This window comes from Dreissena polymorpha, chromosome 1 (assembly GCF_020536995.1).
Source record: "Dreissena polymorpha isolate Duluth1 chromosome 1, UMN_Dpol_1.0, whole genome shotgun sequence".
In the NCBI taxonomy this organism is placed as follows: domain Eukaryota; kingdom Metazoa; phylum Mollusca; class Bivalvia; order Myida; family Dreissenidae; genus Dreissena; species Dreissena polymorpha.
Window position 1 is genome coordinate 158,931,909 of NC_068355.1, and position 72,089 is coordinate 159,003,997.

The following is a 72,089-nucleotide window of genomic DNA, read 5'->3' on the forward strand; positions in this document are numbered from 1 at the left end:
GAAATGTAAACAGTTTATAACAACACGTTTTATAGCGTATTATAACGACGGGACCATGTTTATTTTTTTAATATGCCTTTGAAATTATGTTAAATATTGTTTAAAAATTGAAAATACATAGAAGCTTTTTTAGCTTAAAGATATACTTGTATGATGTTAAAGTGACCTATTGTATATTTGAAAATAGCCATAAATAAAAGAAAGATAAATAATATTAAATTACATATATACAATACTTAACTAACAATCTGGATTTAGAAATCAACTTGAATTAAGTGTATTGAAATATATATACCTGTAGATTACATTCTTGCATTATGTAACTACTGCTCAGCACTTTGGAAAAAAAGTGTTTTATTTTAATTGTATTTCTGTATGACGGTCTTATTTTGTAATTAATTTATAATACAGTTTTGGTTGATTGTTGTATAATTAAAGATTACATTATCTATTTAAAGGATCATTCAGCAAAGCAGTCCGTGTAGCCCTCGTTAATTTGATCAACAAGGTATATGTGTCTGCACTCATTCTATTCCCTACCAACTACTGCGGAGAGTTTTCCTGCAAAATTCACCTGGTCAATTAAGTTGATATGACACCAAGGTAGGGTCATATTTGACATTCATCTCAATGTGTATTCAAAATGGTATGACAGGCTATCAATTGTACTATACATTGTTGTTTGAACGCGTATGTTAAACAGTGTTAATGTATGCTATTTATTATCAGCTTTGTGAGTTAATGTTATATTTCCAACTAGACTCATCATTTTATAGGATCAAAACGTTGTGAGAATAAGGTACAGATGAATTTCATATTACTTCCCCACGTAGTATCACCTTTTTACGGTAATCATTTTCTTAAACATAACTTGAGGGACTCATCTCATCTGTGACGTAAAGACCTCTACACCAACTCATGACTCTCTGATGTCCCCATGGTGCTAATTTGCGCCATGGCCACAAACCTGCATTCTGACTTCATCAACGGTCTCACAATTTAGGAACGGTATGCGACCTTTCCAGTATACAGACGCCTACAAACAACCCACGTGATTCTTCCGGGAGCATACAAAAGTAATAGTACTATATTATTAAGAAGTTAGTGATAATGATAATATTAACACTTTAAGAGACACAATATTACGTTTTATGCACACAACGTATCTCCAGAAAACCGCGCGCATGCTCACAGTCTGGTCATGAGCTACAATCGCCGCTGCAAAGTTACGGAAGGTTTCGTGGTCTCATTAGCGAACAGCGTACCTCCAGTTTAGACTGTGCGTATATGGCCTCAACTCGGATAAGATCTATTTTCGCATGGCGCTTGACATTCGTTAATGGCAACAAAAATCTGTATTCGTTGTAGATTGAAGCATTATCATGTGGTTCGGTTTATTAGGTCAACACGTATAATTGGCATCTCGCCAACTGTCAATCAGATTATTTTCTAAATATCGATCGACCAATCAGCGATCGATAAATCGGGCGCTCCGGTATCTAACGGCCCCTCCGCCATGTTCCAGACAAGCCGAACGCCTAGTTCTCATTTATTCGGCGAGTTTCGTTTATTTTATTCGCAAAAATAAATATAAAAAAACTATGTGGTTAAACGGTGTTAATAAGGTTTACGTAACTCGTACAGTCGGTATCCAGATAGATAATTTAAAGAAATTTGATTTTATACCATGTTCAACGCGAAAATGTGGTCTTGACAAGTGCGATAGGAAGCTTCAATGTGTAGAATTACAAACAATTTCCTTATAGAAAATTACTTTATTTCAGAAACTGAAAATGTACTATAAGCAATATTAAGTATGAATTATATCACGTGTATATATTAAATAATAGGGAATATTGGTATTTGCGTAACGTCAATGTTATAAATCGCTTTTTTATGTAAGAAATGAGTAAAAACTATTTTAGGTAACCATTTAAATACAAGCGATAAATGCCACCATTTTGTTGTTCTGCACTTTCAAGTAAAATGATTGATAAAAGTCCCATAAGCAATGTTTAATATTATTAATATCACTTATACGTAATAACATGTGGGATTTCGGTACCTGCTCGGCATCAAAAAGCATACACAAAATAATCAATCGAAATCCCAGTTATAAAGCGATATTTCATGTCAAATACGTGTGGAATTTTTTTTTTGTTAGTATTTTCGTAAATAACATGGGTAAATACCAGCGTAGAGGTGTTAATTTATTACTAATACCACAATTACACTTAGTGACAGGTTAGATTTCGGTTAGCGCGCACGGGTTTGAGAGCGTGTTTTAAGTACCAAAATACCCGTAATAGATAGTTAATAATCTTTATAAACAAATATTTTTTTGCATTTGCGTAATAAATATATGACATAAACCCCTTTTACCAGTGTTAAAGGTAACAAGTCCATAAAGCATTCTGAATATCGCGTGCCACTTTGGTGTAAGCTCTATGTTTTCCAACCGCTAAGCCAAGTGACTAAGTGGGCGGAGCGATCATCGTTCTGGCGAATATGTCAATGTAGATGCGCCCTGGGAATAACGGGCACATTGCATGTGCGTAGCGTAATGTCGTCCCAGATTAGCATTTGCAGTCTGCACAGGATAACCAAAAACCACACCTTTCGCCAAAACGTGATTTTCTTCGAAAAGAGACTTCTTTAAAACAAACAGCTTATTCGATACAAAACTTGTATAAATATGAATAAATACATGTATAGTCCTGTTTTATCCAGAGTGAGGCTCGGATGTTTACTGAATATTTAGTTATCATTATGGACAAATATTCCAAACAAGTACGTTTTCTTACAATCAAAGCATATACTGATAATTTGCTATTAAGTTCCGGCAAATTGCAAACAAATTTTAAAATAAACATAGTAGTTTTGTATAATCCGGAGAGTACGTTTAGTTAGTTAAGAGTTTCAAAGTATTTTTTTCTATTTTTACATAAACATGGTTGTTATCCAAATGTGTGTTTGTGATTTTTTCTTTTTCAAACGCTGCAGTCTTACTCGTAGGTATCTGACCGGCATTTTTCGATAATTCTTAAGGTTGTGTTGACATTATTAGCTTAAGCACTCATTGTTCGCATTACAATAACGTGCACAAACATTTAATGGTAAAAAAATTCGTGCAACACACTATTTGTTTTCATAATAATTTGAGTCGATGAAATAAGTCACTTAAGCTTGTTATTTTAAAACCAGGCTTAAGAATTGTTTAGAAATTGGGAATAGCTAATCTTCAGAGAGTGGTGTGTCTCGCATACCGTGAGCAATTTTCACGACCGTTATTGAATAAGCTCAATTTAAGTAACGAAAAATCATTACAATTTCAAATATGTGGAGATTTGAAATGTCGCGTTGAATCTTATTGACATGGAAAATGACCTTACCGTTGAGTGAAAGAGGGCATCAAAATCCCGTTTTTTGAACAAATTCGGATAAAACAAATTATAACTATAGCCTTTAGTTGAGTTGTGTATATTTTTGATGAAAAGAATTGAAACGGTTACATTATATATTCTAATGATGTCTTAAGTCAAAAAGATCGACGTCAATATATATATATATATATATATATATTTATATATATATATATATATATATATATATATATATATATATATATATATATATATATATATATATATATATATATATATATATATATATATATATATTGGCAAGATATACAAACTGTAGTTGTAACTGTCAAACATTTTGAACGCTATCTTCCAAAGCACCAGTAGTTGTGCAGTAACCATTGCAGGTCCTGGTTGCACAGATTGATGCAGTGTTGGGTAATCAGTAAGAGTGCATGACATCTTCTATCCAGTCGTGGAAATGGTTAACGCGCGTGTAGATCCCAGGATACTGTGGGTGGGCGCATCCATAGCCGGTTGAGACCACGCCCACCTGGGTCCAATGGCCATTATTGAAGCACGCCAGCGGACCACCCGAGTCGCCCTAGAAAAGAACTTAAGCTGTCATATACTGACATAGAGTACTTCATTTGATGTAGCTATTTAATATGTAGAATTATAGGCAAACACATTTTATTTTGTAGAATTTGACACGAATTGATACTTCATAATATATCATATAAAACTAGCTTAGGTATTTCATTTTTAGCGATGACAGCGAATTTCTTGGACTATAGTGAACTATTTGTGAACAAAACTGAGTTTTGTTGAATATTTATACATTTTCATTAATGGCGAGAAATCTTTTGTTTATGTCGACGCGCTGGTCATACGACCAACAATTAAGACATGAAATTCCTAAAACAAAATCGATTTATGTCACCTTAGATGGGCAATATCAAAACAATTCGTTTTAGACACGAAAAACAATTACACAAATTACGATATGATACTAAGCTAATTAGCTGATGAATACGTCACTTCATATTCCGGGTATTCAATCCTACCTGACAGGCATCCTTGCCCTCAGCGGCGGCGCAAATAAGAGAGTCCCCGATGGTGAAATTTTCATAGCTGTATCCATACGGAAGTTGACTGTAGCTGTCGGCGCAGACGGAATTCGGCACGATCTGAACACTTGCATGGTGCGGCATTTCCACGCCCATACCCGCCCCTGAAAAACATCGACGCTCCGGGTGTAATATTGGTAGAGACAAAATAACAGTAGAAATTTTTTCAGGAGATTTACGTTATTCCGACGCTATTGTCTTTCTAATGGGTACGAAGAATATCTTGGCAAATAAAGATGGACAGTTTACTAATGTTTGGTTTGCAACATGGAATCATTACTGAATGAAAATATAAGGACTATTTTTTCTGTCGGGAAATAATAAAATATATCTAAACTTAAAATGGGTTGTTCTATTTTCAATAACTTTTTTTAAGTCATTAGAAATAAGAGTCTACCATGCTCCAAGTCTCCCCAACCCGCTGTGACACAGTGGCTGTGATCGGGCGCGGTGTAGTCGGGCTCGATACAGATGGTGTTCACGTACTCGGACAAGTCAGCTGGCCTGCTCAACTTTAGTAGAGCGATATCATAGAGCATGCGATCGTCCGACGACACTATAATAGAAAGACGCCGTATTTTTAAGACACAAAGAATGCCATTGATATATCCACATATAAGCGTGTGAAACAACGGCGTTTGCATTGACAACCTTGTGAAACTAATGGAATTGATACTGACTTACGTTTGTTAGATAGGCGTGGACACTACGAAGCGAGTGGTGATACATTTGGTCGACACAAACAGGAGTGTAAAGCATTGGTGTGGACACTGACAAGTTTATGATACATTGGAGTTGTGTGATACACTGATCTGGATACTTTTGGCCATTTGATAAATTGGAATTGAAACTGACAAGAGTGTAAGACATTTGTGAAATTCTAAATTAATGTTAATCTCAATTAACACGAATGTGTAAAATAAAATGTATTGCACGCTAGAACGCTGTCTTCACTTGAGTATCGCACACGTGTCTATGTCAACTGTGATAAATTGGCCTGGACACTGATAACTGATATAATGCCGATGACGCTGACGGGCGTGTGAAACATCGTTGTGGACACTGGAATTCGTATGAGTAATTGGAGTGGGCGTTGAATGAAATGGGATTGAAACACATTCAATCATGCGACAACTTATCGAGTATGATACAGTTTAACTGACATTTGCAGGTGCACTTAAGAGATACAATTGAGTTTAGGTGTGATGCGTTTGATAAATTGGAATTATTAACATGCGTATGCAAGCGATCACTTAAAAGATCTTAGATCAAATAATAGTAACGAAAGAGTATAATAAAGGAGCAGCAACTCACGCAAGTAATTGGGGTGTGGGACAACCTTGTCCAAGGTGTGCTTCTGCTCAGTGCCTTCCTCTCGATACTGAACGTGCTCCCCGAGCACAATGCGCCAGATGCTTGTGTCCGACAAGTCAATCCAACTAAAACTGCGGATATGATCGTTATTTCAATCACATATAAACATTTAAAATGGTGGCATTATTGTTGTGCTAAATTCGAGTGCAGTTACTATGCGAAAAGTAATACTGTTCAAGTATTCAGGTTAATATTCGAAAAAATATGTCAACCTCACCTGCAACAAAAGGTATTAAAACAAAATGTTTTTTTTTTCTGATCCTGGTAGGTTTGGAGATCCTGTACAATAGTAACCAAAATCGGACCTCCAGGAAGCTTTTTTTGAGACGTCACAATTCGCCGCCAAAACCTATTAATGGTATTACCTTGGTGAATATTCACTCAGATTTGATGATTCTGGTGTCTATACCAAGGTTGTGGGGGTCAAATTACACATTAAGATAATTAAAAAGTACAAAGAAATTCTACATGGCGTCCTAATGGCCGCTAATTGAAATACCACAAGTGCATAACAAATGATTCAAACGTGATGCTGATTAAGTAAGTCAGTCATTGTAAGGTAAGACAAATATCTAATTCAACACAGAACTGCTATGCGACAAACGGTTGATTGTGATTTGACTTAACATGGTTCTTAGATTCTTACTACATTGCTCTATTTGTGTCCTAGCATACGTTTCTTGTAAGAGATTTAGCATGTGCTTTATAAAGTTACCTCCCTTGATGATAACTACAACATTTGTATACATTGAAAAAACAACCCAGACACAATTGGTTAGCATGGCAAGTATGTTGATCGAGACGGATCGTACTTGATGTTGGCTATTGAAGTTGCGTGCAGTGCCCGATTGTCTATCCGTCTTTGCCATGTAGTAAAGGAGAAAAGTGGAGGAAATGCACCCATATGTTTATCAAACGTTTGTTGATGGTTTGCAAATTGTTTGTTGAAGCAATCCGTGCTTGGGTGGGCTAAGCAGTGATCTTGGAATTAAGCAAACATTGATGAGGTCTCTAAAAAGCACAGATAGTTGGACTCGTGGCAGGGGGATGACCAAGAAAATGCAAAACATTGGAACCTTATATCACCTGTAACGTCCGAGTACAAAAGTGCAATATAAGATTTCACAGACCTGGACTTAACTACAAGACCACACAATGACGCTGATGCGCGTATTAATAGAGATGCTTCTGATCTCGAAAAAATGCTGACAAAGATTGTAACCTGCTCACCCTACACAGTTGTTCACAATCTGAGAAACATTGTAAATGGGACAATGTTTGGCCAGATGTTAATGTTCAGATGTAAGACGGTTGGTAACACGATCATAAGATATATCGAAAGAAAATCGGCCTTTGCTAATAAATTCAACAGAAATTATAAAGCTAAATCTCTTGGAAATAGATCCACTGGTACGACTGTTTCTGACCATGCTATTGTTCCTGCCCTTTTGTTCCAACGTTTCCTGGTAGTGTCAAAGTATGAAGATCTTTCCCTTGAAAATATACCGTCGTATGAACTCATCCCCCACCCTCCTGCCATTTTTGAAGCAAAGAACATAGTAAATAAAGCGGACAAGCATTAGTTTGATCAGGTTATTAGAGACCATGCTTAAGACGCATCAAATGAGGCTCTGATGAACAGTAACATAGTGTTACGTGCTTGATTGTGGCTCTTTGCGCATAGTTTATCATAAAAAAACGGGCGCATATTTCACTTTTAGGCAACACGGTCAAATGACAGTATTGTACGCAAACGGACCTACTATCAATGCAAGCACACACCACATATAAGGAAAAAACGTGAACAATATTGTGAGTTTCACCAAAGAAATATAATGCCCTTTTTGTCTCGTGACAAATGCACGGCAGACATGATTGCTCTGATCAGCAAAGCTAAACTACAAATAAATGTTATGTCGTTCTGGCACCAGGGAAAGCAGACATTGTTATCGTTTAAGCAACCGTGGAACGATCCCGTCATGGTACCACCACGTTTGTGGGCGAGGGTACATATTTGTTCATATTTCCCCTGCATTACTCCGAAAGTGACAATAGACCCATCTTCCTCTGCTCTGACGTCAAAAAAGTTAATGACACGCAAAGTAAATAATATTAACCTTTTGAAAGAAGTGTAGGAAAACGAAGTGTGCAAGCTTTTGTTCTTGCCTACTCTGACTGTGATCGAATATCATTGATTTTTCGGATATTAATAAAAATCTGTCCCTATCACATAATCATGTGCTTGTTCAGACATCCTTCCAAACAAGTCTTACAAGGAAATATCAAAGCTTGGCAACTGGTTTGCTGGCAAGCCAAATTATTCCTTGGAATGGCTGAGCCATAACATTTTCACAAAGAAAGTTGCTGAAACATTCGTCATTCCTGAGCGATTTCCTCAATCATCGCATGCAATGGTATTTTATAGCCAACGCGTATACTATCTACGAATAAGGATGGAGTGGCCGATAATATGAAACCGACAAAATGGGTATTTAAACAGGACACCGACCAGTTAGTTGAAAATCATCCAGTGTTGCAACTGTTCTGTAGGATGTAAATCATCTCGATGAAGCTGCAGACGCTATGGACACAATTGTGCTGCTGTATGTGGCACTAGCCATACTGAAAACTGTTATTATACAAACAAGTCACAAGAGGTCAGGACTGAGGAGGTGGACGACGGCACCGATAATTCAACACTCATAGAAAAATGCTATGGACAAATGTGAGTGTATATCAGCTGATAGAGGACAGCTGAATGTCATAAATGTGATGTCATTATTTGTGATATCATCAATTCAATAAAAGTGTTTTTGTCGCCCAAACTGTGGCGTATGTCATATCAATCATTACGTTTCAGTCAAATGTTATGGACTTGTTGTTCTTGGTATTCAGTCGGTGGTCATTTTAGGTGACCAGCGATTTTCCTCCTTCTTTATAAAGTACCGGTAAACGGCACTTTCCCAATTACGAAAAAAATACAAATTTCCCAATTGCTGTCCTTAAATTCCCAATTAAAGGTAAAGGCTTTTTAAAAGCAACATTTAGTTAGTTTCCCTTTGCAGCTCTATAGCTTAAACCTAGGTTAATATAATATTGACAGCTTGAAAACACTTGGTTATCAATTTTAAAGTATTTGGGAGCAAAAAATCAAATACACCAATTTTCCAATTTGAGGTTTTCACGACTCGATTTTTCCCAATTTTGAGGTTTTCACGACTCGATTTTTCCTAGCTAAAGAAACTTCAGCGTACAGTTTATATAGTATTGACATACCTGTATAAAGTCGCGCCAGTCAAAAATCATACAAAGCGACATTTAAAGTTATGGTAGCCAGAACAAGATTTTTCCCCATTGGACCGGTACGGGTACTTTTCCCAATTGGACAAAGAAAATCGCTGGTGACATGTTGAATGTCTGTGTAATTTGATAAATTTACACTACGTCTGATGATCTTAATGTGTTCTTTGCCCCCTGAAACTTAGATATAGACACCAACATCCTTACATTTCAGTGAGTAGTTACATACTTTCGATCATTTATAGGTTTTGCGGCCATCTTGGATGCCGTTTTGAAAAAAAAAACACTTTCCGGAGGTCCGATTAATCGGTTAACTTTTAATATATTATACAGTACTTTCTCCCTATCCATGATCAGTTAAAATACCTTTTGTAGCAAAGATTTGGAGGTCAAAGTGTATGTTGACCCGACTAAAGTATAAACATTTAATTATTATTAACCCATTTATGCCTAGCGTCTAGAAAAAAGGAATTGGCAAACAGCGTAGACCCAGATGAGACGCCGCATGATGCGGCGCCTTATCTGGGTCTGCGCTGTTTGCTTAAAGGAATTTATGTAAGAAATATTCTAAATATATAAATAAATATACTAGACATACCTAATTTTGGAAATAAATTGATCCAATTTAGAAGGATGGGAGAGTCCACTAGGCATAAATGGGTTAAACTTGAGTAATAATTCAGAGACATATGTTGTTACATCGCGCGTACAATATGTAGTATTGTTTTATTTTCTTGTTTCACTTAAACCTATGGCGAATTTAGCACAAGAAAAAACAAAATCATTAAACCACACGGCATAATTAACAACCCTACACTATCCTTGTTTTGGAGACTGGCATATGGTATTTCGATAAAACTAAATGCAATAATTCATGAGTTAATTGAGATGTATACATTGATATTTGCCATGGAATGTGCACGTGAACTTTGGGCTAGACGTACACGTTTTGTGTACAACACGCGATCTTAAAATGGTGGTGAAATGTGGCAAATTATTTCTAAACTTCTACGTGATGAAGTTAAAGTCTGAACAAGATATATTATTATTCAAACGATGATCATCACGACATTTTACAATGGCCCGATAAGTGGACAGAAGGGGTAATAATCCCTTTGCATAAAAAGGGTGCTATTAGTGATGTTAATAATTATAGAGGGATTACTTTAGTTAGTTGCTTTTCAAAATTATTTACCACGATTTTAAACAAGCGCATTGAAACGTTCTGCAATGAAAACACTATTATTTCGGATGCGCAGTTCGGATTTAGGAAAGGTTATTCAACTGTTGATGCCATTTATATATTGATGTCGATTGTACAAAATTATTTAAATGAAAATAAACGCCTGTATGTTGTATATGTCGATATGTTTAAATGTTTTGATAGTATATACCGCAATGCATTATATTTGAAAATGTTTAAGTCTGGTATACAAGGAAAATTGCTTAGAATAGTTAAGGATATGTATGCAAATGTTAAGTCACGTTTTAAATCATGTTCTTCTTATTCAGATTATTTTAGTTATGCGGTTGGACTGAGGCAAGGGGAGGTAATGTCGCCAATTTTGTTTTCTTTATTTGTTGAGGATCTTGAACTTAGCCTACAAGACAACATTAACTCTGGTTTGAATATAGATGATATTGTTTTGATGTTACTATTATTTGCTGATGACATGGCTATTTTAGGCAAGTCGCCGGCTGAAGTCCAATCACATTTAGACAACTTATATGTATATTGCAATTCTTGGGGGCTAAATGTTAACACTGAAAAAACGAAGATTATGGTATTTCGGAAGAGGGGAGGGTTAAAAGATAACGAAAAATGGACATACAATGGTAATGAAATTGAAGTGGTAGATAACTTTAACTACTTAGGAACGGTTTTGAATTACACAGGAAATTTTAAATTAAACCAGGAACATTTGGTTGGTAAGGCCCTTAAGGCAATGAATGCATTATTGTTTAAATGCAATGATTATGACATAAAACCGAAAATATTTTGTCAGTTGTTTGACTCTTTTGTTGGCTCCATATTAAGTTATGCTTCAGAAGTATGGGGATTCACAAAGTCAGATGACATTGAACGCATACATTTAAAATTTTGTAAACGATTGTTACAGGTTAAAATAAATACATGTAATGTAGCTGTTTATGGAGACTTAGGGAGATATCCATTGTATGTAAACAGGTTCGTTAAAATTATCAAATACTGGTTTAAAATTATTTACAATGAAAATATCATAATGCAAACTGTTTACAAACAAGCTATAAATGATTGTAATAAAGGTTATACAAATTGGGTCTCAAATGTCAAGAACATGTTAAATAATTTTGGATTTGGTTATGTATTTGAAAATCCAAACGTTGTTAACGTTAATAGTTTTATTAGCGAGTTCAAATGTAGACTTGTTGATAATTTTAAACAGGAGTGGTATGGTAAAATGAATAACAGTTCTGTATTAGATATGTATAAAGTCTTTAAAACCTCATTTGAATATGAAGAATATTTGGCCTTACTTCCTAGACGTTTGCGCCTATTTTTTGTTAGATTAAGAGTGTCTGCACACCCGTTGCGAATTCAAACCGGCAGATACGCTCAGAATAACATACCACGAAATGAACGTTATTGTTTATGTTGTAATGAATCTGATTTAGAAGATGAATACCATTTTATATGTATATGCCGCTGCTTCGCTGATTTAAGAAAAAGATATATAAGCCGTATATTTTATATCAACCCATCTGTGTATAAATTCCACAGTTTATTAGTTTCATGTGACAAAACAGTTATTTCTAATGTATGTAAATATATCAAAGAAGCTTTTGTTTTAAGAAATACCTTGCTTAATAATGTTGTTTAATAAATTTCAGTACCGCCTTGACAGAACCTTAGTGTTCTTTCGATTGATTGTGTTTATTTGTATTTGTATTCTTACATGACTATTTCTATGTTATGTAATGTTATGTTGTTACACCTATTTACGTGACAGAAAGTATGTGTATATATATGTATGAAGACGATGTACTTTTGTATAAGTCTGAATAAACTGTCTGTCTGTCTGTCTGTCTGTCTGTCTGTCTGTCTGTCTGTCTGTCTGTCTGTCATATAAATGATGAAATTAGACTCCTGACAATCTAAATAAAGGCCATATTCTTTCTTTGACTTATATGTGTGGTATTCGCCTTTGAGATTGGAATTTGTTGCGCACATGTTAATAATTTATGGACATATATTCAATACTAGTGTAAATAAAATGTAAAATAACTAGTGTCCGGAAATCCGTATAAAACCTAGATTTTAAAGCCAGATAAAAATGGGCTGCGCTCACACGTGTCTCCACGTGGTAAACCATGTAATAAATTTACTCGAACAGATGAAAAATGACATTTAACTCAATTGAACTCACACGAAGCAGTGCGCGGCGGTGAGTAGCCACTGTGGGTGAATAAGTGTAGCTCCACACGTATGACCCGTGATGTTCTCCCCATACGCATAGTGTATCGATGCCAACCACGGCCACTCACCCTGAAGTAACGCCGAGCCGCCTACAACGCGCTTCTTAGCGTCGTTTTCCTCTACGTAGGTATTGCCACACGAACCGACGGGTTCTTACAAAAATTTACATGTACATTGAAAATACATCAATGGATTGCTCTCCATATATGCATCATTTTATTTCAACAAAGTAACTTCTGATAAAAATCCCGGTGAAAATTTTATTTTGTTACGAATAGCAAAATATCCAAATTAGTCAGGCGAGAATTGGTCTTATTCCATACGCGACCAATGCAGTTGCAGACCAGCCTGTGCATTTATACAGGCTGGTCAGAAATTACCCCGTCCGATAGAAAATTACACAAGGTTCGCGGTCCAATAAGCAGATAGGATTTTCCCCAGCAAAAATATGTAGGCTGGTCTTAAGCTACGCTGGCAAAAGACCTATTTTCGTATGACGCGACACAAGAATGCAACACGGCTTTAAACGGTTTTAATTGTTAACAAAAACGAAAACATGTTATCTTTTTAACGTAATCAATATGCATTTAGAAAACAATATCAAATTAATCAAATATTTCGTAGTTTAAAAATACAGTTACTTACCCTGCGCCGCCAAAGCATCTGAAATCAAACATATAACGGATCAAAGCATCAGTCAATTTAATATGTGTTAAACAGATACGTACGTCCTTATTTGCTAGCATATTGCAATTATTTGTTAACATATTGCAATCAATTTACTTATAAAGCAATGATGATGCCAGACATACCTAAACCACAATTACTAGATGCATAAATCGTATTTGTTGATTTGTTTATTTCGATTTAATTGCTAATTTCAAGAGTGTTCAAAGAATACGACGGAACGAAACCATCTACAACGTTTTATTAAGTATGAATAAACGATATTTTATAAATTATATTGATTATGTTTGTTATTTAAATGGGGCCTCTACATGTAATCACGACCTCAATAGAACATTAAGCGTATTAACGTCATTTCACAACATTTCTTTTACTCTTTTAACCCTTACCACATTGATACGTATTTTGACGCATTTGTAGGCGCTTAGAAAGTTTTTTTTAAGAACATTCTTACTAGATTCAAGTTTTAAAGGCTTCGTTTTCAACCCTGAGATACTGACTCCCAGGCTTATCTGGTTTTATGCTGTTTGAACATAGCCATTTACACTTTGCATCTGAGTGGTAAAGGGTTAAAACCAAAACCACAGCGGAGTTTTCAAGTATTTTAAAACACTGTATCGACTTATTTATTGAAACAGAAAGTAATTAAAAGCATGAGATTACTTAAATAATAATTTCCTCATTTATCGCCTTTTATCAACTTACACGCCATGCATATATTTAAATCACACTTTCAAAACATGCTATAAATAATAAGTAACACGTACTACAGCCTTCGAATGTCACTTGATACCCTTCTGTTTCCATGGCTACCAATGGATTCCCCGCTTTCGGATTGCCGCCCTCATCGTCGTGCCCGGTCTCCCAGCGACTGAGCACGGCAATACACTGGGAGCGGATAGGGAAACCTGGTCCCTCTAACACTAGCGAGCTTTCACCGTACGGAATCTCAAAGTCCTGACATAAAACATAATATCGTATTTAGTATAATACCACCTGCATATGTTCTACTAAGTCAACGTTTTAGTGTCCTTCTTTATTACGCATCACTATCTACGACGCCGTTTTTCCAGATCTTAGGGTGATCATTTAATAGTTAAGCGTGACCCAGGAAAGCTCTTTTCCCCCAACCACACCCCATGAAATTTATCCAAGCTTATTATTCATACCCTGGTCTCTAAGCGCCAGTATATACCTGAAACTAATATGTTCATGTCAATAATTACTTTCTGATATTTATAAACAATGTGCGCCATTAAATGGTCCGTTCAGTGCACTTCAGTACACCATGTGGCATATCGTCTACCTTCGGCAGGTCGTGCTCCTTCACGAACTGACCCATTTCGTTGTTGCAAGCCCTAGCATAGGCCACCTTAAACGCGGGCGTCTGTTCGGTAGCTGGAGCGGTCAGGGTGATTCGCATCGACGTGATGACCTTCTCCTTGTCAAACACGAACTTCCGGATCTCGGAGCTGGGACACTCTGTAGAACTTGGCGTGATGGAGCCCTTGCAATGGTCAGGAGCTGCCACCACCATGATATATTATAAAAAGTGAATGCTCTTGCACGTGGAAATGATATGAAAAGATAACGCTTTGCTATCGACATACTGGCTGATATCATATAGCATTGGTTCCATTTAAGGCGTGTATCACAAACAAAACCCTGGAATATTTTTAATGACTGAGATAAGATGGCTAATAAGTCATCGTTGAAAATAGTTGTTCCGGTAGGAAAGTATTCACTTACCAAGTGGTCAAATTGTTGTGTTGTTTTTAATTTTCTACTTCATACATGCGAATACATTATAGCAGAGATTTGTGTCAGAGTTTTACACAACTGCAGCACATGTGTTGCACCTAATTTAACAAGTGCATGCTATATTCCTGATTTATCATTCATCTCATATATTACTGTTACCCGTAATTACTGTAAAAATATGAATGTCACGAGAGTAATAAAATGATAATTATAGATTATTACAGAACACCAAATTACTGTTGTATATTTTTATTGTGAGTTCACTCTTGCCAAAAAGCCGCCAAATTACGTTAATTGCAAAATATTCTTGTTTAAAGAACAGCACATCATGTTTGTGGCGCCAATGTACTTACAGCAGCCGAGCAGTTCAAATGTCATGGCAGTGTTTTCTCCGATACGTTTTGTCGGCACGATGCGCACGCATCTAGCGTTGAACACGCGATCGAACATCACTGTCGTTGAAGTATTAGAGTCCTTATTTCCGTAATATTCCTGTGGATACATGGATGAACGTAAGATTTATGACTATGTATTAATTTATTTTATTTCAGATAGACGTGTGTAGAAGATATAAAATCCCGCCCCTCAACGCCATATTATGATGTCAGCCTTCTTTGAGCATAATTATGTAGATGACATATTTTTGTCGTGTTTTCAATACACTTATGTCGGAACTATGTAATTAGATTTATGACTCATACAACAGCAATAAATTAGTATAGAAGAAAACGAAAACATAATACAGTATGACAATGCAAGATCAGCGAAAATGTTGCAATTACGTTTGTTATGCAATACACGTTCGATTCTCTATTCAGTTCTGTTCGCGAGCAAGTAGGTTTTCGGATACCAGAAAAAGCATACAACATTTTGACAATGTTAAAATTCAAGTTATACAGTGCATACAAAATGCTTCAAAATTATCATATGAAATTAAAACAAATGCGTTTCGAACAAAAAGTCTCCGTAATGGATGTGATTATATGGTGGCTAATTAGACAAAAAAGTCATTAAAAAATGTTTCCCCGGCATTTTTATTTTTTAATCTTTTACAGTAAAGCAGTTATTCAGTGCATTCATTTTTAATAACCAGTTTAAGAACACTGCACACATGTGTATGAGAATGGCGTTTATTCAAGTGCTTAAAACTTTATAAGTCCTTACATTCTGAATTTTGTGTTATCTTTTATAGTTATATATCGAACAAACAAAAACTTTAAGGGCACTAGTCATATTACCAATATGTTTAATTAAAGTATAGTAATATTATGAGTATAGACAATTATAGTTTTATAGTTAAATCCGTCCCGCTGTCATACAAAAATGTTCTTTTAAATCATTGACTGTTTTTTTTCATGTTTAATTAGTAGGTTACACATAGACGTTAAACATTTGATCAACTGTGTATGGCCTGACATAACAAAGCATTCAATTTTACCTTACAGTTAAATGCGCACTTTACAAAGTTACGTTAATTAACCTGTCTTTTTTTAAGAATTATTTTCAATTTAAAAATAAATGTCACCTGATCTTCGCCGTGTCTGTCAGTGACATTGGCGAATGTGATGCAGTCGGTGCTGTACGCCACCCGGAAGAGCGTAACCCGGAACTCAAAATGCGAACTGTCGTGGGTAACAATGCCGGATATCAACGCAGTCTCTTTCAATTCTACCTAAAATATAGAGGATCAGAACACCAATGTCTATCTAAAGAATTAGATTAACTACCCTTTTTGTAGACATCTGGTATCAGAAAGAAATCGTCAGGTGCGATCGACCAGAGTGACATTAGTTTGCACGATTCATAGTATTGCTTATGTGCTATGTAATACCATCGGTTCGCTACTATAGAAAGCTTATAATAGTTTAAACATATAATTAGATGCAGCAACCCACTTGAAAGTAAGACTGTGCCCCAAAGGAGATTCTTTGTGGCTCCGTTTTGTCACTTTTTTCGTCGGTGATGATGAAGCCCATCTGAATATTAATGGAGTCCCTTTTGCTTTCCAGGTGCTCGCTGCACGTCACTTCCGAATTTGAGGCATCTTCCCGTCTTTGTCGTTTCACCCCATCAACGACCTGCGACGAATAACATGTAGTAGAATGAATTGAGCATACATAATTGCACTGAACGACAAGCGTTTTGTTTTTGTAAGTGTATACATGTCTAGTATTCTCAAATGTCTATGAGAATAATGTTTATCATTCCGACGTGATCCGTACTTAAATGTTTTTCAAACCTGACCATTACACATAGACCAAGAACAAATAGCAGTGTTCATTGATAGATAAGAAACACACATATATTGGTCGTGTGTTTGATGCGGAAAAAGCATAAGTCCATCAAGATTTAGTTACAGGTTGCTAGACCTCTTCTTAATACAAAATTGACGTGTTTAAAAAGTTAAAATAAACAACGTTGATATATATAATATGCGCATGAAAATAACGAACATGTCATAATGTCTATATATACAATAACAATATAAATAAACGTGGAGCAATTAACAACCATTAGTTGCTTGCTTATCAACGGCGGTCCCCTCAAATCCGGAAGTAGACCATATTAACATCCTTCCAAATACCCTTTAACAAACGATCAACTCGGTAATTAATTGCACCGCAGATGCGAATGTAGATAAGCATAATGAATATATATTAATCTAATATTTCAGTGGTCTGGCAACAATGGCAAATTATTTGGAAGGTATCCCGCGAAGGTCACACGTAATAATTTATTTGCATATAAAAGTTGCGATTAGTAAAAATTAACAAATCATAATCTACTATGGGTCGCTCATTTTCCTCGTATTATACGTTATTATTTGACGCCGCACTCGAGTGCGGGGGTCTATATGGAATGATAATTGTGTTCGTCATCTTTATGATTGGTTATAATTGTGTTCATGTATTTTTTCGGTCTTGTTTTTTCCGTCCATTGTGTTTTATTTTCCTCGAGAATAAGTGTGCGTGGGTCTAGGGCATCCCACTCCACACCGTACAGCGTTTACAAGCAATATATGCATATTGAACACATTGTATACATTGTACAATCAATAGCAAAATCTCAATATATCAACACTATTTGTGTTGCTAAAGATTTGGTTGAAGTCCCTTAGAAGAACCACGTGTACAGAGGTAACAAAAGTTCCCATTCTTTACTTTTACGCAAATCGTTAAAATACTCAATTTCGTTTAGTAAATTGCAGTGTAGATAAGCATAATGAATATATATTAATCTAATATTTCAGTGGTCTGGCAACAATGGCAAATTATTTGGAAGGTATCCCGCGAAGGTCACACGTAATATACTTTATTTGCATATAAAAGTTGCGATTAGTAAAAATTAACAAATCATAATCTACTATGGGTCGCTCATTTTCCTCGTATTATACGTTATTATTTGACGCCGCACTCGAGTGCGGGGGTCTATATGGAATGATAATTGTGTTCGTCATCTTTATGATTGGTTATAATTGTGTTCATGTATTTTTTCGGTCTTGTTTTTTCCGTCCATTGTGTTTTATTTTCCTCGAGAATAAGTGTGCGTGGGTCTAGGGCATCCCACTCCACACCGTACAGCGTTTACAAGCAATATATGCATATTGAACACATTGTATACATTGTACAATCAATAGCAAAATCTCAATATATCAACACTATTTGTGTTGCTAAAGATTTGGTTGAAGTCCCTTAGAAGAACCACGTGTACAGAGGTAACAAAAGTTCCCATTCTTTACTTTTACGCAAATCGTTAAAATACTCAATTTCGTTTAGTAAATTGCAGTTCAAGGACAGGTACGATTTTGCTGTTTTAAGAATGGGTCTAGTTTTGGGCATTTTACCATGTCAAAATAACGATTATGTTAAAATTCACTTAAATTACTTGTAATCTACATGTCGTCTTTTTGCAATGATGCTGTTTCCAATTTAGTGCTTATTTTCAATCTTCCAAAGAGCATTACATGCGGGTTTTTTCTTCGTCGATGCTTATATGAAAGAGAATGAAGTAAAACTATACGTTGCTCTTTACAATCTTCAGTAACCAAATACTCTTTGCATGTTTATTATCGACAAAAACATTGACCAATAGGACAGTTTAGTGGTATCATATGGGTGAGGATTAAAATGGCGGGTATCAATAATGTAAGTAGGAACATAAAAGGGTCGGAAATAAAATGGGTGGGCATAAAACATGAAATGATTGGTGAGGCATATTTTAAACGGGTAAACTATAAAAATGAATGGACGTTTTTTTTAGATGTTTCTTTGGAAAAGGGAACGATCAAACATATACAACGATTACCATCGCATGCGTGTTACGCATATATGTTTACTAATATACTAAAATTGATAAAACCACTTGTAACGTTGTTGATAACCAATCGTTACCAGAAACACAATGCGAATAAAATATTATATACAACTTGCAAGTTGCCGTATTTAAAAAAAATAATATAATAATGTAAGATATGAATGCCGATTTAACCAAGGCACCCAGTTAAATAAGGTACGCAACATTCAAACAAGTAGTCGAAGAATAAAAACATGTATTAAAGATTCTTTATTTGGTCTTTTGTCTGTGCTCATTTGTTAGCGTATGACTTAATCAGTCAGTTAATTGTCTTTAGTGGAACCCAAGCAATCTATAAACGGTGATTGTGCGATGACAACCCGTGCGCCTACCCGTAAACTAGCTAGTTCTTGTATTCATTCGCATCAGAACACTCACTCACAATCATCCAAAATTGGGTCTCCGATTCAAAAAGACAACCCCTTTCTAGAATTTGATTCTACTTAACGTTACATAAGATTGATGAGTTAATTCAACAATGTCCTTTTCAAGGAGCTACATTCAACCATTCAGCTTGTGTTTCTGTTTATACAATATGTTTTTCTTTAAACAACAGACCGGATATTTTATGGTAGTTCGCATACGTTTAAGGTCTCACATTATATTTTGTGTTTTTTGTTTAATAATATATATTCATAATATGTAAAAAAAAAGTTTAACCAAATAAGTTTGATGTTTTTTTTCTTCGCATATCATCAATTATATATCTTGAAATATTAAATTTCAAAATTAATTTCGAAATATCGCATCGCAGTATCTCGAGTCGTAACTCACTCGTGCGCGAAATAACATATATTTATACAATTCAATATATGCGTAAAATTAAATGGTCAGATAATAAATCATATTATTTTAAACAGGACAACATACCGATGGAAAGATGACAGTTTGAGCCTTAGTCCCTGCTTAGAACGTATGATGAGGAACCAATTAAAAAGAAATCTACATAGGTTGCTTTTCTCTGACGCATAGCATGTCGAGACTAGCCGTAGCAAGGATAGCACATTAACAAACGGTTCAAGTATGTACTTTTAGAAACTTAAGTGTGCACCATGTACACAGACTAGAGAATTTGAATGTCAATGTATAGAACCAAAATCATAACGCAAACTGAAACAAATATTATTGAATACGCATTTTGTTATGCAATAATTCCAATAACAACTTAGTTAGGTTAATGTTGTAAAAAATTACAAATCGAACACAATGTAACATGCGTTTAATTTATGTAACTACATGAAAGAAATATGATAATCGAGTTATCCCTACACACAACCAATGTCAACACTTCAAAAGTAAATATGCCGATAGCGTTGATAACCACGGTATGAATCTTTGTAATAATACGCTAAGATAAAGCCTGTGCAATAATCAGCAAAGTTTAATTGTTACAGGACAGTAAAATATGAAGATATAATATACAAATGTTGTGTTGAAAACGACGTCTTATACAAAGGGTTTAATTGATTAATCATTCTATCATGGCTCTTATAGGGTTGAACATAGTGACTTGGAACATAACTGGGATTATGTCGAGTGCCGCTTACCTATCAAATGTACTAAGTGATGGCAACATCGACATTTGCGGTATTTCAGAACACTGGCTACTGCCGTGCAATGTTCATTCTATGGACACGATTTTAACTGATTATAACCATTTTACTATCTGTAGTAATACCGAATATACAAAGTCTTCACGCGCAACAGGTAAAGGGGGCGTGGCTATCATTTGGAAAAACAAGTTCAACAACTTGATTACACCACTTACAATTGACAGTGATTACGTTGCAGGAATACAAATGCAAATTGCTCCGAGGAAATACATTTACATATTTCAAGTTTATTTACCATGTGTTAATCATTCTAATCAGATATATTGTGAATGTTTAAACAACCTTTATGACCTTTATAATACGTATTGTGAGCAAGGTGAAACAATATTTCTAGGAGATTTCAATGCAGACTTTATATCTCCTAAACAAAGCTTTAGAAACAGGTTATTAAGTCGATTTGCTTACGACTGTAATTTGTATGCCGTTAATACTCATGAATCATGTATTGGTCCATCTAATTCATATGTTTCCTATGATGATAGATATTCCTCATTGATTGACTTTGTTTTTGTACCAACTGAATTATTGTATTTTGTGACACATTGTGAAATTGCTGATGATGTTTGTCTAAATGTTTCTAGACATAGACCAATTTTATGTTGCTTTAATTTTGAGATTCATGTTGATGACAATATCAGTGATTTAAAAAGATGCATTAACTGGAAAGCTACTAACAGTGATCATGTTTTGCAATATTGTGACACTCTGTGTGAAAAATTATCTAAAGTTGATACAAATAGTGCTAGAGATGCAAATGAATTGTATTCGGTGTTGTGTAGCAGTATGCGTGATTGTGCCAATACATGTTTCCCCACGAAACGTAAAAGGCGTCATTTGAAACCGTTCTGGACAAATGAGCTCACGGAACTACATGCACTTATGAGCTCGTTACGTGCCGTGTGGTGCAGCGCTGGTAGGCCACGGGGCGCGCAGCACATGGAATATCGTGATTATAAAGCGGCTAAAGCACATTTCAGGAGGGCCATGCGGCGGTGCGGTGAACAATTTATGACAGAACTTGACCATAAACTCGAATATGACTCTGTAAATGAACAGTGTGAGTTTCTGGCGGACAGTAAACTTAAGAAAACGGGGATCCGGTGCCGACATAGGAGGTGGCATCAACTTCGATGGGAAGATGTATAGAAGCCGGGAGGAAATAACGGAGCAGTGGGCGAAATACTTTAAAGACCTGTACACCCCTTCAAGCTCCCCGGACTTTGATTCACACTGGGAGTATGTTGTTAGACAGGGAGTGGAGCAGGCATTGACTAACCTGTCACCGTCTCAAGATGTTTTTGTTTCACCTGAAATGGTTGAGTCTAGTATAAATCAGCTATCTAAAGGAAAGGCCTGTGGTCCCGATGAAATCTATCATGAGCACATGCTGTATGGCAAGAACATTATCGCTGAACCCCTATCACGCTTATATACAGTTATGCTGCGCAGCGGTAATGTACCTGACAAAATGATGGAAGGTGAGATTATTACACTATTTAAAGGCGGGCGAAAGCGGCGAGACCAGCCTAATAATTACCGAGCAATTACACTATCATCAACGCTGCTAAAGCTTTATGAATCGATTTTATTAAGCCGGTGCAAGGACGGTATACTCGCTTCTATCAGAAAGTTACAAGGTGGATTTCAGGACGGGCTTGGGTGCATAATGACTAGCTTTAGTCTCCGCGAATGTCTATACTATGCAAAAGAGCTTGGATCAAGTGTATATCTATGTTTCCTGGACGCTCGTCAGGCCTTTGACAGGGTATGGCACGATGGACTATTTCATAAACTCTTATCAATTTCCGGTGTTTATGATCCTGATCCAGTCATTGATACTAACACCCTTCTCGCACTTCGTGAAATGTATCGAAACTCAACAAGCCGCGTTCGCCATCGAGGATTGATCTCGGAACCACTACCGATCGGGCAAGGAACCCGTCAGGGAGGCAAAAGTTCGCCGCTGCTGTACCTTATATACATAAATGGCCTGATAGAGAAACTTGAAGAGAGTGGTGATGGCCTGTGCATTTATGACATAAATATGGCTTCGCCTACTGTGGCCGATGATATGGTGCTAATATCATACTCTAAAAATGGACTGGAGAGGATGCTTAAGATTTGCTATGAATATGCAAACAGGTGGAGGTTTCTTTATAACGCATCGAAGTGCTCAGTACTAGTCTATAATAAGAAGACAGAAGAGACTTCAACCTTCTATCTAGGACATGATCGTCTGCCCGCTAGCGACAAGTATACCCATCTTGGTATTGAATGCAACTCTCTTCTGACCACTAATAATGCGATTCATGATGCATGCGTGCGACTGCGAGGCACATACATGAGCTTGTGCTCAAAAGGGGTAGCGCCTGAAAGACTGAGTCCACCAACTCTCTTAACGATATTCAACTCATCCGTTATCACAAAGGCCCTATATGGCTGTGAGCTATGGAACAACAACTCACAAAGTGATCTTGTTCAACTTTCTATTGCACATAACTTTTGCCTGAAACACATGCAAGGGTATGACAGAAGCATCTCAACAGATTATTGCCTGTCAACCCTTAATACCGTCCCGATAGTGAATGAACTGGAAATCAGAAAACTAACATTCTTCGGCCAAATATGCAGATTGAATCCTAAATACCTAGCGAAAGATATCTTCAATAATAGACTTATACGTCACATTGAACTAGAAGGCCAATGCATCGGGTATATCCCTGATGCATACAGGATACTACAAAAGTACGACTTAATGAACGTCTTACGATCATACGTCCAGGATGGAAATTTCCCCACAAAGCGAGAATGGAAAAAAATAGTTGAGCGAAAAGTCGTTATGAACATTACGAACGAAATACAGAGTCGCATCAAAGGCAACGATCAATGGGGAGTAACTGTGCATGTAATAGACTCCAATAATTACTCCCCTCTATGGAGAGTAGCAAAAGACAACCCAAGAATAATTAACGTGTGTAAAACTATATTGAATAGCATTGGTATGTTTGTGTCGAGACAGTATGTACGAGAATGCAGACATTGTTGCCTGAAAACCGTTAATCTCGTAATTCATAAGTTGTGTTATTGCCACCTGTTAGAGGATAAGCGAAAACATTTATGGACAACTCTAATTGAATGCATCGGTATAACGGAATTCTCGCGCTTCATCCACTTAAGTGGCTTAGAACAAAGTGCATCGTTGCTGAAAATGATATCTGAAACTGTTGACTCATATTTTGTGCATTTTAAATTGTGCAAGGCTGCTGTTTGCATCCTGAACTAGTGTTAGACGCTCTGAGCCAGGTTTTGTGTGTCTTTTGTGTTTTTTACACATATGTTGACATGTCTATCCAATCTATATTAGTGTATTTTAACACTATATAGCAGCCTTCCGTGGAAGGCAAAACCTATGACACATGTTAAGTATATTCGTCTATTATGTCTTTATTTTCGCTTTCGCTTTAAGATATATCCTCGGCGAATAAGTTACACTGAACAAAATATGATTTTAATTATTATTTCAATGTGATTATTCTCATTAGGAATTAACAATTATTTATCATCTACATAGTTAGTTATACTTATCTTTGTAAATAATCTAACTGAATGTATTGAGTTGTTTCATTTATGATCTCATGTGTGTGTATATACTTTATTGTACTTCCTTGCTTGTATTATATGTTATGCTCTCCGTGAATGGAGGAAAATAAAAGTCTATCTGTGTTGAAAACGACGTCTTATACAAAGGGTACCGCTTGAAACGTGTGTTTGGTTTGCCAACATTGAAATTGAAATTGCTTTCAGGCTAAAATTGCGAGTCATAAAACCCCTTAAGACTGTGTTGAGCTATCAAATGCTAACTAGAATATCAAGTGCACCATCATTAACAAGATATTTTATAAAGATCATCGCGGTCCGACTTTAAACATTGTAAATGTAATCTATTAAAGGCGGAACACCGATTCCTGCGAATTGTCGCAATTAAATTGCTTTAATCTGAATAGCACTTAATGTTAAAAAGTTTAAAAAACAACAACAATACAATATATTACTCTTCAATGCATCATTACACGAACATTAATCAGGAAAATGGCTTAAAGTGATATTATAGGCATTTTTCACTGTTGACTGAAAAGAATTAACAGGTCAAAAGAGTTAGTTAAAATGTGGTTACTGACCAATTATCTGCAACTCATCTTGCTACCAGTTGTTTATAAAAATATATTTTATATTCGATATTCTTACGTGACTCACCCAGTCCTCTAAGCCTAAATGATCCATAAAACAAAATTGTGTCTTTGTGTCGTATGAACGAATCTGCACTAAAATTAAATTTAGGTTCACATCGTTCATGCATGATCAGTTGTCAAACGAAAGTACGGTTGATATTTAAATGCATTATTTTTCTCTTTCCGGGATATTGTTTTAGTATGTTGATGCTGCATTAACAAATATAAGTGTATATGAAGTAAAAACACCAAAAATAAACAACGGTTGCGATAAACACCTATAAACTGCTAGATGCCCATAATATCACTTTAAATGGTCGTGAATCCAAACACTTGAATCATCAATGCGTGTATGCGGAATTAGTTGTTTTCAAGCTTGCCCTGATGCCGCGCGTCATAGAATCGTTGCGGGAAACATTGCACTGCCTGAGGAAATACCAAAACATTATAATAGGTCGCTACCTGTGCACATATCTTGTCTATTTTTCGCGATTTAATGTTTATGTTCATGTTTGTGGAACTAGAAAACAGACAATTTGATATTCAATTGCAACTCATGTTCAAGTTTGACTAAACGGAGCTTTGTGAATACCAGCCCTGTACAACAAATCGACAAGAAATATGTAATATTTAGTAGTTACCTTATTATTAAGTATGTAGCACCATCCCAGCTCCACAAAGATAAGCACCACGTGTAAGGCGATACCATATCGAACCCAAGTCATCATTTTTAATTGAGACGAAGTCCTGCAGTCCGCAGAGTTTCAGCTTCTCAATGACACACGAAGCATCAGTCATAGCCTTATATAGCTCCAGTCTTGCATCCTTATACGCCACGTCGTTTAACCTCTGTGTCAAGCAAACAAATCGCGATTATCGTAATTATAGCAATTATCGCACATTAATGGAACAGTAGAATATTTTGTACTTTATATGAATGCCATGTCAAAAAGGTAGTTTTAAATGTTAACATTCTTGATACGTTATTATACACATACTTACATACCAGTAGTTCGATGTTAGGAATGTGAAGTGCGATACCCTGTGTGAGTTCATTGGGCCTTGCCACATGTCCTTGCTACAGGGTGGCCATGATACATGTAATTTTAAAAGGCATAAAGTCATAAGCAATATGCACAATATGTATAATAATGTTCAATAATGTCCGGACTGACATTTACATTTAACTTCGACTCAGGAATTGTATACCATGGGATTTATTAAACAATAATTTATTTTGTGTTCCCAAAAAATGACGTTAATTGAGTAGCTTAAATTTATCCCGATTATCAATATGAGGAAGGTTCGACAATTAGTATCGATTTAGAGGCCAAAAAGCATTCGCCAATTAAACAAGCTGTTACAAATATGCAATGCTAATTGTAGCATGTTTTAAAATGAGAAAGCATCGCGATCTCAAAACAAAACAACCCCAACCGAGTTTGCAAGACAATGAACTTCTTAAATGATAGAGTGAGAATTTGAATCGTACCTAAGCTATGTATAATGCGTCGATGTCACAATTTTAGCAGAGAGCCAATGATATTAATAACATATGTTTTCATTGATTCGTGTAGACATGCTGCATGTAGTACACATTTATTAGGACAATGAACTGAAGAGAAACAAGAACGTCCCACAGTGGACCTGGTTACTCACCGATATGCATCACGACGAAGTGGTCACACAATATTCGTTCAATGTTCGTTCGTGCTACATTTAACGAACACGATTGCTGCACGAGCAATTAAGAAAATATAGATCAGGTATTCCTATATTTCTAAACAACAATAGCAAAGACGAATTTTACATCCCTAATCTTAGCAATAATGACGAAGCTTTAATTTATCGATTAATAAAAAGCTGGCGCTATTCAGTTTTATAAGGATTACTACTGTCTGCATATATTAATTTGTAATGTTACATGTATCATTTAAAGATCAATAAATGTAATGATCTGTTAACACAGGTAACTTATTTATGAAGCAATATGATTAATATCATTATATGTGTTAAGTGTCCTTTGTTAAGAAACAATGTAGTTTAAAGATGTGTTCTTACACTGAGACTAGCAGAAGATATGTTGTCGCAAAAATGTCTATTTTTTTGTTATGAATTTTGGCATCATTATCTACATTATCTGAACTGAACGCTAGACCACTCTGTGAGTAGATTGGTTTAAGTTGGGTCTTAATGTTGAGATGACATGTTGCAATTTCTTAACCGACATCGTATAATACCAATAATGCAGGGGTCAAAGTCGCGTCTGTCTGTCTGTCTGTCTGTTAAACGTAACTTAGGTTTATATTTTTCTACATGATACAACCAAGTTAATTAGCATGCGTTTGTTACAGGATTATTGAATATGTTTAAATTGATAGATCGATATCTGGTATCCACACAGACCCTGCACTACACAAAATGGCAATATAACGTGCTAAGGGATTAGAACATTAATTCATTAAACACATGCGTTGAGTTTTTTTAGATATTTACTAGCTAGTAATCCTTTTTTCAAGTATCAATGAAACGATACTGTTAAGCCTTGTAATATTTGAAGCAAAAAATGAGTAATTATGCTAGTTGTTTACTACATAATGTGGTTGAAGCATTTCGTTTGCTCATTGTATATTATCTTGATAGCTAAACAGAGTTTTACCTTTGAGCAATATGACATTTGTCCAGAACAAGTAAAAATGTAGTCAATATCCTTTTTCTTATTTATATTGCAACACAACACAATAATAAAAATTTATAATCAAAATAAAAAAAAATCAAGGGATATATTTTGATGAGGTTAAGGTTTAAGGTTTGTAACTCAATGGTCCTTGGTTCGATCCTCGCATGCGGCGCTGATTTTTTATGGTTGTTTCGTCCTTCAAGACTGCAGAGCCCTAGCTTAGTACTGGTGAAACCCAGGAAGCATACATAAGGAAAACACCATACAAAAAACACAATTCAAGAAATAGGATAAAGGGGGCGGGGGGGGGGGGGGAGGGGGGATGAAGATTCCCATAAAGATGGTACTTTGATGATCAAAATCAGATATGATCATTTTTCTGTCAAAAAAGTAAAGAAACAAAGATAAGCAAGTGTAATCAAAAAGTGTGTCTGACTACGTAACTGTTTGAATCTATCTAATATATCATTATCCTACATAATAGTGACGATTTTTGTATATTTTGAATATACATTTGCAGATATGAGCAAACAACAAAGAGCGGCTGCTCTTCTAAGGCTGGCAGAAGATTTGTTGAATGTCAACACAAGTGACAGAAGTACAGGAGTACCAGCACATGCACCAGTAACCTCTGCCAGTAGTTCTAGTGCTGAATGTCAACACAAGTGACAGAAGTACAGGAGTACCAGCACATGCACCAGTAACCTCTGCCAGTAGTTCTAGTGCTGAATGTCAACACAAGTGACAGAAGTACAGGAGTACCAGCACATGCACCAGTAACCTCTGTCAGTAGTTCTAGTGTTGAATGTCAACACAAGTGACAGAAGTACAGGAGTACCAGCACATGCACCAGTAACCTCTGTCAGTAGTTCTAGTGCTGAATGGCAATTTTTGAACCCGACATTTTAAGTCACAGAAGGAGGCATGGGCTTGCAAACACAGCAACTGTGATAGTGTCGCACTGGACACACGCGTTATCTGTTATAACTAGCTGTACAAAGCTATGCATTATTAAAGAGGCCTGTGCTAGATATTTTGGAACTGCAGTTTCTATAAACTATTTGTTATTGTAAAGAGTCCTTTTGTGTCATAATATTCATGCATATAAAGATTTGTTTACTGTGTGAACTTAAAGAAGTCAGTTATTATTGACTACTTCCCAATTATTGTTTACAAGATTTTCCTGCACTTTCAATTAGTTCTGGAAACCCCCCTTTATCATTAATGATGGTGTAAATTGCTTTAAGCAGCTAATTCTAAACAAGTTTATGGTTTGAGTGATATAATTAAGAATTTTATATTCATTTTTGAATTAAACAAAATAATTACAAAGCGTACCCGTCCTTTTTCCAATTGGGCGAAAAAAAATGTCGCAATAGAAAATCAGATTCCACAGCACTGCATCTTTAAGTGCTATATTCCAATAAAATAATAATTGTTTATCGAGTTGAGTCAGGTCCGAGCTGCAAAGGCTATACTGGTTACTCTTCTGGTATAAGTAATAGAAATAAGGCTCAAGGCCAATAACTATTATAAGTTATCAGTTATACAATGGCATATACTTAAAGTTTCTAAATAAGGCAAAAGCAATGGCATCAGTCAAGCTAAATATAAAAAGATTTCAAATTTAACAAGACAAATGTGTTGAATACACTCCTCTGCTGTAATTGCGGGTCCCTGGTTACGACTAATGACCACTAGTTGAATGAGCTAGACGAGACCCGGAAGAGGCCTCAGCACGAGGTGAATCAACTTATTGGAGCTACCAGTAGCTTTGGAAAACTCTTGATGAACTATGGTGGTTCTGTGGTGATGTACATTAGTGATTGCTAGGGGAGGGCAGAGGGATTTTGGGCGGGTAGGGACGGGGAATATAAACCTGGTAGCAAATGGCACAGAGAATTTGGAATAGGAGATCGTTGGAAATAAGGGAGGGCAATGCGACCTTGGTAGGGGACGGCAGGGTGACTTTGGGGGACGGCAGAGTGACAGGGACTTTGGTAGATGAAGGCAGTGGGAAAGGGGACAATTGGTTTGAAATAAAGTAGGGCACTGCGACTTTGGTAGGGTGGCTTTTGGGGACTGCAGTATGACAGGGACTTTGGTAGGGGACGGCATGGGCTACAGGGGCAAATTGGTATGGGCGCAGGGGGGATTTGGTGGTTGATGGAAGAGGGACAGGCAAATAGGGGTTGTAGGTGAGGGTAGCGGATATTGGTTGGTTAGGTTCAAGGGGATGCGGTTGTGCAGAATGGGGGGGGGGGGGGGGGCAAGGGCAAGGGAATTAGAGAGGAGATGAACAAGAGGGGTATGAAATTGATGACTCAAGATCATAAACAAGTGAGATATTCAGTTAAACCAGGTACTTAATAATAAATATAGTATAATGTATTTATATTATTAAAAATATGTTCAAAAGGTGTGGAAATATTATAAATTCTTGGGCCATTTGAATTTTAATCGATTACGTTTTAATGTATTGTTGGAAGTTTTAAATTTTTATATGAATTTGATGATTGCCATGCCATTGTATGATCACTGAAACTGTTGATGATTTATTTTGATATCATAGTAAAAATAATGTTTAGATTTCTTTGCGATTTAACTTAATAAATTGTTGGCGGGATCTGGCGCTTGTTTTGACACTTTTTTTCTATCAACACAGGTCAAAGCATTATCTGTGATGTTCTGTTAATGATAATAGAGTGTGTTATGAGTTTTATTGCTAAGGATTTGTGATACTTGGTATCCGATTTCCTAAGTAGTGTGTTAGTAAAATTAACAAAAATAAGGCCAATTTTAATAAGAAATATTCTGCAAGTTAGAACATATTGAACTGTTAAAGCAATCACGCAGCATTGTGTTGTTTTGCCATTTGAGCATTGGACATGCTTAAGCTCAACATCATATCAGATAAATTGATTAATTGCGCATCATTTTATTTATCTTTCGATGATTTTACAAGCACAATTTTCAAGCATCTTGCGAATTTGTCAGCAAATATGTTATATCAAGATTTCAATAGTGTAGTTATATCAAGATTTCAATAGTGTATATTTTAAGTTAAAATTGTTTGCCTTTCTATTTTTGTTTTCTTACATTTGAATTATATTTTGTTCGCAGTGAACAGCCTAGGTTGAGTAGGCCTGGTATTCCGTAAAATTGAGCCGCGTTTTGGGAAAACTGGCTTTATACATGCGCGTAAAGTGTCGTCCCAGATTAGCTTTGTGGTCTCAACATGCTTATCCGGGACAACACTTTCGACCTAGACTGGATTTTCTTTTCGAAAAAACTTTTTTGAACAAAACCTTCTTTACAACCAGATAGTGTCGTCGCTGATTAGCCTGTGCAGACCGTACAAGCTAAGCTGGGACAACACTTTACGAACATGCATTAAACCCCGTTTTCCCACAGCGATGGTCAATTTTATTTAATTTCTTTTAATATTCACATGCCCTTTATTTTAGGACCATACTGATTTTTAATTCCTATTTGTTGGTAGCTAGATATTCAGTCATTCCCCTAAAATGCTATAAGAGCTTTGTTAATACAGGGGCCTGAATTCTAGAATTTATTAAGGTTATGTGTTTTTTGACACTTATTTTACGTCTTTTATAAGTAATAGGTTCATATTAAAACATATAGTTTAATACCTCAATTTACATATAATACTTCTTAACCATGAACGAAATTAACATGCATAAAATGAGTTTGGCAAAGAAAATGACATGTATTAGTTTCTTTGTGGTTTGATGACATTTATTTTACTTGAATTATTTTACCACGATGAAGTATCTGTAATTAACATATATAAATCAGTTTATGTTTTGTGCATGTAGGCATTTATATATAACCAGACAGCAGTGCAATCTATATGTAGGTTTTTAAATTATAATGCACCGTAGTATAAATTGTTCAACCTTTATAAATTGTTGTAAAAACAACTGCATGATCATTCAAATATTGCATATGTTTAGTAAGAAGAATTATGCGTAGGATACACTAGGAACTGGACCAGAGGGATCATTTTGTTATCACATGATGTGTATCTAATGTGTGTCTAATCCTAATCTTTATTGAAAAAGTATGTCATGTAATGCATATATTTTCTAGAAAAACTGTAATAAAATGTCATACATTGTTTAGATTATGTGAACTAGCTATTTCACGATGGACTGATTCGTCTGCAGTCATTACAAGACACAAAGCAACAACATTATTGAGCCTATGTCTGGGAAAATGGGTCTTTATGCATGTGTGTCATGTTTTGTGTCACACAGGCTTATCAGGTTTGAACTACTGATAAGCCTGTGCTGACGGTGCAGGCTAATATGAGACGACATTTAACGCGCCAACATTAAGTCCCATGTTCCCAGAGCCGGACTCAAATATTAAAACAATTTACCTTTAATTAAGAAAATGTCCAATGAAGGGCGGCAATAGTGGTTTGTAATTTGTTGAAAATCTCATTATTGTTTAAATAAAAAAGATTATTAATTATTAAAGTCTCTATAAGGCTCAAAATCGACGAAAATTTCGTAAAGAATCGCGTAAAATAAAGTTAACACCTAAACAATCAGTGTTCCTTATAGCAAGAGACACAATTTCAACGCTGGATGTGGTATGATTACATAGATTTTTGTAGATACAAAATGCTCGTTATTTGTGACACAATTTCATTTTAATTTCCCCGCGAATATATCTATTCATACGACACACGAATACTAAAATGGTTCCAATACAAAACAATAATTAAAACGAGCATTTTGCATCTACAAACATCTATTTAACCAGACCACATATGGCGCTGAAATTTCGGCAATTGCCATAAGGACCAATGATTTTTAATTGTTAAGCTTTATTTTACGAAATATTGTTCGAAATTTTCGTTGATTTCGAGAAGTAATGTTACTTTAACAGCACTATGCAATTATGTTTCAAAACAACAACAACACAATTGGCCTTTCATGTAAAGGCTATACACACCAGCGCGATATTGCTCAATTTTGTATATAATAGCAAATGGTTTTTAGATGGGCGCTTTAGCGCCCGTCTAAAGTGCTTAGTGTGAAATTCAGGTCGATACGGCCTAGGTATGATTAACCCAATACCCGTTGCGTATCCGCGCAAGAAAGAGTTGTATAATTTATGCAAGAGGTTTGAGTTCTTCAATTATGTGTATTCACAAATGGAAACATTATATTAATATCGTGTTACATTCAATATTTTCGAACGGTGTTTTATAGAAAAGAATCAATAAACAATGATCGTATTGTACGTGTCGCGGAGGAGATTGTTTATGAATGATTAAAATAGTTCACTTTCTGCTGCGTGTGCGTGACGTAGTATTTTCGCTCAGCTCATTCATAAATCTGAGGCTGGCGATAAACAAAGGGGAGTCCGTGTGAGAATAACGCAGTAGTATAAGGTTACGCTTGTTTATATTCACAGGTCTCAATTAATAATACGTTGACCACGAGTTCAACAATTATTACTGGGATACGATAGACAACATACAACAATGTTTCATTATCGCTGAAATTGTTAAAAAAACATTTAAATATAACAATAATATTCTCTAAAAAATGTAGTCTTGCTGTTTTGAAATAAGGTTTGGAATAATGTTTTCTAAATAACTTAATTCAAAACAAAAGTTTAATTATAGTGTTTTTTACTTGTTAGTCGCATATTTACCGCATTATAATGTGTGTTATAATAGGCAAACCATACATTAGTAAAATTCAATCTGCCTTCGCACATAGAAGGAATTGGTCAATTAGGTGCCGCGTTTCCTTTGCTTACTTCAGTTAGAGGTCAATTATTTACGTAATAGCAATCACAAGGCTCCGACTTCAAAGGATTTGCGGAGCGTTCTTACATAATAAAAGTCGTAGTCGCATGGTATTTGCGTTTTGCGTCCTATTTGGTCACGTGGTTCTTTTTTCCGGTTGTTTTGGCATTCATGATATGAGGCTATTAATAGATGCGCCTGTCGATAAACAAAGGAAAGTTTACGGGTTATAACAACGCAATAGGTTACGCTCTCGCATACAACTCAATGACGTAGTAAATTGAGAGATTCGGGAAAAAGTTGACGCTTATTTATATTCTCAATTAATAAAACGTTGAACATAAGTTCAACAATAACTTCAGCGATACGATAGACAAAAAAAAGTTTCATTATTGCTAAACCCGAATATAACAAACAATTTATAATAATAATACGAATGCAATAGTAGAAGGTTAGTAGAAGGTTAAGCTTGTTTATATTCACAGTTCTCAATACATAGACAGTTGGATATGAGTTCATCAATTACTACAGGCATACTATAGGCAACCTCGAAAATGCTTTTTAATCGCTAAAACCGAAAACAACTTAATATATTATATTAAATATATTTATAACAATAAATGTCTTTTAAAAATGTAGTCGGCGTATACGCTGACTTTGAAATAAAATTAGCAATTTACTTTTCTAAATAATTAAATACAATTAAACAAAAGTTAAACTATTGTGTTGTGTTTTTCACTTGTAAGCTGCATATTCACCGCATGAAATGTGTGTTAGCATTGTCAAACCACACATTAGTGTGAGTAAATAAAATATATACTACGGTAGAGCACTTCATATGTGTCCTCATATGCCTTGTTATGAGTATCTTTCTTCACTATCGAAATATATCGTATGTTTATATTTTATTTAAACGCAGTTTTCTTTCGACACATTTAAATCACACGTCAATAGCGCCGTCATGCGAAAATGGGTCTTATGCGTTTCGGCAAGCGTTTGTTAAACCCAAAATGTGCTTTTGCGCAGTCAGGCCATAGGCGATGCTGTTCGCTTTAAAATCACTCAATATGTTATGTTTCTCCTTACCAGAAGGAGAGATAGCTGAGTGGGCTATTTATATGATGGGCGCATATGGAATAAGACCCATTTTCGCATGACGAGGGTCATTACAAATCTCATTGCGAATTGAAAATGCCACATTTAAGAACAATGCTTTTTGATACAAAATTGAATTGAAAATAGCAAACTTGTTAATAATGGCAGCCTATCCACACATTAAGGAATGATTTCCAGACGTGCTGACCAAGTACGGCAAACATTGTGGTATGATAATTTAACGATTTTCTCTTGTCGTGACACTATACTATTTCGCTAATGATTGTTATCTCATCTTGGAGGCGAAAGCGAAATTCTGCGAGATGGATTGTAACGCGTAATTGTAACAGGGCCACAATTTGTGTCGTTTGAGCATACAGTGTGTAGTCCGGAATTCTTTACACTGAACAGTGCTACATCCTTTGAATTGAGCACATACGCAGTGATGTAGCAAAAATTCAGAGGTTGTATCTCGAATCAGCTTATTAAATATTCGAAAATATTCATGCGTGTCTGTTGGCGTTATGTAAAAGTCACTAAGATGAAAACTGAAACAGCTACGCCTAAAAGCGCATTAGTGCTCTATACCTATGTTTATGTTAGCGTTGTTGACACCGTGTGAACTGCTCGGGTAATAAGTAAAGCATAAACAGCAATGTTTATTCCTTTTTATACTTTTATTCCTCCATATACAAGATACGAAGATTGTTGTATATTTTGAATTTGTATATGGTGTCAAAAATCAAAAGTTTTGTACACGGAACTTTCATTATGAATTTATATTCTTGGTGTGATAGTCATTTGATATTAGACAAAAATATTCCTTTAATATGATGGTGACTGCAAATTTTCTTTATTTTAAGTTATCATTACCATTTTCATCATACTTTCTATGCTTTCAGAACTTCCAAAAAGCATGTTGTTTTTATTTTGTCTGAGTTATTTCTATGAAATAATAAGGCTGATAAAAAGTGCACACAAAACTCGACCCGTGCGCTATGACACACACTTTATAAAGTTGAATGGCGTGTGTTCATTTCAAACTTGCGATTGATTTTCAAAAATGAATTGCGTGTTAAATTATGCAATAGCGAACATCTTCAGTGCCTTCAGCGCTTTGATTTTTTAATAACAGTGAGTTTTTCCATTATACAAGTTCCATTGAGTAGGAAATATAAGTATGTTTTTCACCGGCAACAAGGTGAGAATACCAGTCGTTATAACGGTTAAGGATTACACACAATTAATTTTACCCAATATGTATACGTCTTCGGCATAGCGAGAGTCAAGTGTACTCTTCTTACCTTATACGTAATCTAAAGAAATTATGAAACATATATTTACTTCTACAGTATTTCTTTTCGATTAGTTAGTGCAAACGACGAAAGATTATGTCAAAGTTTAAATGTTTGTGAGTGTAACACACAGGCGTGACCGCAGTGGTTACGGTCGCCTGTCGGACAAAAACAACTGGCACGTCAATCTCTTGCACGACGGTTACATTACATTCACCTCTGTGTTGGGCTCAGAACGGACTATTGTTATGAAAGCGTCTCATTTATGTCATGATCATTCCAAGCGTTCATCATTGAGGTTACATAATACTAAACAATCTCTTGCACGACGGTTACATTGCATTCACTGCATTAAAGAAAACCATCTCATACCATGATATCTTATATCAGTCTTAATTCATTATTATAAAATTGATATGGGTTTTTATGTTAAGAAACCAACATACATACACACGTCGAAGCAATTCCTAACGTCACTCAAAAATAATATGTTTATTATTTTTACATTTGTGAAGTGCGTGGAATGATTCCATCTGCGTAAATGGGCAATAAATTAGTTCCAAAGAGTTGCATTAAAACTCGCAAGTTTTTGCATGATTTATCGTACATTTAAACGTCATATTTCTTAATTTAATGCATGCGATCTTAAATATCCAATCAAATATACGTTGAATGCGTTGAATCGGTTTTATCTATTTTATAGACAAAATGGAGGACTGAGTCTTTCGCAGAGTTGTATGTGAGAGCAAGGAACGACAACTCTGCGTGGAGATTGCTGGCACGTGATGCTCGGAGAGCATGCGCAAGGGGAAGAGGAAGGCATGGAGCAGATGTATACATTGGAAAAGATTGTCACACACCCCAAGATTTTGCGTGAGTGGCTGCTCTCATACTCGACTCTTAAATCACTTGTATTTAATATAAGCGAGTAGCATAATCGTGCGCTTGTATGTTTCTATAACTTAACATAACGTGTTTAATGTGACAATATATCACAAACACGCATATATATCAACTCCTAGTTTTTTGTCACATTAGCACCTGCCAATATTAGTTCAACTGAATGTGAGTCCTGGAGTTGTCGTTCTCTTGAATGTGCTCATTACTATGTATTACACATTTAAATGCGTCAATGTTCAATGCATCACCCACTGGTCGGTTTGTTTTCATATGATACGCGCGCCAACCAGAGTCCACTTCAGTGTATCACATGTTTGCAGGTATCAACTCCAATATATCTCACTTGTTCCCAGTGTCCAATTCAGTGTATCGCGCGCCTTTAAATGTCTACTGTTATGTATTAAAAGTGCGTTTGTATCAACTAAATATTATCACACACGTGCCTGTGTCCACTGCAATGTATCTTGTGTACAATACAACAAATGACACGAATTTTGGTGTCCACGCCAATGTCTCACACGCTTATCTGTGTCAAAACAATTGTATCATACGGTTATTAGTGTCAATGTCATTGTATCACATTTGACATTGACACGTGTGCGATACACAAAAAAACATACTGTAAAGCGCATATGTTTGAGCTGACACCTTCGTGTGACCTATCAAGATTTACACCATTGCCTAACAAGATCGTCAGTAGAGACGACAATCATAAGATTATTAGCTTCAAATATATCATCAGACGTGTATATGTCCCACCTTCAATTTACCACACAAGTCAAGGTTTCGATTACAAGTGTCAATATTTCAAGCGCTTGGAAATGTAATCCCCTACGTTTCTGTCTATTTTAGATGATCCGAAAGGGAGTATACTCTATGATATCGCTCTGGTAAAGTTGAGCAAGACCGCTCACATGTCCGAATACGTGAGCACCATCTGTATCGAGCCCAACTACACCGTGCGCGATCACAGCCACTGCGTCACTGCGGGATGAGGAACGTTAGTGGAAGTAGACGCTTGTTTTTGATTATGACAAAATAACACATTTTTGGTGAAATGTTTATATATTGTTTTCCGGACAAAAGAAGAATACTTTAACTGTTCATGTTGAGTACTGGTTTCGCACCCAGTAGAAAAACATGAACATTGAAATAGTTTCGTAAATTTCTTGTAAGAATAACTTCCATCATTACTCCAACACTTCAACGGGAGTTGCGTTCTGTTAAGGTGGTGTGGGAGCGGAAGTGCCGCACCATGCGAGTTTACAGATCGTGCCCTATGCCGTCTGCGCAGACCGCTACGATCTACTTCCGGAGGAAGACCGCTTTGAGAATTTCGTCATCGACGACTCTGTTATTTGCGCCATCGCTGAAGGCAGGGGCTCCTGTCATGTAAGAATGAATTACCCGCATGTGAATTGAACTGTTCATCCGCTTAAATGTAATTTTCATTGTCTACATTGAAATTAGTTGTTATGGGCCATCCTAGTTTCCTTAATTGTTTTCTTTTTGTATATTTGTTTACTTTAATTTTGGTCAAATGACCCCAACGTCAATATTATCAAATGACTTCTCGCTATTTATTAACTTTTCATATCAATCAACACGATTTTGTTTTGTTAACACTAGAAGTTTTCTTATTATTAAATAGAGTGTGATAGATTAAAGATATGTCTACGTTCTCATCTAATGTCATAAAACAATTCTCGTCCAAGGATTTGGTTAGGCTTGTTATTAAAGAAATTCCTTAACTGGTATAATATAATATGGTAGTAACGTACAATTCGTGACAGATGTAATAAAATTAGATGCATAAGCCTATAGAAATATGTATTAAAGTACACCGTTACATGAAAAATATTGTGTCATAATATGGCACCTCTTGTTCATTTCTAGGGCGACTCGGGCGGTTCGCTGGCGTGCTTCCATGACGGCCACTGGACACAAGTGGGCGTGGTCTCTACTGGTTTTAGATGCACCCACCCACTGTATCCCGGGATCTACACGCTCATTCACCACTTTTACGACTGGATAAAGACTGTCATTGAGTCCAACTGAGTCGCCAAAACTCAATTAATATTATCTTTTTGTTATACTTTGAAGTAAATCTGCTCGACTTTATACATCTTTGGAATATAATGTAATCGTTGACTATCTTTTTATCAACATACATAAGCAACTAAACTAACAGCTATGTTTATCTTATGTTTTCCCCGCACTAGTTTACTAATCGGGAATTTGGTGTCCTCTTTCACTCTAAACAGTGAGGTTATTCATGTTAATACGATATTAACATGAATTTTATTTATAATAAATATAATTATAAATAATACATATTTGTATTTCTTATAACAAGCTTTTGTTCAGCCAGAAAAGTCTTGAGATAAAATAATATTTTGATGAAATGTTCACACAATAGAAAGGGTGTTTCAGCAGATAATCAGACATTGTCTCTGTAGGTTACTTCCCTTCTTTTCCGGGAAGATATTAACCCGTTTTATACAGAACAGCGGTTCGTCAGGATTTGAATTGTTTATGTTTTCACTTTGGAAGACGATTAAATAGTTATATAACAGGTATGGTGATGATTATGATTCTTACGCGCTTCCGAATGATCTCTTTCATTAGTGAATATTTGTAAGTTCGTGATGCTTTCAGTTGGACATATATGAAATTGCATCATTAATAACGGATTACGTGCGATATGTCTCAGCAGTTTCCGTTATTGTCCCCTACCGGTTTCACCGGAGGGGACTTATGGTTTGCGCTCTGTCTGTCAGTCCGTCAGTCCGTCAGTCTGTCAGTCTGTCACACTTTTCTGGATCCTGCGATTACTTTAAAAGTTCTTCATATTTCTTCATGAAACTTAAAACATGGATAGATGACAATATGGACATTATGCACGTCATTTCATTTTGTTCCTACGTCAAAAATTCTGGGAGCTATGGCAACAAATATATTTAAAAAAAAATGATTTTTCTGACAATGGTGGAGCCGGTAGGGGACATATGCTGCTTGGCAATAGTCTTGTTTAATATGTATTTCTTTAAAATCCTTTAAAACTCGGTTTTTCTTGTGTATTTCGGTATTGACATGCCAAGCAAGCGATATGATGCTTATATTTCCGTTCACAACAAGCTATATGACTATATTTCCGTTCACAACAAGCTATATGATTATGTTGCCGTTTACAACAAGCGAAATGGTTATATTTGCGTTCACAACAAGCTATACGATTATATTTTCAGATTCACTAGCTGCTATGGACGCTGAAAAAATACATGAAGCGACACACGATATTTTGCGCGATACTCAAAGCGACACACGATATTTTGCGACATACACAAAGCGACGCGCGATAATGTACCACGAAATATCGCCCTTATGTAGGACACACGATTTTGTAATATGTAAAAAGGCGATATATCGTGGTAAATATCGCGTGTCGCTCTGTGTATCACGCACAATATCGTGTGTCGCTTCGTGTGTCGAGCAAAATATCGTGTGTCGTTTAAAGTATCGCGCAAAATATTGTGTGTCGCTTCGTGCATCGCGTAACATGTCGTATGTCGCCCTTTGAACGCGAGACACGATATTTTGCTAGGTACTCAAATTGAAGCACACTATTTTGCGCGACATACAAAGCGACACACGATATTTTGCGCGATACTCAAATCGACACGCGATATTTATCGCGATGTGTCGCCTTTTGGGCTACCTACACAAGGGCGATATTTCGTGGTATATTCTCGCGCGTCGCTTCGTGTATCGCGCAAAATATCGTTTGTCGCTTTGTGTGTCACGCAAAATTTATTGTGTCGCTTTGAGTATCGCGCATAATATCGTGAGTCGCTTAGTGTGTCGCGCAAAATATCGTGTATCGCTTCGTTTGTCGTGTGTCGCACTTGATGAAAGAAGGGCTAGATTATAGATGAAACTATCCGGATTCCGTATCTGCGTGATAATTAAACGTTCAACTTGTTAATTTATTTGAATGTGTGAGTTCTATACAGTTTCAACTATTTTCAGTCGTACCGCGACAAATCACATATGAATTATCCATGGTCTTAAAATTCCAAATAGTTTAATCTTGAAAGAAAGCCGCAACCGATATATATCGAAAGTTAGCTCGTAATAAGAGTTTTGCCATAATTATCTCTATTTTAACAAAAGGACAGAAGGAAATCATATAGTACAACGCATGCTAAACACATTTGACAATCTCCTATGAAGTACAGTTGAATCTCGAAATGTCGAAGTTCATAAACCATACAAATTATTTCGAAGTAAAAGAGTAAACCGACTTATAAGACGTACACTTCTGACTAATTATAACTAGATACAGGTGACAAACGATGCTGAAAGATCTCCAGTAGGAAATTCAAACATAACTGGCAATCTTCATGTAGCTGTCTTTAGGTTTGTAAATTTATTCATGCGTTTCAATTAAGAAAAAACTTGTATCTCAAATTTGAGAAGGGAATGAGCATTTATGTTCGAAGTTTCCATTACTTCGATATATCCGACTTCGGCAAAGCGAGTCAAATGTACTCTACATTGCGTGTAAATGACTTGTTTCAATAATGTCAAAGTATGAATTATTTAAAAAAGAAATCCACTCACCCATCCATTTTATTTCAAAATACGAACGAAAATCTTAAAACTGTTTTTGTGATCAAAATATCCGATAGTTCTATCGAATATGGTCCATGAGTAACGTCCACATCTCATCATGCCAATTTTCATTGCCGCAGCTGATGGCTTGAGCATAATTGTATTTTCGCAGCCGATGTCATGACCATCTAATAAGTAACCACGGCCGTTGGCTTGAGCGAATTTACATGTTGATAAAAATGTTGTGTGTTCATGTGGTATGCTTTAATTTGGAATAACCGAAGAGAAATGATTAAATATGTCAATAAAATGTTGTTCATATGTATCTTTGGTCTAAATCCTGTGTAATTAGAGTTTGACAGAGAGAGTGGTGAATTTTGTTTGATTTTAGACCACATTCTAACGGATTTCTTTAGAAGTAAGCAGCTAGGAAGGTAAGGATTACGTTCACAAAGTCATTTTTACTTAGGCTCTCAAAGAACACACGCAAATCTGCTCAATTCAATACGTTAGAATAGGGGAATACTTACACCTCGCTTTTACCCGACATGTATACAGTACCGCAGCCGATGGATGAACCGCAGACGATGCGTTAGTCGAGTACACGGTGTGATCAGGACATTTCACACTTTTTCCTATAATAAACTCCTGACATACTGTATTTAGGACATAATTTATATTTGAACTTTGAGTGTGGCCGAGACCGTTGAGCTAGGAATTTTTTTTTCGTACCGCGATACACCAACTCCACATGTCTATAATGTTTGTATTGCCTGTATTGTTTTTGACAATAAACTGTTAAAATATAACACTACAGTCCGGAATATCCGTATGAAGGTAATGTTACCATTGAACACCACTTTCTGTGAACTCAAGTTTGCAGCCTAATACAAATGTCCTGTGCTCACACGCCGTATCCACATGATATTCAATGTTAGCAAATCTATGCTCACATTTCCCGAATAATGATTTAGTAAATGTGCGGACAAAATTCGGAAAGAACGGAGATACAAACGTAGGTAAGGACAAGTAAATTGCTTCATCCCCCTGACGGAAGCATACATTTGCTGATATATGATAGCTAATACGTAGGGGACTTCCAAGACCAAACATTTAGTAGCATTTTTTCCTGGACATTTTTATGTTATTTTTCTACGGATAAGAAAAGACATTTCCATTGCCGTTGAGAATCGAACTCACATGAAGCAGTGGGCGGCGGTGAGAATTCACTGTTGGTGAATAAGTGTCGCTCCACAGGAATGATTCGTGAAGTTCTCCCAATACATGAAGTGCATTGACACCAGCCACGGCCACTCCCCCTGAAGTAACGCCTAGCCGCCAACAACACGCTTACTATCGTCATTTTCATGTTTGCTACCCATAAGAACGCTGCACGTCATTCCCAAAGTGGAGGCACTTGGTCCTGTGTTTCTGCGAACGCCGTCGAGAACCTGCGACGAACAGAATATAGTATTGTGTATGGGGTACACATAACAGCACCGAACAACGAGCGCAACATTTATACAAATCTATACATGTCTAATATTCTCAAATGCCTAAAAGAAGAAAGTTAATCATCTCGACGTTACCCGTACTTTTATCTGCATCAAACCTGACCATTAAACATCAAGGTAGCATACTTGATGTTTAAGCTTTGATTTTTATGCGTGGTTTTTTATTTTATATGCCCCCAGATCTAATAATCAGGGGTATATTGTTTTTGGCCTATCTGTCATTGTATGTGTGTGTCTGTCCCAAAACTTTAACCATGCTCATAAAATGAAAACTCTTGGGTCTATGTTCTTTAAACTTTACATGTGCGTGCATCTGATTGAGATCTACAATCAAACATGGTTGGAGGTCACAAGGTCAAGATCACTGTGACCTTACCATTCAAAAATATACGATTTCTCTTAAATAGCTTCTGTTCGGCTTCAAAGCGCAGTAGGAGGCATTGTGTTTCACAGCTCCAATAATGTTTTATGTATATAGTATGCACATCAAAAGTACGAACATATCATTTATTTGAAATATACATGAACAATATCAATGTAAATACTTTTGGGCTAAATCAACAGTGGTTGGTTGCTTGTTTATCACGCTGTTCGCCATCAGAGCCGGAAGTGGGGTTCATGCTCAATTGGGCATTGTATCCCTAGCCTATACAGTAACATCCGTCACAATAAATGTTAACGAACGTTCGATTCGGTAATAAATAACATTGCCAATGCAAATGTAGACATGCATATTATCAAATGCTCACCTCACATTTCAGAGCTGCGGCAGCTTTAACAAATGAATTAGAAGTTATCCCGCTAAGGTCACAAGTAATGTCGGGCGCCAAGTGGTAATAAAAATACTTAATGTGAATATTATATATGTAATAATTAACAAAATAACAAATTATTATATGTTACGCGTATTTAGTGGCATTAGTAGGCGCCGCAATGGATTGCAGGGGTCTACATGGGGTGATTATTGTGTTTGTTATCTAGAGGGATAGACTTTATTTGAATATGTATGTTTGCCCTTTCTTAAAACTAAAGATTTTTGTGAAAATGCATAAACTGTTATATCCATGTCTTTTTATTATTATTATGATTATGCTGGTTCCAGTTGCAACTGTAAAGTAAGTAAGAACATTCACGATCGGGATCCAAAAGATTAGAAGCAAGTCAAACAGGCCGCAAGTTGAACTGTTTGTATCAGTAGTTAACAGAAATGACGATTTTCTTCTTAAAAAGGTGTTTTGTTTGCTCCGTTGTGTTAGAACAATAATATTATATCGTTGGCCCTTAGGCTCATGTTATTAAAAGTAACATAAATATTTGAAAATAAACGAATATCAGAGTTCCTTATAGCAATAGCCAAAATTTCAACGCTATATGTGATATGGTAACAAAGATTTAACGAGATACAAAATGCTCGATTTTATGTGGCACAATATATTCCATTTTAATTCTCGCAACGATATTTTCATACGATACATTAACAAATACTTGGTACATGAACATGTGTTGAATATATTGTTCCTTAAAAAAAAAGAATATCTTGTATCTTGTTAAATCTGTGTTACCATACCACATCTAGCGTTGACATTTTTGCTATTGCTATAAGGAACATTGATTTTTTGCCTGGGGCGAAGCCCCTAGGCCATAGTACTGATACCGATTTTTGAGACAAGCTGACTTGGCTGGCTGCCAAAACAATCACGAATGAATGAATTTGTGAAAGTCCGATTTACCGCTTGGCGGTCATTCATGCGCAATCAAAGAAGACGGACCTATACAAACAAATAGGTCCCTGCAAAGAAGTTCTCAATAACCCGCATTGTTAATACAAAATATCACTATATAACATGACAGTGTTATAAAACGTGTAAAAAATATTATTGAAGCAAAATTGCTTAGCATTGGGTACGACATAGTTTTTATTATTGTTTGCATATTCATGCGAGAATAAGTTCCTCACTTGACGGTCTAGGCCGAAAATATACGAGTGTCTACGGAGACAGTAAGAAGATTTTTTACTGATACATTTTTTTAAGGTATTAGCACTCTAATGAACTTCGTGCAATATCGCATTCTTTCGTACATATCCGTCACTCCGAACGCTGGACTGTGCGGAAAACTAAGAATATTCTATAAATACGCTATGAAATACTAAATGTAGGACCCGCTAAATACCATGACAACAAATATGGCCGACATTGTACCTGACAGATTGGGTCGTTTAAAGAAAAAGCAATTTGCTATATTGAAAGAGAACAATTAATAAAAGTGTTATTATTGTTCATATTAATGTGACTGGAGTTAATGATAAACGTCAACTAATGCATGGCAGTGTTAATATTTATGAAGAAAACGATTCTTGGAAATACAAATGTCAAACGATTGAAAATTTTGACCACTGTGAAGAATAACGTCTAGAACCCGTGTCATTTACAAAATTTAATATTGTTCTTGAGCAGTAAAAGGGGATAAAGTGGATTTATGATTGTGTGATGACTGTAGCCATGTGAACGGGTTATCGTACGGCAACAACCCATCACTTAAATAAGAGTCTTCAACTTTTCAAGAAAGGAATGCCTTGTTTTGCTGTCAACACAAAGCTCGGAACAGGAAGGTACATGGATTACAGTATGCAATATTTTTTCAAGTATAACAGTTTCATTATTCATAATTGGAGTTTATGCGAGAATAAGTTCCTCACTGTACGGTCTCTAACTACCGTTTCGCGGAGTTTGTCAAAACAAGAGCAACTTGTTTGCCATTAATAACAGTTTTACTTTGAACTTTAATACATGTAAAAAAAATATTATTGAATCAAAATTGTAAAGCATTGGCTACGGCATAGTTTTTATTGTTTACATATTCATGCGAGAATAAGTTGCTCACTTGACGGTCTCTAACTACCGTTTCGCGGACTTTGTCAAAACAATAACAACTTGTTTGCCATTAACTTTGAACTATAATATAACCCAATAAAAATAATTCAGTGGAACTTTAATTTTCCGTATTTTCTCTTGATTTTTACATGGTTTAAATTAACCTCAGCTTTAATAACAATGAATACAGTAGGGCACAGTCGACAGTGACAATTTTCGGATAAACTTCCTGGCTATTGTCAAAGGTAAATTAAAATAAGTTTTTCATTTGATTTTCTCATTAAAAAAAATCAAAGTTGGTCTTAAAAGATGGAATTTCATGTTTAATGAATCTATTACACCAATCATGATGTTTGTATGAGCCTTTTTGGCGGTCATAACGACGATTTTAGACGCTGTTTATGTGTCTGTTTGCCTAGGTAGTTGTCAAAATCTTAAACACTTCCCAATTTATCATTTGTTGTTGAACTTTTCTATAATGACAATATTAACATTTCGTTGAACAATTTACGGGCATATATTCCATTAGACGTATTCTACTTTCATTTTATGTACTTAAAATTACTGTTTTACATTTAACAGACTGTGAACTGAGCAAGGTTGTATTAAAAAGTAATATCAAATTTATGTTGCAATTTTTTGTGCAATCTCACAATGACAGGTTAGCGATGACAATTCCATGCGAAACGATAGCATTAATGCATATGTCAGGAATGTGTTTAATTACAATGTATATTTGATTATTTTTATTGGTACATATTTAAATGTTTCTATTCTTGTAAAAATTTATAGTTTTGGATGTCAATATTAATGGTTGTGTTCATGATCAAGTTTAACATGAAAGCAATGATGATCTAAGATTCATAACAACAAATAAAGAAAGTAGAAAGAAAAAAAATATCTTTCTCATAAAGCACGACCAACTACACAAATTTGTTGTGATGCTTTTGAAACTTTATATTTTCAATGAATTGTCAGACATGACCAAGTGGTTGCAGCTTAAGAAAACTGATTAAATGTTCTCAGTCAATATGTGTCTGGACTATCGGAATATCGTTAAGATTGTATTGAGATGTAATACTTCAGCAGTTCTTTGTTTTCATTGTCATATATTATTTTCAACTATAACACAATCATACATAAATATTTTGCTATATTTTATTTATTCAGGGGCAGAACCTACTACCTTGTAGTTTCAATGATGAACTATCATGATATAAAGCTAAAAGTTGGATGTGTCAAATCCACCTCATAAAAAACAAATTGGGCAAAAGTGGAGTGCGAACACTAAATGATGTGCTGCTAAATAGCAGGTTTGATATGATTTACACCTTGCATTGTTTACACTGCACCTTCATGTATACCATGTGACTTTAAGATCTGTGTTGGGAGAATACTAGTAAGGCGCGACCCAGATAACATTTTTAAGGATGTCTTTTTAAATTATTTCACCATTTGTAATGGGATAATGTCTAGAGCTCGCTCATTCGTGAGAGTGTTCTATAGATTTTATGATTTTTTTAACAACTAAGTAATTTTCAGTAAAGTGCAATCGCGCTTTGTAATATGAAGTCCAAACACTGATCCGAAATTTTTCTAACCGTTCAAACGCGTCATTGCACATTACTGGAAAAATACTGATTTGTTTAAAAAAATCATGATACCTATTGAAAACTCTCACGAATCAGCCGGCTCTCCACTTTATCCCATTTAAAATAGTGAAATATTTAAAAAGAAATCCGTGAAAATGTAAACTGGGGTGCGCTTTATTCTCCCAACACAGATGGTTTACCTTTATGGTGTTAAGTATGGATACTATTTTTTAATATTAAACATTGACAATTTACTATTCACTATGCATAACTTGAGGGTTCAGATTGTATAATGTACCAAGCAATAATCTGTTTTTCGTCTTGATTATATAATTTTAATAATATTTCTTGTGTTATTTTCACATACATGTAGATTAGGTTAAACAAGCATTAAGGAAAAACTAAAACATGACATGGTTTTCAATTTCAATAAATTGTTGACAAGCCTATGGTATCTACTGGTGATATGTATTTTTTATGTGTTTGTTTAAGGTTTCTAATCAGGCATTTTTATTTTAATTATTGCAGATCTTAACAAGTGAATTCGGCAAATCCTGATGCAACCTGAGCTTACCAAGTTTACTGACAGTTTTGACTCTGTGTGGATGATAATATGGACAATATATTGCGTCCATGTTGTGTTGTGATTGACATTTTTTAACAGATAAGATTTTTTAATCCAGACTTAACAGGTGATTTTTCTTCAAAGAATAAATACAATACTTTTTTATTGATGTGCATGAATTTGAGTACAACATATCAACAATATGTATCTTGTGTTGTTTTTCCAATCAGTCTGTCATCCATAGGTAATATAAGTATGAGAAGGGAATATTTTATTTTTACATTTTTGTTGTTTCTGCACACCATGTCAGATACATGAAAATATATTTTATGCCCCCAACGGGCGGCATATAGTTTTCGCACTGTCCGTCTGTCAGTCTGTTTGTCCTCCGTAACACTTTTCGTGTTCACTCTCTAATTCAAGTAGTTCTAATCCGATCTCCAAACTTGGTTAGAAGTTGCATCCGGATAATGTCTAGGTCAAGACGAACATGGGTCATGCTGGGCCAAAAACTGTCATAGGGTAACTTATTGCGTTTCAAACATTCAGCATGGTGCCCGCTCTCTTATTCAAGTAGTTTTTATCCGATCATTCACAAACTCTGTCAGAAGTTGTATCTACATAATGTCTTCGCCAAGTGTGAACATGGGGCGTGTCGGGCCAAAAACTAGTTCTCTGGGTCACTAAGTGCGTTTTAAACATTCATCTTGGTGTTCGCTCTCTAATTCAAGTAGTTTTCATCTGATCTTAACCAAACTTGTTCACAAGTTTTATCTAGATGGTCTCTAGGCCAAGTTCGAACATGCACGCAAAGAATTGGCAGAAAAAAACATCTACAAACTGCAGCAGATGACATATGTAACAAACAAAATATAAATATTGAACACCTGTTATGTAGCAAACTAATAGTTCAATAAAATAAAGGCTATGCATATCTCAAAAACATTTGCACACTTATGCTTTTATGTAGTGACAAAGTTACAGTTGGGGGCATCCGTGTCGTGTGGACACATTTGTTTGATTAATGATAAACAACTCATTCATAGTGATCTAACAATAAAATATTCTTTACACGATAAGAAATACATTGTATTGTATGCCTGCTAATATTGTGGTCTTAAAATAATATCACTAATACTGTTGTAGTTCATTTAAACATCAAGATATGTGATGTTAACGTATGTGTTCATGTTATGTTTGTATTTGATTTATTTTTACATGTTAATGCATATTTTGGTGTTCAAAGTTCAATCTATAGTGAATTAATAAGTGACGTGTGCCATTAAATATGTAGTGCTTATTTCTTTAATTTTTAGCCGGATTTTTTTCGAAAAAATCTCGGCTTATAGATTGATGTTGTCGGGCGGGGGGGGCGGGCGGGCGGGCGGGCGGCGTGCTCGAAAATGTTAAAGTTCTTATTTCATGGTATAACTTTGGTATGCTTGGACCTAGAGTCTTCAAACTTGACATGAAGGTTGGCCAGGATTAACAGATGACCACTGGTCATTTCAAGGTCATTCATTTGAAGGTCAAGGTCACTGTGACCTTCAATATAAAAAATGTTAAAGTTGTTATAACTTTGGTATGCTTGGACCTAGAGTCTTGAAACTTGACATGAAGGTTGGCCATAACTAGTTAGTAACCACTGGTCATTTCAAGGTCATTCATTTGAAGGTCAAGGTCACTGTGACCTTGAATGTAAAAATGTTAAAGTTCTTATTTCATGGTATAACTTTGGTATGCTTGGACCTAGAGTCTTCAAACTTGACATGAAGGTTGGCCAGGATTAACAGATGACCACTGGTCATTTCAAGGTCATTCATTTGAAGGTCAAGGTCACTGTGACCTTCAATATAAAAATGTTAAAGTTGTTATAACTTTGGTATGCTTGGACCTAGAGTCTTGAAACTTGACATGAAGGTTGGCCAGAACTAGTAAGTAACCACTGGACATTTCAAGGTCATTCATTTGAAGGTCAAGGTCACTGTGACCTTGAATGTAAAAATGTTAAAGTTGTTATAACTTTGGTATGCTTGGACCTAGAGTCTTGAAACTTGACATGAAGGTTGGCCAGAACTAGTAAGTAACCACTGGACATTTCAAGGTCATTCATTTGAAGGTCAAGGTCACTGTGACCTTGAATGTAAAAATGTTAAAGTTCTTATTTCATGTTATAACTTTGGTATGCTTGTACCTAGAGTCTTCAAACTTGAAATAAAGATTGGCCAGTACTAGAAGATGACCACTGGTCATTTCAATGTCATTCATTTGAAGGTCAAGGTCACTGTGACCTTAAATGTTAAAATGTTAAAATTATTATAACTTTGGTATGCTTGGACATAGAGTCTTCAAACTTGACATGAAGGTTTGCAAGCACACTTAGATGACCACTGGTCATTTCAAGGTCATTCAAGGTCATTCATTCTAAGGTCAAGGTCACTGTGACCTTGAATGTAAAAATGTTAAAGTTCTTATAAATAGTATTATTTCATCTAAGTTAGTTTCTTACATTTGATAATGAAATTGATGGAAACTTCAAACAATATGTTACTAATTTGCTAATAAAAAAATTGAGATCAAACTTTCCTAATTGTCAATTCAAGTTCATATTTGTGACCTTAAATGTTATTGTTGTTCATGTATATGCATGCATTCAAAACATAACACAAGGTTTGCTCATGCCTTGAAAAGTACTTACATTTCATTTTGACCTTTGAACAATATTTCAGTAATTTAAGTATTGCATTGACAAAAACACGAAAGGTACTTTCCTGTCATTTAAATCAAAAATCCGGCTTCAATGCGGTCATCTCCGACCGCGGAACTCTTGTGTTTAAGTTGAAAATCATGTTTATGAATCTCTACGTATGAAATGCCTTAGCGAATTAGGTTTGACACTTATGCGAAGATTAATAATATATTAACTTCAAATACATTGTTGATCACAAACAGCATGTATATGCAATCCACAAATTACTGTTTCCATAGCAACTGTTAACTTAATGTATTTTGTGTACTTAATTTTATCAATCATGGAACAAAATTGAATTGCTAAATAAACAAAATAATGTCTGGCAGTACAGACACACAACACAAATTGTATCATGAGGAGTTATTCGTTTTAGTTTTAAAATCATAGCTGTACAAAATGTTCAACTTCTGAATACACACGTTTTTCCAGAAAATGTGCATATATTTATGTATATAATAAACATGTTAATGATGTTCCATATCTGTCCAGAACATATTTTGTTCATTTTCTGTGCTTTTTTTGGCTTAAATTCTTTAAAATAGTAATAAATATGAAAAGAAGAACATTTTTTGTTCCCATGGCAACCATTAATTTTAGTACAACTAATTACGTACTTTGAAATTAATTATGTTCATCCAGAAACGCGATCAATGGAGATATTATCAACACAAACTGATCAGCATAACAAGTACTGATACTGGTTGAATAAGGACGTCATTTCATCCAAAACGGGCATTCAGCATTTATGACACCAAAAGTGACAGACCCAGATGGGTCATAATCTCGTTCCCAGCCACATATCTTCATCGCCTATGTAGGATGGCCATGACTTATTGATCGACTATCCATTGTGAATTTTTGAAAAATGCAGCTGCAGCCTTGATTTTTATAAACCTGTTTATAATAATGCATACACATACTAAATCAATAAAAAAACTTCCGACAAAACGTCTTCTTAAGAAAAGATAGTTTGACTATGTATAAAGATATTGACAACTATATACATAGTCGAACTATATTTTTTTAAGAACTAAACTTCTTCCCAACCACACTAAATCTAGCCACAGGCCTTCAGCGACTATGGCGCTTTGATTTTTAATGGGTTAACTTTATTTTTCGAAATATTGTACGAACTATTCGTTGATTTGTTTATGGTCTTTTAATGAACAGAGGAGTTCGTACATTTTTGTTTACTTGTGGACAAAAACTATTTATGAATTTGAAAAATAAAAAACCTTTTTCCAAATATTTTTTTCCGATTTTCGAAAATTATTTCTAACCCAAAAACGGATTGGATACAAATCGCATTTGTTTCATTTGTCTCAAATTCCTTTATCACGATTGCACTGATGCATAAAAGCAATCGTAGTGTTAACTCCCAAAAACTTTAGGCCGCGAGAAGGGAGTCAATTAACTTCATTTATGTATTTCTTAAAGGATAATGCACGAACACTACATACTATTATCTCACGAAACAACTGTTCGAGTTAAGACTAGTGCCATTTAATATCCGAGGATTCACAGAGAGGGGTGTATATCACAAATATATGCAGTAATGGACAAATATAAGCTTGTGAACTTGTTTACATATTATTGTGAATCCACTATGATTTCTCCTAAACTGACTAAACGCATTTTGCGCATGTATCTTCTTTATCTTTTGCAGTTTGATGTACATGTATATTTAAATATTCTTGGATGCAAGATACAAACACAATTTGATTTTGCAGTGAAAATTAAGTTAAGGATTCCCTTTAAAAAGCTTTTTGAATAACAGCCGTGAACAAAATTTCAATTGACACTTAACATGTAATACTTAGAGGTTACCTTATTATCAAGTGTGTAACACCATCTCAACTCCACAAAGGTAAGCATCACGTGAATGCCGATGATATATGGAACCCAAGTCCTAATTTTAAATTTAGGCAAAGAAAATGCTGCAGTCCGCAGAGATTCAGCTTCTCAATGACGAATGCAGCATCAGTCAGAGCGTTTTATAGCACATGTTTTGCATCCCGCTGCGCCACATTGCATTACCTCTGGGGCATGCTATTTTTAAAATGAGCATTATGTGACAATCTGCATCAGCTGTCTTATTGGCGTCGCACTGAAGTTTGTTTTCGCTTATGGGAGGAGAAGTTATTTTACGGATCAATGTATATATTTTTGTTTTAAGAATATCTTGCATAGTGGTGATTTTTTTTGTAAATTAGTGTAAATAAGTACTGCATTTGTGCCTAGTACATTTACTACAACATTTATTGCCAATAATGCAAAGCTTATTCTTTTAATTAATAACTGATCACAGGGACTGGGCAATAATAAAAGATCACTGGGACTGGGCAAATACGCGAACCGGTGAAACTTTCTGGTTTTGTATAAAAACAAAACATAATCAAAATATTTTTATTTTGTGGTTTTTCTAACAATAGCGCAGACTTTTGCTGTTCGAGTTTAAGTTAACGCGTATTTTCTTCAATTTTACAAGACGACAGCGATTACACGGTTTATTGCTTTATTGATAACCGTTACACTACGGTCACTAATTAAGCCAGTAGGTGCCTAATGAGATCGGGAATAGTCGGTCGATATCGCCGTATTCGGAAAGCGTTATCTCTTTAAGATTCGATAACTATACAATACAAATATAAGTTAAATTAATTCGTTTCATAAAATATTTGTGTTCATGACGTCACGGTTGTTGACATTTTCTTATCAAATTGAAATTGCGAAATAAAAGCGAGCGATTTCCAAAATCGAAAAAGAAGCAAACACCGATCGACAACGTTGTGTTCGATAACAATTATTCATTAACCGAGCTCTTCGATGGCGATTTTTGTGAAAATGACTCACGTTAAAGCTATTCGCATTTGCTAAATGGCGTGAAAAGAGTAAGCAGAAGTGGGTGGGGGATGGAAGAAGATTGATTGATTCGTTGAGCTGGAGGTTTTGCTAAACAAATTACAGTATGGTCAGTTTTGTAATCTGTGTCCCATTCCTTTGACAATATATAACATTGTTGGCGAACTACAAAATGGCCTCAGTGGTTATTTGTACGTTGTTTGTGAAAACCCTGACTGTAGAGAAGTCAACCGTGTTGCTTATGGAAAGCAGCGTCATCTCACGATCAGGGGAATGCCATGCTTTGACGTAATTACCAAGCTTGGAACAGGTATGCATGTCTTCATTTTTCAACCTGCCATTTCTATCAATGTTTAATCCTTGTACAATTGCCATTGATCTTTGGACTTCTTACACATTTTCAGACCCCTTAAAATTCCAACGGTCATTCCCAGTGAATATTTGTTTATCGTGTAATATATAAGGAAACATTCCGGTGTCCATCATATTCATATTTCAAATTTAGTTACGCATTTGTGTTGTTAAATAAAATTGATTGCTCATTCATGTTATTTAATAATGTAATGATGATACGAATTGATTCTATGAAAATACATTGTGACGTCATTATTAAGTAACTACGGCCTTATTTCGTTTTCATTTTCTTATCATTTTCAATTCTGTTTTCAGCAATGAAAGTCAGTTTGGGCAGGCCGGTGAAGGTAAATAACTTCCTAACCACTCTAAACATAACGCTTATTGCAAATAGAAATCTTAAGAAGATGGAGGCTCGTGCTTGGGAGGCCATCAAGAAAATCTCAACTGCGTCGTCTAACAAGGCTGCCATTGATGCTTATGAGAAAGAAATGGAGTAATTGTAAAAACTAACTTTAAATACAATGTTATTGACTATTCTGGTGCCAAATTTTAGTATTTTTTCTCATCAACTGTCTTATATTTCCTATTCCAGATGAACATGAAACATATTAATAATAATTGTTTTATTAAAGGTTTGGTTTGGTAAAATTACATTTTTTGAAAGATTTTTGGTTAGAACCCCAGGGCAGGCACATTATTAAAATATTTGTGATTGTTATTATAAATATTAAAAGTTATTCCAAATATTACAATTTTCTAAAATAAATTCATTAATTTTAGTAATAAATCTTATGAAGGAGCATAGGTATATTAAAATTCTGAGCTATTCATATAAATGGTGAATTTTTTTCACAAGCGATAATTTGAGTTCAAAGACTTGTCAATATGTCATATGCTTGTTGTGCTGAAAATAGATTTTTCTCATAACCAACGATCATATAAGGCGTCAGAATTAAACTTAAAGGGGAATTATAAAATTCATGAAATAAGCATTGTGTGAATTTAATTTTGTATTTCAGTTCGAGGTACATTAATGCCTGATATTACTCAGATTGCTGCTGTGGATTTGAAGACGGGTTTTAAGTTCTCGACATATGTGAAGACAACCGTGCCATTTCTTCCGAAGCTCAGAAAGTGATTGGCATCTCTGTTGATGATCATGGCATAATGCGTGTAAATGGTGGAAGTGTTGATAGTGTATCAATTAAAACTTCTCTACATGATTGTATGATGTGGCTTGCAAAGTTTCCCAGAGCCATTTTTGTTGCTCATAATGTGCGCAGGTTTGATTTTCCGGTTTCGGTTAGTGCATTGCTGAACACACACTGTTTTGAAATGTTTTGTACTTGTGTTAGCAGTTTAGTTGACTCTTTGCCTGTTTTCAAATATTGTATCCTGGACAGTCACACAAACAGGAAGATCTAGTGAACGTGTTCCCCAGGCCACCTGCATCGCCCTCAGTGCTCCTGATGATGTTGAAGCACTGGGATCTTTGCTTAAAACATGTAAATTTACTGACAATATGGCCGGGCACATCTTTACTGTTTCTGCAATCCATAATTCAGTTTGTTTGTTTGTCATGAAAAGCCATAAAGGCAAAGAACATTAGATTGTTAGACGTGCTGTTGCATAGAGGAGCTCTAAAGCGACCAACAGCTGAAAACATTGCGGGATATGGACTGGCCTTGTGTCATTTGAAAGCCATATTTTTTAGTTCCGGAGAGGATGACTTTAGGGATACTTTCATTGCTAAAAACAATGAGGGACTACCAAAAGTCACACAAAAAATATTTAATAAGAAGTGGTCCCTAAAATCGGTCAGTTTTTCAGTGACGAAAAGTGACGGAACGAGATAATATGGCTTTCAAATGACAGTCAAAATCACGCAATGGCTTTATACTGATACTAAATTATGTACATCTAGTTGTCATTAATCTGGCTGTTTTTATTGAAATATATGTTGTATATTATTGTGCTACATGTTTAAAGAAACATTTTAACTTGTAAATCTTTATGCTACGTAATATTGGGACAACTTTGACATTTTGTGGTGAACTGCGCCTGTATTCATATGTTGCCTTTTGACTTTAGGTGACCTTAAGATTGTATTATTAATGTATTATTATATCAATATTAATTCAAAGTTGGCTAAATTTCTTCACATGTCATGGTTTATAACTGAAGCTTTAAATAAGCAACTAGAAAACCCCCCAAAAGAAGTGATATACAAATTTATACTTAAATTAATTGCATGAAAATGAATTGGGGTAGGCATACTCAAAGTAAAATTTCTTGAGATAGGAACGGTAAAACTTCCTGAAATTCATTCAGTGTGTAGAAAATATGTTGTGTTAAATAAATATGTACAATATATGCATTTCATCACACTACAAGTGACATAAAACGTAATTAAAGTTTCTTGTCGCTGAACCAGTTGTTGTCGTTTTTGCCATTTTATCCAGATAAGTGCACATATTATTGGACCTCAAAGGCACAATTCGCTTTCAATGACACTTTTAATGCCCCCGGAAGGGTGGCATATAGAAGTTGGACTGTCCGTTAGTATGTCAGTCTATCTGTCCGTCTGAAAACTCTAATGCTCATAACTTTTAAAATATTTAACATACCAACTTGATATTTGGCATGCATGTGCTTATGGAGCTGCACATTTTGAGTGGTGAAAGGTGAAGGTGAAGGTCATCCTTCAAGGTCAAATGTCAAATATATGGCGTCTGTCCGTCCGTCCGAAAACTTTAACATTGGCCATAACTTTTTCAATATTGAAGGTAGCAACTTGATATTTGGCATGCATGTGTATCTCATGGAGCTGAACATTTTGAGTGGTAAAAAGTGAAGGTCAAGGTCATCCTTCAAGGCCAAATGTCCAATATATGGCGTCTGTCCGTCCGAAAACTTTAGCATTGGCCATAACTTTTTCAATATTGAAGATAGTAACTTTATATTTGGCATGCATGTGCATCTTACGAAGCTGCACATTTTGAGTGGTGAAAGATCAAGGCCAAGGTCATCCTTCAAGGTCAAATGTCAAATATATGGCGTCTGTCCGTCCGTCCGAAAACTTTAACATTGGCCATAAGTTTTTCAATATTTAAATTAGCAACTTGATATTTGGCATGCATGTGTATCTCATGGAGCTGTACATTTTGAGTGGTGAAAGGTGAAGGTGAAGGTCATCCTTCAAGGGCAAGGTAAAAGGTCAAATTTTGCAATATTGAAGATAGCAACTTGATATTTGGCATGCATGTGTATCTCATGGAGCTGCACATTTTTAGTTGTAAAAGGTGAAAGTCAAGGTCATCCTTCAAGGTCAAATATATGGGGTCTGTCCGTCCATCCGAAAACTTTAACATTGGCCATAACTTCTTCAATATTCAAGGTAGCAACTTTAAATTTTGCATGCATGTATATCTCATGGAGCTGAACATTTTGAGTGGCAAAAAGTGAAGGTCAATGTCATCCTTCAAGGTCAAATGTCAAATATATGGCGTCTGTCCGTCCAAAAACTTGAACATTGGCCATAACTTTTTCAATATTGAAGAAAGCAACTTGATATTTAGCATGCATGTGCATCTCACGAAGCAGCACATTTTGAGTGGTGAAAGGTGAAGGTGAAGGTCATCCTTCAAGGTCAAATGTCAAATATATGGCGTCTGTCTGTCCGTACGAAAGGTGAAGGTCCAGGTCATTCTTTAAGGTCAAGGTCAAAGGTAAAATTTTGCAATATTGAAGATAGCAACTCGATATTTGGCATTCATGCATATCTCATGGAGCTGCACATTTTGAGTGGTGAAAGGTCAAGGTCATCCTTCAAGGTCAAAGATTGCAATATTGAAGATAGCAACTCGATATTTGGCATGCATGCGTATCTCATGGAGCTGCACATTTTGAAAGGTGAAATGTCAAGGTTAAGGTCATCCTTCAAGGTCAAAGGTCAAATATATGGCTTCAAAGCGGCGCAGTAGGGGGCATTGTGTTTCACGAACACAGCTCTTGTTTCATTGTGTATCTACTAACAAAATCCAGTCGAGTACGTTTATTAAGTTAATTGTCAAAATATATGTATATCCCATTACAAAAAACTATATATTTTGGATATAGGGTAAATCCATAGAAAACAATCCGAGTGAAGGGGTAGGTGTATTCAACCAAGTATAAAAAGTTAACCGGCTGGTAAAAAGTTTTAAAATTTTGCATTAGTTGTGATATACAATTTAATATGTGGAAATAATAACAAAGAGTGTTTCTGGAAAAGTATCCATTAGGCTCCCACTATCTTAATATCTTTGTTAGAAGGTGATTTTTCAAGCGGTTCCGTAGTGTAGTGGTTACACGCTCGCTTCACATGTGAGAGGTCCAAGGTTCGAGCCCCAGAAGAATCAAATTATTTTATTTGTGTTCTATGTTAACTAATTACTTTTTGTTTTGATGTAGACATTTTAGTTTAAATAAATATGCTGTTTTATTGTAACATTTTTTGCTTTTATTATGCCCATGAAATATATGTGTGAGAGGGTGGAGGGGTTCGTAAACACATTAAAACCTTTGTTCCACTATCATAGCAACCACCTAGTTACTAATAAAGGCGCTATAGAGCGCGAAGCGCGACACGTATTATTAATTGTAATAATGAGTCTCGATAAAGGAAGCAGCCGCTTATCAATGAGGAGCACCATCACAGCACCCCAGTCTCATTACTAGCAAGTCCTCTTACAGAGTTTTTTTTTAAGAACCACATATAGAAGGCCGCAGGCCTGACCCGTATCTTGCCAATGGTATGGACCCTTTGGTATGGACCTTTAATCCCGCTCACTATCCAGCGTTTAAACTTCCGGGTTTACATTTAAACCGACTATTAATAGCTTATTAATATCTTAGTTAGAAGGTGATTTTTCAAGCGGTTCCGTAGTGTAGTGGTTACACGCTCGCTTCACATGTGAGAGGCCCAAGGTTCGAGCCCCAGTAGAATCTAATTATTTTATTTGTGTTCTATGTTAACTTTTTGTTTTGATGTAGACATTTTAGTTTAAATAAATTTGCTGTTTTATTGTAACCATTTTTTGTTTTTATTATACCCATGAAATATATGTGTGAGAGGGTGGGGGTGGGTGGGTGGGGGGGGGGGTTCGTAAACCCATTTAAACTTTTACAGTGTTTTCATATCAATGAGTACTCAACTCCTATCGTAAATGAGCAACGTCAGAATAAGTTCAGAATCATCTCCCCTTGAAGTTGATAAAAATATGAAATTACGCTTACAAGATGAAGCAGATTTTTTAAAAACTACACAGTTCTGTTCCATTAATGAAAACTGCACACGGATGCTAGTAAAAAAGAAGGAAACCAATGCAAATAAAATGAACTATGAAATATTTGGGGGTTACAACACAAATCATAGAAAATTGTTATTTTGGGGTTATAACACAACATCATAGATAATGGTTATTTGGGGGTTATAACACAAAATCATAGATAATGGTTATACCAGTATCTTTTTCTATTTTGTTTAAAATAATCGGCCAATATATTTATATTTACAGTAGAAAAAAATCGTTGCATGTAACTTCATGGAGTGCCTTTTTCACTGAAATTCCCGACGCCCTTTCATGCTTTGCATCAATACTTATCTTGTGTTTATAATGTTAAGCACTTTTTTTACAGTTTAGTAATCGAGACAGACATTGCATACACTAATTAGTTACTGAAGCTTCAAGCACACGAAACGTCGTCAAAACATACAAACGTTAAATGCGGTAATTTGTTTAAAACTGCATGATGAATGATACAGTTACGGTTGGTACAAGCTTGGGTTGAAGAAAGCAATCTCCGTGCCGCCATTGTGATAATTAAATTGAGCTCAAAATAACGAACAGATCACAATTTGGAATAAGGAAGTCGATATTTTTACTAGCCAGAATTCCTTCTTTAAATATCAATCAAATGTTAGCGTCACGTCTTTCAATATTTTCAAGTGGAAAAAAATGATAAAAAAAGAAAAGATAATTGAAGATTTTTGCTTACTACGTGATGTGGTTGAAGCCTTTTGTATGCTCAGTATATGTTGTCTAAACAACTTTACGGAATTTTACTTTATTTGAGCAAAATGATATTAGTAAAGAAAAAAATTATAAGTTAGTCAATATCATTTTTTATATTTTAGTGGAAACACAACAAAATGCTCATGATTTGAAATCAAGATAAAATTATAGCAAGGGACATATTTAATGCAGTAATATATTTTTTATTTAACAAGGTAAAGCCCTCGTGCAAATAATCACCAAGTGTGCCAATAACCACTAAAGGCACACTTACTCCATGTAATAACCTATACTTATTATATCTCTTGGTTCATATACCGAACGCTATAACTCGACTATAGTCGATCCGAGCTTGCAAACAATGGTGTGTACTTTTTACTGACCTTTTTTTTTAATGTAGCGTGTAACTGACATTACATTACGACCGACTCACATGCAGCCATTATGTACTTTAGTTGGCACTAATTTTCTCTACAATGAGACACACCGCCTGGCAAACTACCGATAAACGTACATTAGTCAATAAGCCGCGAACATTTGAACTCATATCATAAATAACGGCATACCAACGACTACCGATTATAGCATATTTACTAACAATTACCAATTAGCATAAGAGCAAACAGCCACTAATTCATGAGCAATTACGGTAGCTTATAACGCGTATGCAGGCACTTCAAACATTCCATTAATGTACAATGCACATGAAAGTCCACTATTACGCGTAAATTGACCCAACTCAATGTTCGAATGGCATATATATGTCCTATACAAGTAATAGAAGAAGCAATTCGTGTTCCCACTTTCGTCAACCGATCCAAATCCAAATACCAAGATTCATCATCAACATCGATAACAAATCATAAAATTATGCAGTTAATTAACAGAACACCTATAACTCCTGCGTTAAAGTATTGATTGCTTATATACGTCCACGTCTTAGTCTTTCAATTTCGCCCAAGGTACATGGAACATAAGCCTTCATATGAATAACCAACTCCTCCACTGACAACGATAGCCCCCGATTAATATAAAACCATCTACGATATTTGAGTAACAGACATACAAAATAACGGCGCTTTCAAACAACGATGTTTAAATAATTGCATATTATACCTACTTAACCATGTTCATCATTATAAATTAAAAACATTGGGCAGGATTTCGGTGACCGGTGATTTTTAATATATGCCGTTCCCCGACTCCATAAAAAATCAACCACAACAGTATAGCGCCATCAAACTAAGAAAGCAAAACAAATAGTTAATTATTTATTCTAAATCAAGCTCTGAAATACAATAAAAACATGGACTAAGATTTTGGCGACCGGTTGCCATTTGTGTAAACCGTAAACCGACTAGCCGACGTCCTGCTTTATCACTAAAACTACTTAAACTTAACATTTTACCCAACGTCGGCCCCGGGAAGGAATCGAGTTGAGATCGAAAAAAGATCGGACGATCAACGAATGGTTATCGCCCGACGATCGCCCGATATCAGAATCATTGTACACGTGTCGTGAAAAATCAAGGTATTTTACAGGGACATATACATCGGCCGGCGATCGTCTGATTACTGGAGAGCTTCCGCACGAATATTAACGGACGCCGGACGGAGCTCGTCACGATACACGTACCGTGAATCCAATGTCGATCGATAACCGTACAAAATGACCCGGTGTCCGTGCGATCATCGGGCGGGCGCCAGCACGATGAGCAGAAAAATACGTCGTCCGCTGATCGGACGGTGATCGGTCTCGATTTGCGACTCAGTTATGAAATCTGGTCGCAAAAGCAAGCGTTAAAAAGATAAATTAGCGAGGTCGAACATGCTGCCAATTGTTTTTCCTTCAACGATGTTTTTTTATACTTCATGGCAATTGGCTCTATATGTTGCAGTCAGGTATCTCGTTTAAAGATGATATGTACATCGTCGTGTCCCTTGACTCGCGTGCATCATCATGAACACCGTCGTGTTGTCATGTGTATTAGTAGTAGTTGTATCCGTGTAGAGATAAACTGGTTGTAGCGCAACCATCAATGCGACATTGATGTAGTCATGCCTATGGGGCTTTATTAAAATATCTAATGAACACCCTCTGCGAATTGTATATCATATTCCTAACAAAGATATTTCTTATGAACAAACAATTGTAAAAAGATTGTTACCATTTACAACATAATATAATGATCAAGCAAGCCAATAAAATACAAAAATTTGATTATTCCACTAGAGTGCAATAATAGCGGTCATTGCGATAATCGTGCTTTGCTTGCTCGCTGCAGCGATTATGCAACGTGGTGTGGCTTGATCCAAGACATGTGCTATATAACGGTATGCCTGATGCAGGGTTCGCCAAAACCGTCGGTCCGCCGGTCCTGACCGGCAAATTTTTCTAAGGACCGACAAGTGATTTAAGATAATCGGTCCGACTGACCGACACAATCGGATGAAAAATGGTTTCAAAAAGATCACTCAAAGTGTATAATATGCTATTGGATAAATAAAAGGTAAATACTTTTTGTTCAACTTCTGTCAAAATCCTTTTTTTTTTTACCTTCATTTTGATGTTTTGATGTTTAAAGTTGGATTATAATTGACTATCACATGCGAGCTCAAAATCAACGGTCTTTGTTAAAAAAAGCAACCGAGTGCGTCCGCCATTTTATTTGTTCCATTTAATTTCTCCACAACAAAAACCGCATGAAAACTTGTTTCAACAGGCATTTGTGAGCATTTCTGTTAAATAGTTTAATTATTATATTGTTCTGGGAAGGATATATTTTAATTTACACACCAACAATTTCTGAAATCAAAATTAGATTTTTCACTCGATGTACTATATTTCGGATATTTTAAAATTCGGACAAAGGGATATTTATGTTTTGATTTGTTGTTGATGGTTTGTAGCAATATGGTTTGTGTTATTTCAGACAACAAGAATGGGTGGTGGTAATTATCATGGGCCTTTCTATCAAGAAATAGGTGTGAAAGACATTCATTAAATTGAATCTGGAAATCAACCACCTCAGCTAAGAGAAAATATTTTAACAATAGGTGTTGTTTTAGAACTTGTGAAATCGGCTAATAAACAGAAATTGAAGTCATCCAAAGTAGTGTGAATGGGTGTGTGCAATTAAGTCAAACTTGATTGGATGTCACCCTAACTTTTCAAGAACACGGATTTGTAGAGCTGTGCAGGCTAAAAAACAGTTCGACAAAAAGAAGTCTAAAAAGAATACCTTTGGTTTATATGTGGTTTATTATTAATATAAAAAATGTTTAATTATATCGACTTTGGACATTTTTTTTATTGTATTTTAATGTGATCAAAACTAATAAACATCAAAAAGGTACTCTCTTTTGTTGTGTTTTGCTGTTATAGTTTAGTCGGACAGTGAGACTGACAGAAACTGATTCGGACTGACAAAAACTTCAAATCTGTCAGTCCGAATGACTGACAGATTTTTCAACTTTTTGCGAACCCTGCTGATGCTGCATTTGTCATTTAGAAGCTGAATATCAGCGAACTGCAGTACTTTGTTTCAATTAAAAATGAGGACGTGGTTCCATGTATCATCAGCTTACACATATTGATCATCGTTGTGGAGTTGAGATGGTGTTACGTACTTGATAATAATAACGATACTAGTATTATATATTTAGTGTCGAATTTGTTTACAGGGCTGGTATTAATTTTTGAAATGAAAAGAAATACTTTTTGGAAAAAAGTTTGTTTTTTACAAGTTAATAAAAATATTTTTTCTTGACGTTTAATAAAATGTACACAATTAAATGTTATATGAAGCATATTTGTCGCACTGTACATATTTAAGCCAGTTCGATAATTATTTAGTTTATTTACTCACAAGGAGACAGAACAAACTTTAATTGCATTGTCATTGTTTTTTTTTAATAAGTTAAATGTTTGGGAGACACGCTGTATTTTCAGATAGCGTGCATAGAGCGGTGTATAAACCTGACATGGAGATATGATAAATAACAGCACACGGGGCCCTTAATATTATCATTAAGTGCCTCTTGCATTTGATGTTCCAGCGCAATGAAGCCAAACATCTCACTATTTTATCGAAAATTTGCTTTTCTTTAAACTACTTATATTTCCAGTTTAACTTGTGGTTGGTTGGGCTTACTTCATATTATTGCGGATCCTGATCATGAAATTCTTTATTGCGACTGGAACCAGCATATTCGGAAACAACAAGTTTTAGTTATTCATAAAAAAAACACAGCGGCATGTACATGACAATTATTATGTTTATGCATTTGATCATAAATCGTTATTTTGCCCAAATACGAAAAGTCAAATAACATACTTCGAATAGTGGCCCATTTGATGACAAACGAAATTATCATGCCATACACAGCACTGAAATCAAGTGCGGCGCCAAATTATTCAATTTAATACACAAAACATTAGCGACCCTCAACAAATTATGATTTGCTATAGCTTACACAGCACTGAAATAGAATGTGAATATTTTTCGAATTGGCATATCTATACTCGCATTGGCTCTTCTACTAATTGCCGAATCGATCGTCTCGAAATTATTACCAGCAATAAAATGCATTTACAGCGCGTCACAGATATTTTGAAGGATGTAACATTTTTGGCGAGGGGGCGATTGCGAAGTGGAACTTGAAACCCACTTCAGGGCTTAAAGCCACCAGCGTTAATAAACAAACAATCAATCCTTTTTGAGTTACTCCACGTGTATTTATATTGACATTGTACATGAATATGTAAAATTATTGAAATGTTCGTTCCTTTTGATGTGAACATTATAGTCGGTACTGTTTTGGTGGTTTTAACGTCATTGACCCGTCAATGTCGTATAAAGAAAAGGTCACACATATTTAAAACCAATATCATGATGACTTTCTTCGTGGGATAATTTTTAAAACTTGCAATATGCATGTATGTTTCTTATCTATGAACAAATACTGTTGTTGGTGCTTGGTATGTGTATAATGGTCAAGTTTGATGTACATATAAGTTCGTGGAACATCGCCATGAAAAATTTTCTTCTCATATACATTTACGTAAATATAAATGTTCATTTCTGTCATGGGCACTCCATAAAAACTTTCTATATATCTTGTTATTTAGGGCGAGCGCAGATAAAAACAGAAAGGGGCCTCCAATGCGGAAGTGACGTGCAGTGAGCCTCTGGGAATCAAACGGGACTCCATCAACATTCAGGTTGGCTTTACAATCACCGAGGAAACTAACGGCGAAACGGACACACCGGGTATCTCCTTCCTGTCTCGTTCTTATATTCAGGCGAGTCGTTGTATCTTACATTATGTTTTGAAAGTAGTACTTGCGCATTATACATTAACGTACCGCTGGAACCACAAGCCCCTTATGCAAATACTTTGTATCGTACAGACTACTGTCCTTCATTTCAATCGTGCCTGCTGATTAAAACGTGGTATCAGATGTCTGTACGGAAACAGTAGTAGAGTAATAAATATAATTTTTTATTAAGACATGGTTGTTCTTAACCTCTCCGTTCCAGGTAGACGTACAAGAGACGGTTTTGATATCCGGCATTGTTACCCAGGACAGTCCGCAGTCGGCGTCCCGGATAACTCACTTCCGGGTGGCGTATAGTACCGATTGCAATACACTTGCCAATGTCACTGACAGAAATGGCGATGCACAGGTGAGATTCTTTTAAAAACAAAACAAAGGGCATGAATACTGCTAGTTAATTCTTAAACGCGAGTACCCAATAATACTATTAAAGATAACAATAAATTGTTATGACTTACAAACACCATTTTCATTCAAATGTGTGTAGTGTTCTTAAACAGGCCAAGAATGAAAGCAATTATTATCTACTGAATTGTGAGGGATTAAACAAATAAAATCCATTGTACCATTTCGATCGACTAATCGATGTAACCGCCATAGTAAAACAGCAATTACACATACTTTTTTTCCGAAACGCATGTGCGTTGTTAGAATATGGTTTGTTTTAAGCATTGTTCATACACTTTGTTACTTAATTATCTGCATTTTGTGCATGTTTATTTTACCAGGGATCCGAAGACCTAATCGCCCGCAGATGCTTTACAGAGAAGCGAATGTGTATAGGATAGCAGATGTTAACATCACTGCACAATTTTCAACTATGATCAAAATTGTTGGAATATTGTGTAGTGGAATTTTTCTAAAGTAATCGAACACGAAATATATTATTTATTTTTGTCTAATATGCAATAAATTGTATTACTTACTTCAGATATAAATCAATTTAAAACACAACATAAATGTGTCATTGAAATACACTGTATGCTCAAAAAATGTTAAAGTAACAATCACGCTCAAAAATATCGAATATTTCGTTAAATAAAGCTAACCCATAAAAAAATCAATGTTCCTTTTAGCAAAATGCAAACTTTCAACGTTAGATGTTGTCTAGTAGAATTGATTTAACGAGATACAAAATGCTCGTTTTTATTTTTTTGTGGCCACAAATAATTCCATTTATATCTCCCGTGAAATATCCGAACATTTACGGGCGAACACAAGATTGGATACGGTAAGCGTCGGAAGCATAACGTAGCTCTCATGAATAATCATTTTGTGAAATCAAAATGAATTCTGGGTAACTGGAACTTAGCGAATGCGAAAATGGCTTGTATAAATTATGCAAATGAACGCAACCCGAATGAATCCGATCCTGACTCGAAAGCGAAAGTAGATTACATCGTGGAACGATATTTAGATGCTTAAAACTTGCCGAATGCTTGTAATATAACGTTTTTACATCAATGTTACTTGTTTTTAGGGTCTTCATATTGTAATTAACCATCGTATGGTACTACTTGTTGTCGAATGTTTTTATATAGCATAATACAGTAGCCGTATGTATTGGTGAGCGTGATAGTGACTTTAACATCATTGTCAGGCATTCTTGTGGCGGGTGTTAAAGTACACATAGCACTCTAGTGTCTGTCCAAAATTAGGCATATAAATGTATGGCCATTAATATTAATTTCATCACTATATCCACAGGAATATAACGGAAATGTGTTCTCCAATACGACCACAACGTTGATGTTCGATCATGTGTTCAACGCTAGATGCGTGCGCATCGTGCCGACAAAACGTTACGGAGAACACACTGCCATGAGGTTTGAACTGCTCGGCTGCTGTAAGTACATCTGCACTGAGATAAAATTTGTTGTTCTCCAAGAACATTTTGAGAGTATAATAATTTTGAGAATTTTCGAAACAGTTAACATACACAAGTTATTGTATAGCAGTTATCTGGTGTTTTGTTATAACAATGATAAAGATAATAATTCTGGAAAATAGCAAGCATTTTTAAGGCAAAGTACACAGGGTGCTGGGTAACGTGACTTTGTGGGGTTCACAACTTAACATTAATGGATGTAAACACCCTGGTAAGTGGTTCTTTTCTTCCCAATAACTCTTTTTTAAAAATAATTTTTTCTTAAGAATTTCAACTAGTGCATAAAATAAAGTCAACATTACTGTATTTAATAAGCATGTGTTCTTCGATTAAAATGAGACAATTACAGTATTCATATACACGGTTATGTTTATATCGTTTTCTCAACCTGTATAACTTTTTGCATCAATTTCAGACGTATTCAATGCTTTATTCTTAAACTCAAGATATTGGCACAAACTGTCTTTTATGCAAAACTGATTTTTGCAAATGCATTCCACTAACTTGAGAAATTTGCACAAATACAGTTTATATGGGTGTATGACATTCTGTCGAACCGTTTGTAAACCCCGTTAATCCTGCACCCTGGTACAGTATACTTGGCCTAGCAATGCAAAAACAGGCGGAACGCGGGCAAAATTTATACAATCATAATTAATGGGCATGTATGAGGTAGAACAATATAAACAAACAAATCGGCCATTTGGTTAGTGAGCACATTCCTTTAGGGACAGCTATAACAAAACATGTCGATTAATAAACCATCTTGTCTCGGCAAATACAAATATTATACATTGGGTGAAATTGAATGGTTACCGAGCATTTACCGTAGATGGCTTGCAATGATCAGGTTTTGGAACAGACTTGTAAAACTTGACGAAAATAGATTAACCAAACGAGCATTTGATAGGGACTACAGTTCATCAAATAACAATAACTGGTGCAGTGATTTTAAGACGGTAGTGGCTAGTCTTAACCTAACGGATTATTATAACCGTAAACGTCCCATTCCAATGGATTTAGCTAAAGAAAACATGACTCAGTTTTACTCAATAATTTGGTCTAGATACTATGAACAGGTTTCAAAGTTAAGAACATATAGAACCTTCAAAACTGAATTTGTTTGTGAAGAATACCTTACACTGAACTTAAAAAGAAATGAACGCGCTTTATTTGCACAATTCAGAACCGGAATTCTGCCACTTAGGGTCGAGACCGGAAGGTATGTGGGCGAAGCCCCCGAGCAAAGACGGTGTAGGTTGTGTCATAGCGGACTGGTCGAAGATGAAACTCATTTTTTTGTTGAATGTGCTGTTTATGAAAACACAAGCTAAGTTATATTTGGGAATATTTTGATCTCTGAAGAATATACTACATGTCAATCAAATAAAGATAAATTAATTGTGTTGGTTAAGCGTCATCCTAGAAAGTGTGCGAAATTTGTTGTTAATGCGTTTAATATCAGAAGCAGTATGTTATATTTGTAAAAATATATGTTGTATGCAGTTGTGTCATTTTAAACTTTAAAATAATATAATATTGTAAATGAACTTTTAATTACAATCTACGTATTACATATTATTCAGAAATATGCCTTCTTAATTGGATATTTTAAGTACTACTGAAATTATTCTTATATTGATCTAACTTGGATAAACCTGAATTTATTATTTCTAATTTATTCATTGAACTCAGCATGTTGCTCATATATTTTATTGTCCATTTGTATAATAATGATCACGTTATATGTTACACTGCCGTTAAGGTGACTTATAGGCCTATTAGGCCGGGTGTTCTTTTATGCATTGTATATATGTCTGTCAACACCTTGTACGTAAACACATGTCACTATAATAAAAGATTATCTTATCTTATCTTACCTTATTACAGCATTTAACAATGTTCGTAATAAACGTTCTAAACTGAATCAATCATTTTTGATATTAGTCCGTATATAGATAAGACAGTATCATCCATGCATTACTCATTTTTAGCTCGGCTGTTTTCGGAGAATCCCGAGGTATTGTCATAGCCAGCTCGTTGTCCGCCGTCCGCTGTCCGCCGGCGTCGTGCTAAAACTTTGACATTTTGCTCTAAAATCAAAGTGCTTCCACATACAACTTTGCAACTTCATATGTAGATGCACCTTGATGAGTTCTATACGCCTCACCCATTTTTTGGGTCACAAGGTCAAAGGTCAAGGTCACTGTGGCCTCTGAAAAAAATAATCTGACAAGCTTTCATTTATTCAAAAATGCACCCGCAGCCGAGCGTAAGCTCTTGTTATAAGCACGTTTATTCATTTACCTTGGTATTAAATCCTGGTGGCGGCAGCTCCCGATTACTGCAAGGGCTCGATCACACCAAGCTCCACAGATATCCCCACCCCCGAGATCCGGAAATTCGTGTTCGATAGGGAGAAGATCGTCACGTCAATGCGGATCACTCTGGCATATCCGGCTACCTAGCCCGTGTTTGAGATGGCATATGCGAGAGCATGCAACTACGAAATGGCTCAGTTCGTGAAGGAGAACGACCAGCCAAAGGTAGACGATATACCGCCTGGGGTGACTTTAGTGCACTGAACGTCCCATTTAATGGCACACCGTATTTATAAATAACCGATCATATAAATTGCAATTTAAAGTCACTGATGGCGTTTCAACATTGTAATTTCAATTATACTCGATTTAATGAGAACAAAACGAGAACATTGGTATATAATCAAAATTGCATCATGACAGGTATGGAGTGCGATCTCTTCGTCGGTTTTTGAATATCATCTCTCCGCATCTTGACAAGCCGCTCAATACTTTCGTAAATTAAGACGTTTGCCTTTCAATATTTCCCCGTTTCGGAGATTCCCCAAACGTTTTGTTTCACCTAACAATCTCCTCTTCTTCCCTTTGGTCGAACCACGTCCGGAGCTCCTATGTTCACCATATTTAACGAACGCCAACACTGGTCTTTTAACTGATGTATCTTTGATAAAACGGCTTAAAGCACTTACCTTAAGTATAGGACAAAATCTAACGAATCTTACGTCGATCCCCTCCTGAAATATGTTGCATAATAGGAAAGAAAAAACGGTGGATATGTAATAAATACGTCTATGTAATTATTTTAAATACGAAATTACTTTGTGTATTGTCAGGAGATTCCGTACGGTGAAAGCTCGCTAATGTTAGAGGGACCGGGGTTCCCTATCCGCTCCCAGTGTATTGCCGTGCGCAGTCGCTTGAAGACCGGATACGACTAAGGAGAGGGCCATCCGAGAGCGGGGAATCCATTGGTAGTCATGGAAACAGACGGGTATCAAGTGACATTCGTAGGCTGTAGTACGTGTGACATAGTATTTATTAGCTTCACTGATTGTGTAATAAAAATATATAATAACAATATACACGCGATGTAAGTTGGTTAAATACAACCAGCGGACAGATACAATGAGATAAAAAGTAAAATAAGCGCATGTTTTTAAGTTATTGGTTCAACTTAACATTTGATTTATGAAAATTATAGATATATTCTTATATATAGTATATATATTTAAAAGCATATTGCATGTACTTTTACCCGCTCTATGTTTGGTTTTCAGATGCATTGGCGCCGCATGGTAAGTCATTGTATTTTAAAAGTACGAAGTATTTGATAAATGTGGTATTGTATTTTTAAAAAGCTGAACAACAACGTTTACTAATGTTTTTTTCTCTTTTCTTAAGTTAAAAGTCATTTTGGTTTGCCGTGTCATGTGAAAATGGGTATTATACCATGTGCCAACGTAGTTCCAGACCAGCTCACGAAATGGTGCCATCATTCTGGCCGGGAGCAATCCTGTCCGCCAATCAGACCGCGAAACCATGCGCTACGTTATAGCGGAGATGGAAAGCTCTTTACCAGACTTTGCGAGTGCGCATGATAGTCTGCAGACACGCTAAATTTACCTCACACGTGACGTTTTGGAAATACTTGTCTATAAAATATGCCTATATAAAAGATAAATCCATGAATGTGCACTTGTATAAACATGTATATCTGTGCAAGAACCAATCGACTCGTGTGGAAACACCTACATTGAGGAAAGCGACGCTAAGAAGCGCGTTTTTGGCGGCTCGGCGTTACTTTAGGGTGAGTGGCCGTGGTTGGTGTCAATGCACTTCATGTTGAAGCCCAAACACCCGGATCTGGCTCGGCGACCCCATACTTGTGGAGCGTCACTTATACACCCACAGTGGCTACTAACCGCTGCGCACTGCTTCGAGTGAGTTCGATTGACACCGCAAATGGAAAAGTCGATACTAAAACATCCGCACCCATAAAACAGTCCAGGGAAAGAGGCCAGTAACCTGTTTGGTCTTTTAAGATATTGCACCACATTCGTGTATGCCCCCATTAAGGAAGGTGGGTTGGATATGGCAATACACTTGTCCACCAGTACGAACGTCTGAAAGTCGCTCCCGATTCTTGTCCGGACTTTAACTTCATTATGTATCATTACATGTTAACATAAATTGCTAACCTTGATCACCATGAGGGTACGACGTGTGGGCGGGGCACATCTGTATCTTGCTAAAAACACACAATATCTTTCTTTTTAATTTTCCGCAACGATATCTTTTCATACAACACACGAACACAAATAATTAAT

At 35.8% G+C, this 72,089-nt stretch overlaps 2 protein-coding genes across 3 annotated transcripts; both read right to left on the reverse strand.

The window, feature by feature from the left end:
- Positions 1-3,644: 3,644 nt before the first annotated feature.
- Positions 3,645-14,346, reverse strand: LOC127858045 (tryptase-2-like). Of its 2 annotated transcripts, none has more exons than XM_052394926.1 (7): positions 14,078-14,346; positions 13,269-13,286; positions 12,574-12,775; positions 5,807-5,931; positions 4,890-5,048; positions 4,430-4,596; positions 3,645-3,966 (listed from the first exon to the last, which is right to left on the reverse strand). In XM_052394926.1, exons 1-7 carry the CDS (start codon positions 14,115-14,117, stop codon positions 3,805-3,807), a joined length of 873 nt encoding a protein of 290 aa, XP_052250886.1. In that variant the 5' UTR covers positions 14,118-14,346; the 3' UTR covers positions 3,645-3,804. The 2 variants fall into 2 exon arrangements, with proteins under 2 accessions (XP_052250886.1, XP_052250877.1); XM_052394917.1 differs by having other exon boundaries at positions 5,807-5,937.
- A 219-nt stretch (positions 14,347-14,565) lies between these two features.
- Positions 14,566-17,950, reverse strand: LOC127861073 (uncharacterized). Its single transcript, XM_052399478.1, has 5 exons — positions 17,888-17,950; positions 16,967-17,149; positions 16,597-16,743; positions 15,425-15,563; positions 14,566-14,834 (listed from the first exon to the last, which is right to left on the reverse strand). Exons 1-5 carry the CDS (start codon positions 17,948-17,950, stop codon positions 14,566-14,568), a joined length of 801 nt encoding a protein of 266 aa, XP_052255438.1.
- Positions 17,951-72,089: the final 54,139 nt, after the last annotated feature.

Excerpts from the sequence above, each read along its gene's own strand:
- LOC127858045 (XM_052394917.1), bottom strand. The coding sequence starts at position 14,117 with ATGGAAACAGAAGGGTATCAAGTGACATTCGAAGGCTGTA. Across the intron at positions 5,938-12,573 it reads ACCGCCGCGCACTGCTTCGT|TTTTAGTTGGATTGACTTGT; the intron begins GTGAGTTCAATT and ends TCATATCCGCAG. Across the intron at positions 4,597-4,889 it reads TTGGGGAGACTTGGAGCATG|GGGCGGGTATGGGCGTGGAA; the intron begins GTAGACTCTTAT and ends GATGTTTTTCAG.
- LOC127861073 (XM_052399478.1), bottom strand. The coding sequence starts at position 17,950 with ATGACGAACACAATTATCATTCCATATAGACCCCCGCACTCGAGTGCG. Across the intron at positions 16,744-16,966 it reads GGGCACAGTCTTACTTTCAA|GTAGAATTGAAAGAGACTGC; the intron begins GTGGGTTGCTGC and ends TCTATATTTTAG. Across the intron at positions 14,835-15,424 it reads ATTTGAACTGCTCGGCTGCT|CTCCTGACCATTGCAAGGGC; the intron begins GTAAGTACATTG and ends TGGTGGTGGCAG.